Genomic DNA, 71,604 nt, shown 5'->3' on the forward strand with positions numbered 1-71,604 from the left:
AACTGTCAATGGTTATTTGGAATGTTCAAAGCACATTAAGTTAGATGTGCCTGTGAAAGTAAAAACAAAGGCTTGAAAATGTTATTAAAGATATGTAAGATGGTAAGCAGCCTTAGGGCTTAAATCCAAAGCTGTTGGTAGCCTGTCAACCTCCCTTATTCAAATGATTGCAAATGGTGTCAAGGAGATGGTTAGAAGGTGGTGATTAAGTGTCTTTTAGGTGATTAGCAAAGTCTGATCAGATCTTTTCAGTCTTGCAGGGTAGCTGAAATGATCAAAAGTGATATGTGATTTGATATAGTACCACAGGGTTGTGTCTAGTGATTTGTCAGCTGAGGAAAAATCCTGACCAGTAGATAGCTTTTCTTGTACTAAGGCGGCAGGTAGTAAGCAGGATGCATCAGCCCATATCTGCTCTAAGTGCCTTTAGCTGATGTGGGTCGGTGGATAACACAGCTTTTAAAACACAGCCTTTAATCACATGGCAATTCCATCTCATATAAAAATCACAGAACAGGCAGATTAAGGATGGATTTCACTGGCATTTAGAGCTGGTTGTCTTTGTAATGCCCTTTTTTTGTGTAGCTGGTTACACCCGTGGAGATTAATTTGGTGAGTGAACTTCCCACAGCTAGTGTGTCCCGTGACAATAAGGTAGTACTCCTCTCTTGGATCAGACTGATTCTTAGATACAGCTTCAGCTCATGATAGACAAACTGAGATGATGATATGACGTTGATGTCAAGCAACTCTGTGCTCCATCGTGCACCTACTGAATCCACATGCTTCAAACAGCCGGGAAAACCAAAGTGTGTGTGTGATAGAGAGGAAGGATTCCCATATTTCCCTTATGCAGCCCTGCTGTCCCTTCCCTGTTCTCAGCCCCTTCTTGCACAGTAAACCGAGAGGTTGTAGGCCTTTCTGGTCATACAATCATAGAATCCTAGAGTGGTTTGAGTTGGGAGGGACCTTAAAGACCATGTAGTTACATGGGCAGTGACACCTTTCACTAGACCAGGTTGCTCAAAGCCCCATCCAGCCTGGTCATACCCAGCTCCAGTTCTGGGAAGCTCCTAATCCGCTCCCATTGCTCCAGAAAATCCCCGTGGGCAGTAATGATCTCCTGATGTTGATGAATCCCAGGTCAGCTGGGGGACCTCTATTCTCACTGGTTTGCAACCCCTTTCCTTAAAGAAGCCAGCAATCCCATCACGTGTTTGAACTGTGATGGTTGTATGCCACCTCAGCACCTATCGTCTATTTCAGGCCCCAACAGCATATTAACAACATGAACAGCAAAACAGAAGTTAAAACAGAGGTAAATTATGCCTCACTTTCCCTGTATAACTTTCATCAGTGAGTCTAGGCTGTAATACTCTAAATTTAATCCTTTGTGTCTGTTTTTTAAGTAAAAAGAGAATTTCTGGTAGGTTTTGGGATTTTTTTTTTTAAGCCTCTCCTGAACTTGAGAGCTTACACTCCAGTTTGTGCAGCTGAAGTAAGATTGTAAGAAAAACGAATAACAACATCTAGACATTTATTGAATGTACTAATGCAAAAAACAAGAATGTGTACTAGACTGAATTTCACAGTCACAGAAAGTATTGGTATGTTGGTGTGTCAATTAATAATGCAAAAGCTAAATTATTTTGCAGAGCAGTAAGCAATAACTCTGAATGTTACCTCAAGCCTCTTAGAACAAAAGTAAAGCTGACTTTTCTTTGGAAGCTAATTAGTTTTACAGCACTGATGCTTGTTTTTTGATGTTGCTTTTCTTCCCCCCTCTTATAGACAGAAACTCTGCTTCTTCAGGTGGAAAAGAGAAATCTGTGCGACTGTGTAACTGCAAATCTGCTGAACTGAATCCTGGAGGCCAGCTAAGGAGTATCACCTGTTCAGCGGTTTTTAAAAGGCAGCTGTATAAAATACAGCTTTATGGAGTTCGTGTTGCAAGCATGTATGCCTCAATGAACTGAGGAAACTGGGGGGTTGTGTCTTACGTATTTGTCTGTTCTGTTTTTTTTTTTTTTTTTTTTTTAAATAGTACCCTCTTTTAATATCCACTGGGTTGCCAGTAAGGGCTTAGTTCAGTAAATCTGTTACTTGATATTAGAGTCAGGGGGAAATTGACCTGCTTTGATTTTTAAATCAGAGTTGACCAAGTGTAACCCACAAGATAAATATGACCAGCAGTGGTCTAGAGACACTTGCAGCTGTTTTTTGTCTCTAAAATTAATATATCTCTGTGGCAACTTACCCAGTTATATTGAGACAAGGAGTTGTGGTCTCTGTAGGCTTTACCTGTATATTAAAGATGATGGAAGTATTTTCTGTTTGTTATCTGCACTGTGACCACGTTCAGGCATGTTGTAGTTCTGTCAGCTGTAATGAGGTACGTGTCATGAGGAGGTATATATGTGCTGTACTTGGACCAAAACAGTTTGTATCTTACTGCTGACTTTTATGCATAAGAGTATTGTCTTCTTTAATTAAAATCCTTAGTTTCTTCCCCTCCTTCCCCAGACACTCCACTCTTAACCCACTGTATCCTAAATAGCTTTATCTTAGCAGGTCAAATGGGTATAGTAAAAGAAGGAGAATAAGGGCATGACTAGGCAGCCTTGCCAGTTCTGGTTGTACCAAATGCTACCACCAGCAACTGCTCAGCATCACATTGAAGGAAAGTTACCAGCTCCGTGCAGCACCAAGAAGTTTCTTCATGAGAAGGTATTTATTTTACTTAAGATGAAACACAGTGGTTAGGTCATGCATATTTGGTCCATTCTGCGGTGGACTGAACTCTGAATGTTTTGGTCTTTCCCTGTAGTTGCCTTTGAAGGCTGCTCTTTTTGTTTCAGGCATGAAGACAGACTTGTGCACCTGAAAGCTGAGGTTATTTTTATCCTCAACTCTACCACTTTATTCTAAGATATGTGTCCACCCACAAGTCTGAATTAGGCTGAGCAGTTTGAGTAGATGCTCTGAGTTTTTTTGCCGTGATTTAGAGCTGTATCAAACCATTCCAGCAGTGGGGCTGTGGGGTGCTAACCTGGCTTAGGAAGTGGATGGGAGGTGGACATCTGAAGGCCAAAACGTCTTCAGCTAAATTTGGAAGAGGTGCCTGCCTGCGGCCTTACTTCTGTAACTAAACCGGTGGGACTTTGCTGGAAGGGGATGAGAGATGAAATATAATTGCTGCTCTGCCAGTGCAGCTGTAGGTATGGTAACAAACAGCTGGGGGAGCAGAGGAACATTATAGACAGCGTCAGTGGCTCACCAGACCTGTCCAGCACTTGGAAAAGCAATTCCTGCACACTGAGAGCTGCAGCATGCCTTTCTGCATGGGACCAGGACATAGGCCAGCACAGGAGCTCCAAGTGAACTAGAGAGGGGATTCTGCTGTTATTTTTTCAAATTCCCACAAGGAGCACCTGTGCTGTGTGTTTTTTTCCTAAGCCTGTTCACACAGCACAGAAGCACTGGCACTGCTCATATCCAGCTGCTGGGCAAAATACGAGAAACTGCAATCCTCACCTGTAGCTCCACTCCCAGAGAGTGGGAAGGGAGAGCAGTCTTTCACTCATGCATGGCAGACCGTTTGCTTCTTGGAGCAAGGCTTCCTTTGGAGGGCTTCAGCTGATCCTGGCTGTAGCAGAATGGCATCTCAAAGCTGGTCGGCTTTTGCTGCAGTTGGGTCTTCCCAATCTTGTTCTAGCTTGGCTTTGTTCAGAGGCTTTGCTCTGGACCTGCCTTGGCTCTCCTCTCCAGTGCAACCTCCATTCACGCTTCTCTCTAGGCCCAGGGATTTCTTGCTGAATCCCTGTCCCTCCCATCCTGATGACTCTGCATATAGTCACTGCAAGTGTGGGCAGTGGGGCTAGTACTCCTCAGGTCGGTGGTCCCTTTAGATTCTGCTGGCAGCACTGCGGGAACAATGAGCGGCATTCCAGTTTACCAAGGAGTGAGTGAACACCAACCAACATTCCCACTGCAGAATTGGGAAGAAGTCCCAGAACAGTTCAATGGTGAAAACTCTGCTCCCAAAGCTGAGTTAGTCTGTGGACTGTCCACCAGGTTGCGGTAAGCTCACCAGCTTTTTATATGTGTGGACAGGAACCCAGCCATGGTCAGCTGCTGGTTTTGCCAGGCATTGAGTAATAAGATGTTCTGACACACCTGGAAACACCTGTAAATCTTGGTGAATTTTTCCCTTGGTGTCTGCACAGACATTGGCTTGAGCAAAAGAAAATCTGACCACATGGAAATACTTTCCTTCAGTCATTTTGCTACACCCCTACCTTCTGATTCACATTGCCAGAACTGGGGTAGTGAATCACAGGACATGCTAGCTGTTGCCCCAAGAGAAAGCAGCCAGGAGGGGAATAACTTTCTCATTCTCTTCCTCAGCATCTGAAAAATTAAAGATTCCCTTGAGTCTGCAGAAGATCCATTAGAATGAGGAATTTCCTAGTGGAAATCGCTGTATGCTCCTTTAAAGCCCACCTTACCTATTTTCGTTTAGTTGAATGACTGTTCTGTGTTACCTCTTGTTCAAAACCATGAAAATAGCAGGAGAGCAGAAGACAGCTAATATGTCACCAGTTCTAAAAAGCGATTGTCAGGGAGGTCAGGGAATTGCGCCCAGCAAACAGAATATCTGTTCTGGGCAAGTGAACAGAAACTTTTGAAGGATTTGAATATGTAAACTCAGGGTTTAATATGACACAGTGAGAGGAGTCAAGGCCGTTTTTATAGAGCAAAAGAATACAGCAGAACCAAATAAACTGCTGACAAAAGCAGCTAGGGTAATCCAAAGTAATGTACGGACTAGGAGTCTTCAGTCTAGACAGAGATGACTGAAGAAGGAGATGATAGAATTTTATAAAACCATGAGTGACCAGAAAATGACTGTTTGCTGTCCCTTCCCAAACAAGAAGTGGGATGCCTTGAACAGAACCAGCTGGAGGCAGGGTCAGAGCAAATAGGAGAGTGAAGCTCTTGACCTATTGCATGTTTCAGTTGTGGAATTCCTCATTGCAGGATGTTGCTGATGTTAAAAATTTACATGTGTTTAAAAAGCATCTGTTCAGACTCATGCCTGAAAATCCTATTGCAAACTGTTAAATATAAAAACAGCAACTTTGATTCAGGAGGTCCCTAAACCACCAGTTCTTGCAGGTTAACAGTGTTGTAGGAAGACGTCGTAGTTGACCTGGGTATATATTTTTCCCTACACATTTCTTATTGTTCAGTGCTAAGGATGAGATATTGGCCTCAGAAGGATCTGTGGTGCAATCTGGTGCGGTTGTTCTTATGTGTAGAAATGAGCTGCTTCTCAAATTCATAAAGCAAACCTCCCGGTGCTCCAGAAAGCCACTCCTTGTTACCCCTTAGAAACAAATATTTTTAGAAAGTCTTGAAGTTCTGGGTTTCCCCATTGCCCACGGACAGGGCACCATTAATTAGGCTCATGGCTTTGGTTCTGCAGCCCAGTACATTGCAGAGACCACTCCAAAGGGAGAAGGCTCCTTTTTGAAGGGAGCCCTTTGTGCTGGCCATTGGATGAGCAGATCAATTCTCCTGTGCCATAAAGAAATCTTGCAGCAATCCACTTGTGAGTAGCAACCACTTGTGCATGTGAAAAATGTCTGAAACTGATTGTATGTTACTGTGGTCATGCTGCTGAGCTGGGAAATCTCTTCCAGACTTATGGTACCGTGTCTTTGGTGGTTCTGGCGCTATTTTGTCTCTTGTCCCTCTTCATCTATGCATACAGTATTTTCTCTGCCCTCTGACATTTTTAACATGTAAAACAGAAAGTGTTAGTACAAACAGGCTTTCTCTTCCCATCATACTTAAAAGTGCCGCTGTGCCTCCTACAAGAAGTGCATTTTTTCTCCTCAAAATCCAATACAAAAGTCCCTGCTAAATCCAAACTGTTGTTTCATATGTATTTAATACGTCCATCAGAACATGCATGCGTCCTTCTCACTGTCCTGTTTTATTCCGTGAACTACATTATGTGGTTGTCTCTGGCTTTCTAACTGCACTGAAAGCTGTCTGGGGCAAAGAAGTTGTCAATAGCACTGAAAGGTGGCCATCACACCTTCAGGTGTTATGAATTTATTAAATAAAAACCACAGTGTAAAATATGCTGGCCTGGTGTTCTAGTTTCAAGCATAGTATTTGTTTTTATGCATAGGTTTGCAGTTTAATCTCCATGTAGATATTCCTTAGCCTTCTCACTCCAGCTTGCTGTTCTGACTGTAACTTCGTAGAGATGGGGAGTGGCAGAGATGGTATTTTCAAGGCCTTTAAGATCCTGAATTTTAAAAAGTGGCTTAAAACATAAGAAAAAGAGTTTGAGGCATGGATGCTACAAGAAAGGAAATTAGTCTGCCTACATTAGTCTGCCTACACTTTTCTTTCCTGATAGTCAAGGCTGTCGTTATTTGATTTTTGCTCTGAACCATGCACTTGCTGACAACCTACTAACATATCAGCTTGTCTTCATTAGCCTTGAGCTCCTTTTGCTGTTTAAATCAAAGTAAGTGATTCTGCACTTCTCTGGTCATTTATGTGACAAAGCTGTAGGTTGTTCTCTTTGTCAATAGAGTCTGAAAATGGAACAGGACTGGCAACTCTCTCATTATTCTTTATATAGCTTCACTCTTCTTTGAGAGTCCAAATCAACTGGAAAGACTGCTGACTGGTGGTGTGAATTTAGTGTTTCACCGGGTAAGCAGGATGCAGGTTTCAAGGGAGACCAGCGTTCAAGTTCTTGTTTTGGGGTGGGATCTGAATATTCTCTGTGTGTGCATTTATAGCTGTGTTTAGCACTTCATGTTCATGCTCAGGAAAACAGAATGGCAGCCTCAACCCTGAGTTATTTAAAATTGTTAGGTGTTTTCTAAGCATTGATCGTTTGGTTTTTTGTTGGTTTTGGTTTGTTTTTTTTTTTTAAGATTAGAATTTTATTTTTGCCCTATTCCTTTATTTTATTCCTAAACTCCATAAAATATTTGGCTATTCAAAAGCCGGTAGGTACCACTGACAGAGAAATGAAGGAATAACATCACTGGGATTTTTTTGCTCTGTGAAGTGTCAGTTGTTGCATTTAGGGTCTTGTGTTAATTGTTAGAGAAAGTAGAGACAAAACACAGTTTCTATTTAGCTTTAAGTGCAAAGAACGTTTATAGCATCACATTTTGATGTGTGTAAGGATATTTATCTAAGGGGCTTTTCTACAAAATAGAAACTGTAGGAGCTTTTCCGTATAAAAGAATTGTGTCTAGTCCAAATTAATGGAAAGACATGGGAACATAAAATACATGTTAATGTCCAATCTGGACTAATTTTTGATCAAATCAATGCTCATTTAGGCAAACAATATTGACAAAATCTGTCATTTTGTGTGGCTTCTGCAATGAGCTTGGTGAAACTGTGCATTTTCCTTTGCATAAATCCCAACAGACTTTAAAGTTCCCAGTGATACCAGGTTTAATGAGGTTATATGTATTCATCTCTCAACCACAACCTAAAAAGATTACCATGGTTTCAGGCTGAAATTTTTCAGTTTAATATAGGGGCTGGGGAGAGACACAAACTTGGGACCAGAATCAAAGTTACCAGCATTTGTGAATGCTTATAGTCAAGGCTTTCGTTGGAGGCCATCTTTAGTGCTCTAAGTTGATTTTCGAAGCTCTGGGCGTCATGGGTTATTTCTCTTCCCCACTTAAAGGGCAGAACTTCATCCATGCAGTAAATTTGATACACATGCTTTCTTGCCTGAGCAGCTCTTACGTTTGCCCTGGACTCTATCTACACTGTAATAAAGCATCCAGCTTGTGACAAGTATCTGGTTTCAGCCAACAGCACTGTATATAGCTAATGCACAATTTAATCTTGCATTGAAGTGGGAACTGAACAACGTTCAAATGCCTTTCGACAGCTGGTATATTGCACATTTAAAGTATGGTTTATTTTATATACAATGTAAAATCAAATTGTATTTTACCCATGCAAGGTTGAACCACGTCCTAGAAGTCAATAGCGTTTCTAAAATAAAATGAGTTCTCCTCACCACCCCTTTCTCTATACACGTACAAACTGTACCGAGGAGAACTGTCTGTGACTTTTGTTACTCTGCTTTTGGTTGCCACAGAATAATGTGCCCAAACCCCAGCACTTAAAAAAAACCACAACAGGTTCTTCCTGAACATCAACTGCCCTCTGAACACATGAATTCAGAAGGGATTTTTACACACAACTCTCTGGCAAGTAAAAAATTATACGCTTATATCTTCCTAGACAGGGATAAGACTGACAGTAGCAGGGTTCGGTTTCACTGTACGCAGCATTCAGACTGAGTGTACACAAACAGTACACACCACTTGCCCATGCTGTAAGTCTACCCCATGTCTAGCACAATGATCAGTTGCTGGATTTCCAGCACTCAAATGCAAACCTCGATATAAACTAGGAAAACTGGTATTTTGCCAGTGGTCCTTACTTTTTCTTGGAACCAAAAGCCTGAACTGACCTTCATTTCACCAGAGCTTGACAGCAGCCCCTCCTGTGTAGCAGAAAGCATTCTAGGCTTTAGAAGGTGTTTAAAGATGCTTGTCACACTTGGCTTCAGCTGATTTTTGGAGAACTGTTCAAGCCTGGATGCTTTCCCACATCTTACACTGTGTCGGAAGAGGCCTCTTGGTGTTGACTAGTTTCTGCATTAAAGGATCTTGGTGCTAAGTTTCTGTCACACTCCCTATCTGCAGCCATATCCCTGTTTTGCAGTGTTGCATGGACTTAGTTGGGAGAGCTGCAGTGTCTCGAATCCTCATAGTCTGGCCAGGGTTCAGCTTGTGGTTGGATTCTTGAAGGGTTTCCAGGAAGCTCTAAGATGAGGAACTTGTCGAGCAATGATGCCAAGAACAAATTTGTCATTTTGTGAGGGAGACATTTTTTTCCCCAGCAAACCTCCAACGTAGTGTTTAAAGATGATACGGAACCACCAAGCAAAGGTGAATAGTTATCTCATGGCATAAGGGACAAGTATAGGATGTTTTAATTTTCAGTTGTTCTCAGGGCCTGAGATGGCTGTCAGAAAAAAAGACAATACAATTCATTCTGTTTATGGGCTGAAACATCCACAGTGCACCAGCCACTCACCTCTCAATTCATCTGTAAGACTGTGAAATAATTTAAAGGAGAACTAAGAAGCTGTGGGCCCAGGCAGCTGCCCAGCAGCCAAATGTCTCTGAATTCCTTTATCAGTGACCCATCCCAATGGGAATGTTCTCTAGCCATCATACTTGCTTAGACCGGAAAAACATTGCCTTTGCACGGATAACTGAGGAAGGAGAAATAGTTAGTGTGAAGTTCAGATGCTGCACAAGGGCAATGCATTTCTCCCAGGGGTGTCTGTGTTTATGCTGAAATTACAACACAGAGCCTGGGAAGCAAAATGATTCTTGTAATCATAGAATCGTGAAAAACAGAAAGGGAAAGGTATCCATAAGAAATCACCCAGTCCGTCCCTCGTCTTTACGCAAGGTCAACTATCCCAATGACATTCCCAAATGATGTCTAATTTATACCTACAGGCTTAAATATTGCCCTGTCTTTCACAGGCAATCCATCCCGGTGCCATCCCTATTATTAAGAAGTTTTCCAGGGGCTTTGGTGGTGCCTCCTTGATGCAATTTAAATCTCTGGTTATTTCTGCTGCTGTTGGTGTCTCTGCTAGTTCCTAGTACTGCAGTGACCAAACCAAATGCAGTACTACAGCTCAGACCTTCTGCTAAAGGCAGTCTAAACTCTTGCACTTTTTGTTAATATATCCCAGTATAATTGCATTTTTTTGGCAATGACAGAATATTGTAGTCTGATTTCAGCTCATGACTCCCTGGCTCCATTGTAGAAGTGCCACTTAATCTGCTGTTCCCCATTCTAAATATGAGCCGTTGGTTATTCCTCATGAAGTGTAGCACCTTGTTCCCATCCTTCTAAAATTTTATTCTGTTTTTAGACCCTTTTCTTCAACTTGTCTGTATGATTTAGAATCCTAGTCCTCTCCTCCAGCACCGCTTATAACCTCCCAGGCTGATGTTACATCTTAAATTACCACTTTGCTTATTCATTATCCACCTGACTAATGAAACCCTGAATAACCCTTGACCTAAGTGAGTGTCTGCCGACCCAATGTGATATATCTTTTCATGGTGACAGTGACTCTCAGCAGAGACCCAGCCAGTTTTGCTGGCCTCAGAGCAGTTACCTTAGTTTGCTTCTGACAATGCTTTGTGACACAGCATCAGAAATCTTCCTGAAGTTGATTAAATTTGGCTTTTCCCTACCTGCAATGCCTGTTACCATGCCACAGAAGGCAACTAAACAGGTTTGACTTGATTCTTGCCAAATACCTATGATTTGCAACTCCGGTTCTTGTTTTCCAAATGCTTACAAACTGTCAGTGGGATTATTACTTCTAAAACGTTCCCAGGGATTGACGGGAAACTGGTTTGTGTGTCATTTTCCAGTTTCTCTTCCCCCTTTTAAAGATAGTCACTGCATTTACCCTTTTCCATGGCTGGTATAACTCACATCTTCCCTGAGCTCTCAGCAACAATTGCTGATGGTGACTCCTTTAGTTGATTCTTTAAATATCCTGAGGTAGGTCTAGTGATAGCTCTGAGTAAAAAGAGCAGATTGAAACCCAGAAAAGTGACCTGGCAGAAACCTACGAGCGTATGTAACAAAAGCAAATTTCTGCTAAATCGTAGAATCGTAGAATCATAGAATCATATAGATTGGAAGGGACCTTTGAGATCATCAAGTCCAACCATCAACCTAACACTGCCAAACCCACTACTAAATGATGCCCCTAAGTACCACATCTACCTATCTTTTAAATACCTCCAGGGATGGCGATTCCACCACTTCCCTGGGCAGCCTGTTGTTCACTGGTGTTAGTTGTGTTAGGGTCCTGGTTACTAGTTCACCTTATTTTGCTTGGCAGATAAAATAGATGCTAAGCCCTGTATCACTTTCTAGGCATGAACTCAATTAACTGTCCTGGTTTCAGCTGGGATAGAGTTAATTTTTTTTTTTCTAGTGGTTGCTGTGTTTCAGATTTGTTATGAAAGGAATGTCAATAATGCATATTGTTTTAGTTGTTGTCAGGTGATGTTAATATTAGTCACAGGCTTTTTTCAGCTTCCCATAGAAGCTGATAAGGAGCATAGATAGAATGATGGAATGGCCAATGGAATGTTCTGTACCATAGACGTCATGCTGAGTATATAAATGGGGGTAGCCAAGGGGAGTGGGGTACTTGTGATCACTGCTCAGGACAGGTGCCAGTTCAGCAATTTACTGGGTGGTGAGAGTGACTTTTGTCTTGTACGTTCTTCTACCATTATTAGTATTATTATTGTTATTTTTATTGTTATTGTTATTTTACCTTTTCTTTTATCATTCTATTAAACTGTCTTTATCTCAACCCATGAGTTATTTTCCCTTTTCCCTCCTTTTCTGCCTCTTCTTCCTGCCCTTCTGGGGGAAGGGGAAGTGCAGAATAAATCTTATGAGGAGCGATTGAAGGAGCTGGGACTGTTTAGTTTGAGGAAGAGGAGGCTGAGGGGAGACCTCATCACTCTCTACAACTACTTGAAAGGACACCGTAGAGAGGTTGGTGCTGGTCTCTTCTCACAGGTAATTAGTGATAGAACAAGAGGGAATGGCTTCAAGCTGCAGCAGGGTAAGTTTAGGCTGGACATTAGGAAAAAATTCTTCACAGAAAGAGTGGTCAGACACTGGAATAGGCTGCCCAGGGAGGTGGTGGAGTCACCATCCCTGGATGTGTTTAAGAGTCGTTCAGATGTGGTGTTGGGGGATATGGTGTAAGGGAGAACTTTGTAGAGCGGGGTTGACGGTTGGGCTCGATGATCCCAAGGGTCTTTTCCAACCTAAATGAGTCTATGATTCTATGATTCTACTGCGTGAGCGGCTGCATGGTCCTAGCTGCCAGCTGGGGTTAAACCATGACATTAACTTTCCCCTTCTGCTGAACAGAGAACGAACTCTTCACTTGGTTTTTGTCTTCCTTACTGTCCATGTGTTTAAAGAATGCTTTCTTGCTATTCTTCATGTTTCTCACTATTTACATCTGGTTTTCCTTCTTGGCCTTTCTGGGGTTGTGCCTATATTCTCTTGCCACTCTATTATTCAAGTAATAGTAACCAGACACAGATTCTTCTGTCTTTGTGCTTTCTTCTTCTGTTTGAGTTCAAGAAAGGGCTTACAGCCATGTTAGCAGGCAATGATTTAGCACTTCACATTAGACTGGGATTAACCACCCCTATTTGCCATATGTACCCATGACTGTAATAATGGGATTCTAAAATTAGAACTTTTGCCTGCACCTCCATTTTATGCACACATATTTAACTCAGGCCTTTAATGTTAGTAATTTTAACTAGGTATATACATTTTCTTCCTCCACTGCAAAGATGTAACTTTCAATACCTGTAACACTTAGGCATCAATAAGAGATTTTCTGAGGGAACTACCAGAGTTCCATCCTCACTAATCATCTTCCCAATAAATGTCTGGATGTTTCTGATTATTTTGGAGGAAACTCTTTGTGTTAGCAAATGATAATTAGGTATGGATTCTCTGTAGAAAAAGAAAACAAAGTATAAACATTTCCAACAGCCCTCTGGGAATCACTATGACATTCTTCAGACAGCAAATAGCTCCTATGAATCTCTTGGAATTTTATCATCCTTCAAAGTAAATTTAGTACTGGTATTCCCATGGTCATAGTGGTAGGCAATACTGAATGTAATAGCAAAGCAAGTCATGCAAGTGCTTTCATGCTTCTCTCTTCTTCAGCTTTGCTGGAGGTGATAGAACAACACAGATTTCTGGAACTTTTCCATGCAGACTGGCTCCTGCTCCCTGTGAACTGCATCCTGGACCACATGTTCTGTTAGCAAGAGGAGTTGGAAACTTTTCATGCTTCTTAAAGACCATGGCATTTGATGCAAAAACTGGCCTTACTCTGCAATGTCTTATTTTACGTTGGCATCAAGCAATTAAAAAAAAATACATTATTTTAAGCTTATATAAGTATCCTGTAACACAGAAATAACACCTTCCACCCCATTAGATGGTGGATAGAGAGTGCCCTACTGCAGATTCCCCCCCCACTGTCACAAGCGGGAGCAGGTTCAATGGCGTGGTACTGTCTGGGTGGCAGTGGTCCAATTCAGCAAGGACTGCTTCTGTGATGCTATCACAGTGTTAAGTCTGGATAGTGGGTGGCTGAGCAGGACAAAGACAGTCCATCCTCTCACAGAGAAGATTTATTGGGGGCGTATAGAACTATGCAAAACTTTGCTGTGACCCTAACAAGATATGACCAAACCATGTGTAAGCATCCTTGGAGTCCTGGGATCCTGGGAATGACGTATTTCAGGACATTCAGCTTCTCTTTATAACAAATGTTCCCAAGTTCTCTGCTCTGATCCCCTTTTATACTTTCTGCAGTTATTTAAGATGGGTAACACCTCAGCTTGCTTCTGTGGTTGCCCTTCCTCCCTGAGATGTCAAATTCCTTTCCTTACCTCATTGTGGGTTGTCCTGCTTGTACTTACTGAAAAGACCAAGCAATTATGAAAAAGATTTTACAAAATAGTTACAATTTTAGAAACGACTATATCGATACCTTGAAATAGTATTAGAACAAACAATGCTTTCCATCTTATCAAAGGTTACTGCATGTGTAGGCAATTCCTTTCTGTCCTTTTGTTGAAGCTCATATATGAAAAGTATGATACAGCCGTGGGACCATAATGAGGGTATGCACAAGAAATACATATGCCAGGGTGAACGGAAGTGTAAGGTTTGGATTTTGTGCCAGAATTTCCATTTGGTGTTATTTAAAACTGCAGATCAGGGCTAGACTATGTGACCAGCCCTAGATGACTGTATAGTCAAACTGTACAATGTTGTTCCATTATATCCTGGCTCTTACGGAGCTGCTCCTTTAACAGGCACCTGAGGCCTGTAAAGAGACAAACAATGTTATATTGGGCTGTCTCACACAACCTCACTTCAGACACCTGACTTCAGAGCTTGGATTAGGAGTCTTGGTGTCTCATAAAGTCAGTAGAGCCATTTTGATGCACGTGTGTGCCCTGACTCACTTTAAGAAGACCTCATTGACTGAGACCTTCGTTCGGACCTTCCACACAAGGGAAGTTGAGTTTCAATTACACTTTGGGCTAAAAGTTTGCTCAGTGTGTCATTCCTGTGGGAACTGCTTCCGCTACTCTGAGCTGCCACCCTGCAAAGTCCTCTCTTGCACGCACAAGGCAATTCCACTTTGCCAGAAAGTGGTCAAAAGCCTGAGATGTCTTTTACACTAACCTGATCCAAAAGCATAAGCATTGAAATGAGGGATGTAAGAGGCAATTCTGAGGAAGCCACAGGAACAAGTGAAATAGAAGCAGAGTATATTGCTGGTGACAGACCTTAGGGCTGAAGAAATCCAGGGATAAACTGTGTCTCAGCCCAGGAAGGCTGGTGCCTCCACAGCCTGGCAGGTTAGCTGTTCCGTACAGGCCAGGAAGGCTGGAGCCTTCTCCCTGAAGAGAGGAGGTAGAGCATCCTCCCCTGAGAGAAGGACAAAGCCATGCATTGAACAGGTACATTGCAAGATGAGTCTTTAACCACATTCTGGGGCAAACAGGTATTTGAGAGCTTCTCTCTCTCTTTTCCAAACGGTATCACCTCCACTTTCTGAATGCTTGATTTCAGCCAGGTACTTACGGAGACCCCTTGTCCAGGAGAGCTGATGCTTGAGCTTTGGCAGGACACAGCCTATTAGCAAAATCCCAGATCAAGAGTTGAGCTTGAAGCAAGCATTCTTAAAATTTCACAGTGCTTAGGTTTTGGCTGGGCTGTTACCAAGCTTACCTAGTGTGATGCTGTGCAGGATGCATACTCCTGGTTGGTTCATTTGCCAATGTCCTGTTGTCCACAAGGCTTCATTTTCAGTGTAGTTGAACGAAGCCCATCACAGAGTCTTCCCCAGAGCCCAGAGTGCCATCAGCAGGCCCTGGATCTTTATTTTCCCAAGCAAACTTCCAAATTCTCATCTCATTTGAAACCTCCCAGAACAAAATCTCACTTTAAGTGAGTTACAGTTAAAGCAAGGGATGGCAGCTGCATATTTCAGCACAGTCCCTTTGGGAATAAAAGCAACAAACACAAAAATTGCCTAAGACCCTCTCATGTGGGTGGCAGCAGCCAGTGTTCACTAAGGAGAGGACGTGGCCTTCGGGGAGCGACAGCAGAGGAGGAGTACAGTACAGCAGCAACCATCCACCACATTGTGGTCCCTTTAAATCTTCTTCTCCACTTGGCAGCTCCAATTTTTCAGTGTTGCTATAGCAAATCTCCATGGCAATGACCCTAATCAGCGAAGGGGGGATGCAGGGGGGACGCATGCTCAGAGTGGCTGCTGGAGCCTCGCCTGCTCGCTACAGCTGCTCCAAGGGTCTGGCACGCAGGCGAAGAGAAAGATCAGGTACTTGGCAAACTGGTCCTGGGGGTGCATCGCAAGCCCGTGGCGTGTCACTGCAGTGATGTGTGCATGGGGGTTTGCGCGTACATGTGGGTCTGTGCTTATCACGTCTTGTCCGCTCCTTTGTGGTGAGTGCGCCGGGAGCAAACTGCTGATTTTCACTATTTCTCCTCATTTCAGGCAGGGAAGAAAGCTTGAATTATTGATGAGAGTAATGGCGTTGCTGTCTGTCTGGAGCGTGATGCGCGTGGCGATCCCGTTCATCTCGGTGGTTGGCCTGCTAAGCGTGAGGCTTGCGGGAGCCAGCCAGGACTCTGGGAGTGTCATTCCAGCAGAAAGTAGGTACCTGCCGTGCTGCACTCACGCCCTCCCGCTGCACCACGTCCTGCTTTGTTTCCTCCACTTAACCCACAGCAGCCACACAGACCTTAAGCTCCAGAGGGAATGCTGCATTGCCTGATTAGCAAGGGAGTAACGATGAATTTGTAATGTGTCAGCAAAGCACATGAAAACAGCACTTGTAACAACAGCAAGCAAGCAAAGGATTAGTAGTGATTTGGGAAAAAATACTAACCGAATCCTATAATTTTAATTGAAGCTTGTTTTAAAGCTCTTTAGTTGTAGGTCTTTTAGATCTGTTTCTCGAGAGTTTTGTTTCCAGATTTGCCGCAATACATATTAAGTCCTTGCTAGTCTGGATATTGTTAGAAGGAAGTTTGTGTTTCTCTCTGCTAGGGCATTACATTTTGCTTATTTTAGTATTTGGTTGGAACAATAGCTCAAGTTCAACTTTCTTGTAACTGCTATAGATTGACACAGGGGAAGTTGACCCAAACAGTGTATTTGTAAAGTATATACAGATTTCTGAAATTCTGCTGCTATCCTGCAAACCTAAAAAATAAATAAATATGACAGACTGACTTGAGCACACCATGGAGCTGGAAGCTCTTGCATTTGGATCACAGCTCTGTATTAGCTTCCTCAGTCATTTTGGGCAAGTCTCTAGTTAAACTTTCTCTGCTCCAAAATGATGCAATAGTTCAAAGATATTAGGGGACGGAGTCAATGTTCTCAGGGCGTTTTGGTGACAGCAAACGGGAAGTAGCCACTCATTAAAAACTTAAAATATCCTCTGGGAGACCAAAAAAAAAAAAAAAGAAAAAGGAAGGTAATTGTATACAAACCGATCTCTAGTTCTTAGTCATGCTTACTTTGTATCACAGCTGTCATCTTACATGACTACCAAAATATTTAACACGACCTTATTTAGCCACTGCATTTCATTCTCCTATAATTCTATTACTAGTTTTCAAATACAGCTATGTGTATTTGTCTCTACAGGACTTAAATATGGAATTCCCTTCTTTTTCCATTTTCTTCTTTTTTTATTAGTGCTAGGGGTTGGTCTGTTCTAAAACAGACCTCACCTATATTTTTTGTGTCTGTTTTCCAGGCATGCATTAATTAACTTTATTAAGTTTAGTGGCAGGTAGTCCATTTTGTGTCCTTGAAGAGAAAATAATGCTGGAAAAATAAATTGTATGTGCCTTTTGTGTGTCCATGTTAGCAGAGGCAAGTCAACACATTTTTGGGAAAAGTATATGCTGATTTCTTGTTCTGCCTGTGTAGTGGAAACTCCCATTTCATCTGTAGAACAAAACTCTTGGCAAGGGTCTCAGACCCCAATCTCAAGGATTTATCTCATGGTTTTGATATCCTGTGGCTAGGCTACGGAGTCCCCTGAAGAGCCCTTGAGAAAGATTTCTTGTCTTGTCTTACTCCTGCATGTGAAAGTGAGGAATGAAGGGCAGTTCAGAGTGTTTCTGCGGCCAGTGTTTCTGCAGAGACATGCTACTCTGTCCTGAGTAATGGAGGCTGGTAGCATTGCTATGAATGCGTAACAATGTTTATGTCTGAGGCCAGGCCAGACTCTCAGCGCATCATGAATCTTAATTTTTTTTGTGCTACTGCAGAGCTTCAAAGCAACAAGGAACTCAGGATGCTCCTAATCAGCCACTTGTTGAGGGTGCTGTATAGCTGCTGGGTGGTCCAGGTACTTTCCTTCGCCCATCAGGGCTCTTCCTGATAGTTAACCTGTGGAACTCCTCCCTTAGGACACTGTGGATGCTAAAAGTTTGCATAAGATTGCAGAACTGATTAGGAAAAACTCTTAGAAAGGGCTGTTGGATACAGCAGCACTTATTCTGGCTCAGGAGCTGCCTCAGCATATTCCTGAGGCCTGGGAGGGTCTCTGGGGACACATCCCTCCATATTTGCCCTGTTCTTGTGCTCTTTCATGGGTATCCATTGTTGGCCATGAAGGTCACATCTATAACCAGTGTCCACAGATGTTTCTTGGCATGAGGACATGACTGTATTAGTAACCTGCTAGGACGGTCCCTGGCACACTTTTGTCCATGAGAGGAGGTCACTTGCCTACCTCAAAGACAGAGTTTACTGTTCCAGAAATGAGCTGTCCCTGTGCCAGCTGCTCTCAAAGCTTGGGAATGCTCCTAGACACATTTAATGTACTGCAAGACACATATCTCATGGGAGACAGAACACTGGGCCAGGCAGACCTTTGATGTGATCTAGTACAGACATTTCTGGATCTTTTCCTGCTTGGTGTCAGTTCCACTGGCTATTTCTCATCAAGGACTTGATCCTTCTGGGTACTGACCCATTTTGGGGGCCAGTGCTACTGCAGGACATGCGCACACCTTCCCTATTGCTGGCACTTAAGTCCATACTGTCAGCCCAGGTAAAATGGTGTCTGTGTGATCCTGGATGACCCAGGGAGAAAAAGAGGACAGGGATACATGACGTACACGGGCCATACCAAGTGTCCTTCTGCAGGGCAAACCAGTGTGGTGTTCGATGCTTTCCTTTGTTCCCAGGTGTGTGACACGGAACTGGGAACACGCCTTTAGCAGGAACAGTCCCTCATGGACCACACAGCACTACAACCTCTCTCCCACTTGGCGGGAGAAATGTGTCCCTTCTGCAGCAGCACGAGCAGGAGAGGGGCAGCAACGCCCTCCTGCAAGTGTGGGAGGTGCAGGACTCACAGGAGAGAAGCCTGCGTGTGAGTCAGGGTTCTTCTTAGTGTTGCAGAGAGATCCTGCCCTCTGTGTGGCCCCAATATCTGGCTCGGAGTACCATCACCTGCTCTCCACTTGGCATACTTCCTGCCAGCCAGAGAGCCAGGCCCAGCTTTTTATGAATAATGCTAATTAGCAGTGATTAATCATGTCCTTATACTTATGCAGCACTTTGCATATGCAAAAGACTGTTCAAGTATGAAGTGGTGTTACTAATGTTTGCGGATTATTTTCTTTAAAGTTCAGTGCAATCCGCTAAAAATATTAAGTAATTTCCCCAACCTCCCATTGCATTTATAGCCCAGATCACCCACTGTGAAAGCTGGAATGTGGAATTTGAAGAACAGAAGCTGGTCAGTCTGTTTTCATTAGCCAAGGTGCATGAAATACAAAGAGTAAACGCCATGTGCATGCAAGGAAAAGTAAATTAGACTTCCACAATGCTTTCAGTTCCAGTTTTTCACCAAGAAGAAGCCAAGAAGCATAATTTAAGCTCTCCTCCCCCACTTCTCCCCAAACACACAAAGACACATACAGTCTTCGTGCTGACAGGACCCATTTAAAGAATTATAGCTGACTTGATAATTCTCATTATGTTAATCCACAAACCTGCTAAGTCTCCCTATGAATGATAGTCTGTTCCCAGCTGTCAGCAAGGAATTAATAGCACTCTGCTGTACTTTGCTATGATGGGACTTAAGGTTTGGTTTCATGATTGCTTTAAGCTGATGTAAGCCTATGCTGCCTCTGGCTTCCTCCTCCCCATAACCTGGCCTCCTGTCCTTGCCCTATTTCTTGTTCTGGCCACAGAACTTGGGCATTCAGGATCTGATCTGGAGAAAATAAATCAGCGATCCAGCAAACCAGGCAACTGCATGGCCATTCCTGCTGTGAGCAAAGGAAGGTGTGGGAACATGTAGCCAAGGACAGAAAGCAGGGTGGGATTGCTCCTATATTTAGATTTGTTTGTTTAAAACCTTTGTGAAAACAGACCTTTAGATATCATTACTTTGAGGAAATGTCCACAGGCATCCTACTAAAAATACTGTGAGCATGAAGAGAGAATAAGTCCAGCCAGACAGGCCAGCTTACCAGCTCAGCTCTTCGGTCTGGAAAGGAGACGCTGAGGCAGGGGTTGATGGAGAGCAGCAAAGTCATAAATGGGACAAAGGTGGCGAATATATAATAGCTGTCCCTTCCAGTGCAAAAACTAGAGGCAGGAAATGAAAGCAGCAGATGTTAACTTCAGAACAGATAGGAATGGTATTTTGTTCACGCAGTGAATAGCTGAGCTATGGAACTCATTGCCACAGGATGCTGTAGAGGCCAAAAGTTTACATGGATTCAGGAAGCAAGGGGGCAAATTAATGTGAGAAAAATTCCTGGAGGCCTTATCAGATACAGAAACATCAGCCAGATTCAAGATACTCTCCAACCTTTTGGTAGGCTAGAAGAACATTGCTAGAGGCTAATTCTTTTACCTTCCTTAAGTATCTGCTATTGGCTACTGCGAGAGTCTGGCTAGTATAATAGATTAAAAGCCCGGCTAGAGTCAAGACTTGGGCAGCTCTGCTGGTAAAAATCTGACTGTAGCTACAGGTTTTCCAGGTAGTGGTGTATTGTCCCTATTCTATTTGGGGAACTGCCCTCAGGTTCTTCTGTGCTCGTGCAAGATGCTTGACAGAGAGACCTTCACTGCCTTAATTCAATTCCCCAAAGTGCCAAACAGCTGTGTGCTCTGCAGGGCTGCATGGGTGGAAGAGTTTATAGCCAGCCACCTCCCCAGCTGCTCATCACCTCCTCCCAGGTACAGCTGTCCTCTCATCTGCCAGTGATGCTGCTTCAGTGAGTCCTCTCCGCACCACTGGGAGTCAAAATGATGCATCCCATCCTGGCATGTAGCTGGTTGGAGAATCATGTGAGCTCTCCCACTGCCAGTGCCGCAGGGCTGCTAGCTCCCAGCAGGCAGGGGTGCTAACCTCACCCAGAGACAGCTGTGCCTGGAGAAGGACCTTCCACCAAGGAGGACAGCCCAGGAAACTATATGAGAGAGTGAATATCCCATTATGTGGTGAAACTGGCTGCATCTGCACTGCGGGTTTGAAGAGCAGTGGTGTGTTAGGAGCTTCATATGCATTGATCCAGGACACACAGAGCTGCACAGGCAGGTGTCCTCAATGCCACCACCATTTTCCTGCAGAAGCTTCTTTAATGTCAGGGCAGCTGCTTTTACAGGGGTGGCAGAAATAACCACTTGGCATGGTTGTGACATTCCACTAGTACCTCCCTGTGCACATGGGAGCACTTGGCTGCCATAAATACCAGTGAATGATCCCACACAGCCATGGCCTTCATGAGGGCCTGGAAAGACTTCCTGGGTGGCTGGCAGTGATTGACTATAGAATTCATGTCTCTCCTCAAAGATGCTTACTCCACACTGCCAGAGCAGGAGACATTAATTTGTGACCCGTAGTTTGTTTTTTCTCCAACAAGTTCTGATTTTGAGAACACTTTAGTGAGAAGCACTTCAGGATATGCAGCATTTCACCGAGGTGGAGCCAGGGCAGAGTGCTTTCTGAGAAGACCACAGCAAGGGGAGGGAGCAGACCATGGCACCGAGCGAATGATGGATTTGCTGACAGCAGACTGAGGATGCAGATTCTTTCTAAGGGCTCTGCTCCATGATCTGAAGTGAAAACAAATTACTGAAATACTGAAAACAGGAGGGGGTTGAGTGTCTTTAAAACGTGCTCAAAACCATCCTGTTGCTAGTCCTCTCGGGCCTGGAGAGAGAGTCTTTGTGAGTGATGCTGTTCTTATAGAGGTGGGGACTTTGCATCTCCCCATATCCCTGGAATTAAATCCCTGGCTTGATCCCTGGGTCTCCCTGGGATGTCAGCTGCGTGGAAGAGAGATGGAAGAGGATGGGTGGGAGTGAAACACCTTCTGAACAGCTCAAAGCCCCTAAGAGGCATGCTGGGGACCAAGAAGCACTCTGGCTGCTCCCTTCCATCAGACCCAACTGGGAAGTGCGTGCTGGCAGCAGGGTGGCAGGCGCGGGGTGGTGCGGTGCCGCACAGCAGGTCCCGGGCTCCGGGCGGCTCCCCAGCTATCTCAGCAGCAGCTTTGCACCCTGTTTGCTTTGTCAGAGCAGCACAAGTGGCTGCCTGTAGTCAAGGATTTCAGCACTCCCCCCAACATGAGGGCTCTGTGATCAACGTAAAAAGTCCTCTCTCCCCATTACCCCCTGCCTCTCCTCCAGTATCTGCAATTTCTTCTGAAAACCCACACTTGATTAACTCTGTGACTGAACGAAAGGGCCTGATGATCTCAGTGCAGGGTGAATCCTGGCAGAGCAGAAATGCCCAGGTCCAGAAGTGAGCCATTTGAGTTATTGTGAAGTCATCTCCTCCTCCTCCTCCTCTTCTCTGCCTTTTCCCTGCCCTGCCCCTCTGTGCACACACACTGGCACCAGCTGCAGAGCCAGTGGGATGCTTTGCGTTCCTGGCAGAGAAAAAATACAGCAGCAGGTGAAAGGAAGCAAATACAGATCTGGCACTGTCCCTTGCCAAGCTGCTCTGTAAGAGCTCCTGTAAAAACAGACCTGCCTGTCTGATTTCTGAACCACTGCAAACTGCTATTTTCAGTGTATCGCTTGAGAATTAACCCATGTCTGAGGAGGGTTGAGGATTTCCATTTTAAGGGGAGAGGCTGGGGGTTGAAGGCACACAGCGCCGACGGAATCAAGCCTGAACTATGTTCAGAAAAGCACACGCAGCAAAATGCTCTTGTGTTTTTGTGGTCCTTACACATTTGCACAAGGATAAATAGAGCCCTGTCCACAGGCAGCCCTAACTCTGTACACACGCAGGAGTGGGTGCCTGGTAAAATGGGTTTTCTCCTGGCATTGCAAGGTCTCTTAATATTCCCCCTCTGTACTGCCGCACTCCAAATTTCATGCTCTGACGGTGGTGTTTGCTTCTGTACCTTTTTCCAGGTCGTCCCTGTGTTGACTGCCATGCGTTTGAGTTCATGCAGAGGGCGTTGCAGGATTTAAAGAAGACGGCGTATAATCTAGACACACGGGTATGTGTTTGTATAGAAGTGCTTCTACTTAGCCTTTATCTACAAGTGGCCAGGTCTGCCTGTCTGTGTACAGCAGACATGACATCTCTGCTGACTCACTTCCATTTCAGCAAATAGGATTGTACCAAGTACAGATTATTTTTCACAGGCTGGAGAGGTTCATTAAAGATCATCTAGTCAGACTTCTTGCATAACAGGCTGAAGAATTACCCCAGACAGTCCCTGCATCAAATAGAGATGTAAAGAAGATGTATGAAGGAGAGAAGAACAAGAAAGATTATTTACTCTTTATCTCACAGCGTTGCTTCTGAGCTGTGGACTGACTGTTCACTGGAAGCAGAAACTGAACGGGAGAGCAAGAAGGTGGCAGGCAGGACTGGCAGAGAGGAAAGGGAAGCACGTATACTCCTTGCTCATGGATCGATACTCTGTGAAAAAGGGGGAAGCACATTTGCTTGAGTAGTTACCACAGCACACAGGGCAGTTTGCAACTTCACATGCTGATCTTGTGCTGCAGAGGTCCCAACGAACAAAAACCGAGGGTGTGTTAAATGCCCTGATTTTAGCAATGCATACATGTACATTCATAAGTATGTACAAACACTGACTGGGGTAGGACTTAGCACAGTGGCTCCCATGCAGTCTGAAGTTTGCAAGGGGCAGGAGGTCCCTCACCTCTAATAAAGCCCCCCTCATGTATGTCTTGTACTACCTCTCCTTCCCTAACAACTCCATTAACACTGGCAACACGACAGTAGAGCAGCTTGTGGGGAGCGAAGCCACATCGCAGCCACAACTCCCAGTTCTTTTAGGTGCCCACTCAGTGCTTCTGGGCAGTGCATTCTCTGTTGGTAGGTGAGAAGGGCTCCTTGTTCACGCTCCGCTCAAATTGTCATTCACAGCAGAGGCAACCAGAGAGATATAAATCAATTATATGTCTCAAACTATAACACAGAAAGGCAATTATGTTGCTTTGCCTTTGGTTTCTTGTGACCTCGGGCAATCACAGAGGACCCTATACAATAAGATTGGAGCGACTTTAGCTTTCTTGAGCTATCAATAGCAAACTGATTAGGGCAGAACTCTGAGTGCAGTACAGGTTACATTGCAAAAGTTTCCCGTGCACTAGCGTAATACTAAATAACTGTTAAGTGGTAGACTGTGAATAGGGGGGCTTTACCTCCAGTAGCTGTGCTGGGCTGTTCGTGGTGCACAGTGAGGTTTCACCTGTTTGGATTAGGTTCAGCTGAAACGTTTTGTACTGACACATAGAATCATAGGTCTTGACATGACACGTCAAGACCACGTGCAATCGCAGCTGTGTTGGCTCTTATACTGTCACCAGGCTTTACATGGGAAATTAAAGGAGGTACTAAATTTCTGTCTAAGTTGCACTGGGGAGATTTTTTTGAATGCAATAGAGGCAGCACAATTCCTTAATGCCACTTACAGAGACAGTCAGACATATCTGTGTTGGCTATTCTATTTGGAGGGTGGAGTGAGAATACAACCCATCAGAGAGCAATGCTGTCTTATAAGAGGTGAGGCAGAGTATAAAGGAAGAAGTTGGTCCCAGAGTGCCACAAGATAAGCTTCTGTTTCTGTGGGGACCTGGACAGGCCTGAGATGCCAAGGCGCTGATTCAGACAGCTCTCAGTATTACAGAACCAGGGGCATAGCAAGTGTCACAAAAAGAAACATACCCAGTTATTTGGAACATCACCTACCCTTTGACAACTGTCAGAGTTTAATACTACGAGTGGAGAAAGGGTATATTACTGCCCATCTTTTCCAGCGTTTGAATTGAGACTCCAAAGGCCTGTTTGGAAGAGATGCTTTAGTTAAATGCAAGTTATGAATGATGCAGAGATACTAAAGTGAAATGCAGTGGCCAGAGCCCTACAAATGGCATAAGGCCTTCTGTTCTCTGAAAGGTACAGCCTCCATAACCTTACTCAACTGCTGGTGCTTGGCTCATGCTGACCAGCTATGATTTCTCAAATTTTGCACATAAATAACTTCATTCAGCAACTCCTGAGTCTTGAAAGTTGTTGTTACAAGGGCAAGCCCCATGCAGGACTATTCCTATCAGGGACTTCCTAAGCCAATGCCAACAGGGCCGCATGTAATTTTTGGAATTGATGCTTCTCTTTCATAGTCTTTCAGTTTACAACTGAGTGCTCCCAGAGCTGCTCTTCCTGCCTGTAAATAGTCATGAGTGATGCCTAGGCAGGGTTTGTGGTAACAGTGACAGCTTGTTGGCATTACAGTGAAATCCAATAAGCCTGTTTGATGTTAAGATAATTCTATGATTTCTACTGGGCTCCCAACAATGAGAGCGTTCACTCATCCAGGATTGCATTGTACAAGTGAGGAGCAGTGTTTAATAATGCCTGCCATAGCACTAAGACGATAAGTGAAAGCAGACAAGGAAAGTGACCAAGTCCTCTTTAATGCAAAGGTGGATATCAAAAGTTTGAGTTGAAAAGGATAGAGGGCTGTGGAGGGGAGGGAAAAACAGTTCTGAAACAGCCTCTCACTGCAAAAAGCTTGCAGTCTGAGAACAAGAAATGAGTAGTAGAGACCGGGAACTGCTGGGGGCCAGAGGCACTGCTGGACAAGGAAGACAGACCTTGGTGGAGCAGGTTCCCAGGTAGAAGTGCCCAACTACTCCTTTGGAAACTGTGTGTCTTTGTTAATTAGCCCTTTGCTGTTTCTAATTTGTCAGGAAGCATCATGTCAGAGGAACACCAGCAGGCTGAAGATCTTGTTGTTTCACAGAGCTTTTAGATAATTTGTTAACAAGTGGTTTTCAACCTTTAACGTTTTTTTTCCAGTGCAGATGGGAAACCCATTCATGGTGAATGGTAACTCTTTTTTCTCCTCAAGAAACTCTTCAAAGTCAGTCTACAAGCTAGTTAAGTGACCACAAGGTGAAAACCACCAGATATGCTCAGGAAGAAGGTTTTCTTCAGTAACAATTGCACTTGCTAATGTGAGTTGCTTGCATCAATAATATTATTTCAAGTCTTGCAAGAGACTCAGCTTTGGAAATGATGGTGCCATTTGAGAAATTCAGCCTGTTTTTTCTTAAAGAGTGAGACTAGGGCCCACAAAAGATTTAAGTTATTTGATTATAGTTAAATAAATGATGCTTAAATATCTTTGAGGATCTGAAGTTAAATTTTTTTCCTGGATACAGAGAAAAAAAAGCTTGGAAATGTTTTTCCACTAAGACGGTCCAAAAACAAGGGCAAGTAACTTAAAATGATGTATATAGAGAATGTTCTTTAAGCTTTTGATGGAGTTGTGGAGGCATGGCTCCAAATGGAGTTGATAAGAGGGCAACTGTCAGTAAATCAACTCGGGTTAAAATAAGAGCCACAAACTCAAGTCTAGATCTGCCCTGAAAGATTATGAGTTTCAGACAACAAGGTTAAACTGACAGCTGGATTGAACTCAGAGTTGTTCTAGAGAAACAGCAGTATGACTGAGAGCACAACTGGCTCCTCAGCACACGCTATCTGGCGCAATTAAATTATACCGTACTGAAGACATTGTCAACAGGAAACCATCAATCACTGCAAAGGAATTAAGAGCAGTGCAGTTGAAAGTGGAATTTTGCTCAGCATTTATAAAGGACACTTTAATAATTTTGACAGCCTACTCCCTGGAAGTTAACTGTGAAAAATGAAAACATTTAAACTATAAAAATACTCTCCATGCATCTCGGTTCTGAATATACTTATTTCATCACTTTTTCTGGATGAAAACCAGCACTAATAACTATGATTTTTGACTCAGCAAAGAACCTTGACTACAGCTGTGTGGAGGGATCAGATCTAATCAATTATATACTCTTTTAAAGTGATATATTCAGTTCTTTGATTTCATGTTTTTTTTGCAGACAGAAACCCTCCTCCTGAGAGCAGAAAAGAGAGGCCTGTGTGACTGCTTTCATGCAATACACTGAAATGAGCACTGGGATTTGGCCAATGGACATTTATTCATTTTTAAAATGCTCTTCAATAAGTTACAGGAAGATTCAGAGTGGAAGTTGTGCCGCACTGCAAGGAAAACAATTTTTATCCAAACAGGTACTGCTCAGTTAGATCAGTTTTGCTTTGATGTGTTTTATCATTACTGTATGCGATATTGCAACTGCTGAAAACGTCAACAGAAGAAACAGTGCCAAAGTCTCATTCATGGGTTTTATGCAAGGATAGCATCTCACTTTTCTGGTATTTCAAGCCAAAATTGTCCTTGGACTCTCAAGCCAACCCCTCAGCGCATGTGATTTGCCACAGATCTGTGAAAGTCAGTGAAGTCAAATTGTTTAATATATTTATGGTAGGACGTGTCCTTAACATGAAAAGGAAGCGGCTTTGCAATAGTACATAGCTAAACATTTACAAATAAGCAGTCATGGCTTTATATAGAAATGAATAGTTGTCACTGACTGCTTGGCAGTCCAAGGAAGGTATTTGTTCCCAATTGTATCAATAGTCCTGTACACAGCAAACACAGTAATCTGTATCACAGTTTTAATTTCTTCAGAGCCACACAGTAGCTGTGATCTTTTTGGAGAGATTTATTAAGTATCTAATGTGATCAGTAACATTTGTAATCACATGAATACCGCCTGGCAATTGAACTGATTGCGTCTGCCAAAATCTTCTAGAGAAGTGTCTTTCATTAAGCAAATCACATACTGGATTGAACCACTCAAACTGGCCTCTACAGAGAGCGTTGGCAGGGAGCCTGCAGAACGCCTGCATGCCCAGGAGTCTCCTGCAAACTGTATTTTGAGAAATATTTATGTTCTTCTAAAATGGGCCATAGCTCTTGCATGGACTTTACACTCCATAGTGGTGGGTTACAGTGCTGATACTATTAATATTCCTGCTGCAGTCAGTGTGAGACAATTTAGGCAGTGTAGTAGTAGTAGTAGTTAAAATTGCACCTTGCTATTCTTTGAAAAAGAATAGCAAATCCTTTCTCTTTTTTTTTTTCTTTTTTTTTTTTTCCTTTGTTTGGGGATGGGGGGTGGAGGGTAGGGGTGGGGAGTAGTGGGAAGAGCAGAAAAGGGCCCCAGTGGAAAGTTCTTGTAGATAGTAATAGATTTTTTTATAGTGCTTAAAATGTCATCCCCAAAGTATAATTAGTAGAGGTTTGTACATCAGCGAGAGCATCTATCTAGATGCTATCTAGAAACTTTTATACAAACAAGAGTATGGGAGCAGTATCAACAGCTGTGGTTTTCAAAGTCCTTTGAAATCCTTTTCCAGTTCTTATTAATATGCCTGTCTTCCTATAGGTGGCTGATATTTTGGTGTCAGGCTGCTCAGTAAGTTATGACGGTAGCTACCTGTGCGTTTCCAAGCTGCTTCTCTCCCATTTTATCTACCACAGTAGGAACAGGGAAATAGGGAACGGTGACCCACTGCCAACTTAGTATTTTGCGTGCAGTCATACTCAGTAACACAAAGGGGTGTATTACCCTACACTCTGCCAAAGTTGTTTGAAAGGCGTGTGGTTCTCAGCGAGGAAAAGCTTCCTTGCACCTGCATTTCAAGTAGGAAATTTGCTTTGTCCTTTGTAGTATTCCAGAAAAACACTTTATAGGTCATCAGGACCTAGTTTGTATAAAAGAGAGGCAGCATGACACAGCAACACATTGCTTCTAGTAGCATTACACTCCACTGTAGCACTGGTAACTGACTGATGGGAAGCAATAGAGGTTCTTATCATAGACTATATTTTATTTTACAGATAAAACGATAGGTTTAGCACAACTCCTTTGCAAAATGCCAGCCTCGGGTTACTTTACTCCCGCTTGGACTTGTACCAAAGTAATACACAGATTTTGAGGTGGCTTTTTGCAGGAGGTGGAGTTCCAGCACCGAACCTGTGAATTTTCCAGCACAGCTCACCTTTTCAGGGGGCAGCACATCTATGGTTTTGTATTGCTATTGTGCATGCTTATTCTACATATACCTTAAAGAATCTTGCAAAGTCCTGTTAGCAAGCACTGTTTTTTGACTGGTTTTATTTAGAAAAATGGTTGCTCACAGTTGAGTTTTGATATATGCAGCTTGTTACATTAAAAAGGTGGAATGAATGACAAGTGGATGTTCTCTGGCTCCCCAAGGGATCAGAGTGACACTGCAACTTTACAGTTTTGATAGCAGTGATTATTCTGTATGTACTCTTCTTTGTCTATAATACAATACAATAAAAAGGCAAGATGCATTATAGTATTTGGTGTGCTTTGTTACTGATTTGAAAAATGACAGTGCTTATGCATTAATAAATGTCTGGTCTTTAATTAGGTGGAAAATCCACAGAGAAAAAAGTACTGTTTTGAATATGAAAATACAGAAATCTTGTATTTGGGCTAAATTTATGAATGTATTCTTATTTGCTGAAGTATAAAGTCAAACTCACTCTTGTTTGAAATTAAAATACTGTAATGATTTTTGTGAGCTTTTTTAAGGACCCCATACTCTGTATGTGGTGGTTGTGATAAAGCTCCTTATAATTGCTATGATGACATGAAGAAAAAAATTGAGATAGCTTTAATTTATTATTGCTAATGAAGTTAATTTAAATTTAGGACCCCCTTGAGTCTCCACTTATTAGAAGAAAGTGTATATGTTACAAAAGGATTTAATTGCAGGAGGCCTTAAAACAGAAAGTCTGTTTTCCCACACAACGCTTGCAGCACTGTTTTGCTGCGGAGCCAAGGCAGTTCTCGTGACCTTTTGAAACCAAGCTGTGTCTTCTTTTCTTTTGGTGCAGTGCTGCTGCAGGTAGCCCTGGGCGCGTGGCATTTGTACACAAGGTGGAATGCAAGTGGTAGGCTGTAAAGATGCACAGCAAAGTCCTCCCTGTAAGAGAAATGGTATAATCATGTTAACGTGGTGCTGTCTCTGGGTAGGTGAGGTGACGGATAAATCCTCGTAATGTTCTCCACATCTCCAGAGCTTCTCATACCTGAGTTGATCCCTTATTTGGGTGTAATTCTGTATGTATTCTAAGTTAGTAATTTTGAGCTGAGTCTCAGGACAGCTCTCTGAAGACATGTCTCTGGATTCCATTCTGAAAAGTGGGAACACAGTTTATCTTTCTTGTGATGAAGATTCCTGTTAGGTAACATCACAGCTAAGTAGTATTGCTAGCTGAATCTGGCCAGTGCATGGGCTGGTGTTCCTTGCCCATATTTTTGCGTGGAATACTCTGAAAGCCCCATGGAATACCCTCCCCAGATGGAAATCTCATATTTAGAAACCAGTTATATCTTTGCACCCAGAACTAGTCTGTAGGTAACTCCTGGGTGATCTAAGCATCCAATATACATTCCCCATTTTCTAAGCAATGGCTCTAAAGTGTGTAGGTAGTTCCCTTAAGAGCAACCCCCTCCTTCACCTGCCCCAGGTTGGTACCCAGAGACAAGACCTCCTTCTGTAGCAGTGGGACTTGTGGAGGGGGCTGGTGCAGGCTGTTTGGTTGCTACCAGAAGACAGATCTCACCCTGCTGAGACAAAGCACTTGCTGTGCTGAAGCAGGCTAACAGGAATCCCAGTTTAGTTCAAAGGTGATTTAAAAGAAAAAAGGCTCTGAGGCTGTTGTGCCTTTCTCAAGGCAGAGGAGCAGAAAGCATGTTTTTCCTTTGGAACTGGCACAAGGCAGAAAGTTTGTCTTTCCCTCTCTTGGCAGACAGGAAAGAAAACCTCCTTGGATAAAACAATGTTCTGCTTAGTCCTTCCTTGGCCAGGACTCAGTGAGTGAGAGAGAAGGGGAGCAGGTGTGGAGAGGAAGAGATACCTGCCTTCTGCAACCTGGCTGAGTTCCTGGCAAATCGGTGCTCCTGACTGAGAAACCAGAGCTGCAGCCTCCTAAGGATTTATATGCTGTGCATGGTAAGCGGAGGCTGCAATCATTCCGAATGAGGGCCGTGCTGCAGACACAGCCAGCACAGCAGTATCAGGGACAGGATTTGAAATGGGGAGCACAGAGATGCTGTGCGCTCTGATGCAAAAGAAGGGATTATTTTCCCCACTCCCATCAAGCAGGGCATGTGAATTTCCCAAGCTTTCCAGAACTTGCTTTTGAGAGCTGTGCAATGAAATGCAGATGGAAGAGGTGGTTGTGAATAACCCAGGCTCCTCAGCTGGAGATGTACAGAACACGGAAGGTCTCAGGGAGGCTTTGTGCTGTGCTTGTTCCCAAAGAGAAAACGGAAGAGCTGGAAGCATCTATTGCAAACTGGTACTTGCTGATTTGAAAATTAAGGGAAAACTAATTTGCAGCTGCTTTTACTAGCCAAGGAGAAAGGCAGCACTCACTTAAGGAGTGTTCTTGGCAAAAAAAGTTAAATAGAGGTGGAAAACTAATATCAATTGCAAATATATATATGTACGTATAATATGGATATATGTATAAAATATTTAGCTTCATTTTTGCTCCAGTAAACATTTTGAATATATAATTTCTGACAGTGATGAATGAAGTCCGTCTGCTAGACTTCTGAAAAGACAAGGTGATTTTCCAATTTGTGATTCTGGCTCTGCCTTGAACAGGCCTTGGGGGTCTTTTCAGAACACACACTCAGCGTCTCTGCAACTCCACATGGGCCAAGGAAGGAAAGAATTTTTCCCCTCATATGCTCATGATAATTTGTTGACTGCTGCAGAAGGATCCCACACTAGAAGGGCCTTTGGTCTAACCCAATGTGGACAAGCGTATGTCCTTATGTTATTTTCTCTATGTATATGGCTAGAAAAGAAGTTGAAGTTGTTAACTTCCTTCCCTGAACTCCAGCGGGGAAGAATGAGAAACACAAGGAGGCTGTTAGAAAACCACTTCATCGTCCTCATCATTCCTGGGGAGACTGAAGCACATGGTAAAGTTTACCAGAGCCCACTTGCCTCAAACCTGTCTCATTTGCTCCATCAGCTAGGTGACAAAGGGGGAGACAACTGGATCCCTGAAACATGTAGTTCCAGTTGGCTCAAAGATGATGGAGAGGAAAGGCAAAAACAAAAGGACCTGTGGCAGCACAGAGCAGCCATCCATGATGGAGATTTACACCATGAGGAACCCCAAGTATCTGCTTGCTCTGTCTGTGTGTAAACAGAGCCCTGTCCCTAGCAGATAAAAAAAGAACTAACATTGAAGATGCTCATTAATGTCGTGATCGTCCCCCTGTAACTGGCACTGGTGAGGCCCCACCTCAAGTACTGTGTTCAGTTTTGGGCCCCTCACTACAAGAAAGATATTGAGGTGCGTGAGCATGTCCAGAGAAGGGCAATGAAGCTGGTGAGGTGTCTGGAGAACAAACCTTATGAGGAGCAGCTGAGTGAACTGGGGTTGTTTAGCCTGGAGAAAAGGAGGCTGAGGGGAGACCTTACTGCTCTCTATGACTACCTGAAAGGAGGTTGTAGCGAGCTGGGTGTCAGTCTCTTCTCCCCAGTAACAGGTGATAAGACAAGAGGAAATTATGCAAGGGGAGATTTAGGTTAGATATTAGGAAAAATTTTTACACTGGAAGTGTTATCAAACATTGGAACAGGCTGCCCAGGGAAGTGGTTGAGTTACCACCCCTGGAGGTATTTAAAAGACGGGTAGACATAATGCTTAGCAGTATGGTTTAGTGATGGTTTTTGTCAGTGATAGGTTGATGGTTGGACTAGCTGATCTGAAAGGTCCCTTCCAACCTAGGCAATTCTATGATTCTATGCCCATTATTAAAGCTTCAGTTCACTACATCCATCACTACTTTTTCCATGCAATAACTCTTTGCAGAAAGGTCTCCAAGTAAATTATGGACCTTTTGTTCAGCCTGGCTTGTTTGAATACTTTCTTTGAACTCCATATGTTTCTGTTCATGCTGAAATCATTATCAGAGCTGTTTTCTCAACACTGTGACCCAAATTTTACCCTTGTATGTCCACATGGGATTCTTCATGAACTTACTGGAAACCCCAAGAGGTGACTCAGGCCTGTTTTGCACTAACACAGTGCTTTATTTACTCTGTGCATGTCTAAAATAACTGCCTACAGTTTCCTTACTGTATTGTAAAAAGTTTTCCTGGGGAGAGCAAAGCCTCTGTGCCCTATCCCTAGATATACGGAACAAGGGACTGAGGGCTAAAGAAATTTGATCCTATAAATTTTGTTTCTCAAGCTGATCATGAGTTGACTCCATACTTTAAGACCTGACCATGTGAAATAACAAACAGAAGCCTAACCTTTTTGTAGTGGTACTGAAGGTATTTCATCATTTTAAAAGCATGAAGGTACTGAAGATAGATGGTGTCTGCAGCACCAGTTACTGAATATATCTGGTTTTATTAACTGTTGATACACCAACCTGTTTTTACTGGTCTGCACACTATAGATGGGGACAGAATGACACTTCTCAAGAGGACAGATTCTCTTTACATCAGATTTCATTCCATATAAATAAATTAAAAAGTTGAGGTAAAACTATGGATCTATACCTTTTTTTTTTTCTGCAAAGACACAATAATGATATTATAACAAGTCGATCTTCTCTGATGTTTAATTTGTTTTCTTTTTAACTGCTCAAGACACTGTGCCTGCACCTCACTACTCAGGTGTGCGTGGGAGTTGAATGTATAGCAGACTGTAGAGCATGTAAAGCTCATCGGTAGCAGTTTAGTATAAGCTTGAAGAAGAATTTGGAAACCAGGAATTCTTGAGCTGTGATACAGCTTTGCCACTCAGGTGCTTTGAGGCACAGGCCATGTTTCGTTTCCCATCTCTGGCTTCCAAATTCATCAATGGAGGAATACTATTTTCATAAGAAGAACGCAGACCATTGTGTCTCACTTGTGGATGTATTAAAAACAAATACGTCATTTATATATGAAAATACCAAAATCCTTGACTTACAACTGTTTTCAAGTGAAATCTCTAGGCATCATAGATCTGTATGACTTCTAGTGTCAAAAGTACAAATAACGTCTAATTATTGCCTGTTTAGCTAATATTTGGATAATTTATACAGGAAATAAAGAAGCAAGTGTTGTACATTTAAACCCTTTTATAAAGTTACAGATTTTTCTACTTGGAAATGAATGAAAAAACTTCACTTCAAATTCTAGTCCACATTTCTAATATATATTCCTGAACTATGCTGCTTGTATTTCCTTTCCCCAAACAACCGCATGAGTAAGTTTCACAGTCTGGAATTAGCAAGTGTGAGGTTTTCTGGCAAACAGTTGGCCATTTGGACACCCGTATACTCCTCCCAGTCGCTGCCAGCCTGGAGAAAACATCCAGCCCCTTCTGCCCGAGTGACTGACGGGCTCTGTGGAGAGCACAGAGCCAGGGGGGACGAGCAGCCAGCACCTCGCTCGAGGAACCCAGTGCCATGGATCCTTGTCGTCCTCGCCAGGGAGAAGTTTTGCAGACTCGCCGGCATGGCTTGGCTGAGCGCGGAGCATGGAGAGCAGAATGCTGTATGTTGCAAGAAGTGTCGCAACCACAGCACAGCGCGCAGAAGCACATCAAGGTTTACATGAATCGGTTAAGAAAAACTCGAAACCTAAAATCGCGGTTTTGTGTTTGATACCAACCATATTTTGCACGTCTTTGATACACATAAACCTGCCTGAGATGTGGTGCGCTCCAGAAGTTTGCTAAAGCACCAGATGAAAATGGATAGGCAGTGAAGAGACCCAGCCTGGCCAAGGTGCTGTATTTGGAGGTGTGCCGCCATTTTGTGTGCCCTAGACCAGGTGCCATTTTGTACGCCCTTAGAATGGCACCTGTGAGAGGAATGGACAAAATGGCCACCCGTGGGCAGAGCCTCAGGGTAGAGGATAGACCTGCTGTCACCATACTGAGGACCTGGCCTTCTACTCCAGAAAATGAGGTTGCTGGCACTGTTGAGAGCCTCTATATCTTCATCTGGACATGAAAACACTCACTTTGGAGCGCTGACCCATGAGGGACAGCTGGGAGCAGGTGGGCAAAATGGCCGATGTTTGTTACCAGCCATTTTCCTGGACATGTCACTTCCACAGGTGTTCATCAGGCTGTGCCTGGGGACTAGAACTGCCCTTGGGCCTGTCCTTCTTAAAGCAAATGCAAAGCCTGAGCAGAAGGGCAGAAAGCTGTACGTACCGTAAGATACAGAAATAAACGAACAGCTCTGCCTATCTCTGTTGGCTCTGTGAACCAACAGCAGCATGTTAAAGCGTGGAAAGCATGTGCAGGCTTCATATTCTGTGGAACAGAGACCCACAATTGCTTCTGGCCTGAGGCACTTGGGTTTGGCCCCTTAGGAAGGGCATTCCCCTGGCCTGAGCTGGCTTCCATCAGCCATTGATAAAACCCTAGCCTTGTAGTATTTGACAGTCATTGCTCAAAGCTGCCCCTTCATCTTGAGAGAGCCATATTGCAGAATTTGGGATGATTCCAGCATAATGCTGGTGTATTGTTTGTTTGCGAGGAAGGAGCAGACCTAAAATGCAGTTTGCTACTATATAATCTCAATACTATGACTGTGATTAAATCACATGGGAACCACCATGTTACAACCCTGCTGTCAGTCTATTTGTACTGCCAAATCCATGAGTCCAGAATCACAAGCACTGCAGGAGAAATCATAGCATTTTTATAAAAAGCACAAGATGAAATTAATACATCCATTTTGGTTCTCTTAATTTTGTGCCATTTTCAAACATTAAGTCACACTAGCTGGAAATTACAGCAGGAAACAGTGCAGAAATTGTATTAAATCTGAAAAGCTGATAACTCCAGAGAACTGAGATTTTTAATGTGCTGCCTTTTGTTGTTACAGTAGAGAGAGCATGAAGAGTCCCATGCTACTGCAAAGACCCCTGCATACTGTAGTCAAAGAACTCCATCAGCTTTCTCAGAGTTCGGCTACTGATGAGTTTCATCTGGTGAATCAGGCACAGGTTGCTTCCACATCATGTCATTCAGTACATTTTGATGGAGACTTGGATGCAGTTTGTTGAATTGCCTATTGTTGTGCTTCCTAAAGCAAAAGCAGATACTGGGTTTGCACACACAGATGGCTTCTCAAATGTTTCCTGAGGAAGTGATTGTGAAGCTCAAGGGACCTAGGTGTGATCTTGGAATCAATTAAATTTTGAGATGCTTTAAGAAGTTGTGCTTGAAAAGCAAGATGGGATCGCTGTGCATGGGATACTGATGAACAAAGGTAGAGAGATTGGATAGATGAACTGGACGGAACAGTGAGCCAAGATACAGTGCTTCAGATCTAATACTCTAGATATACTTTCTGTAACAACTGTTTCAGCTCTGCACATCCCAGGAATCGATATGTGCCTTCGGAGTGCGAACAATAAATCTTGCTATGTGCTACAATAGCAGCTTGGTTAAAATAACATACATCCATGCTTAACAGCTTTGCAAAATTGTACCTCGAGGGCTCAGTACTCTTCAGGATTCATCGCTTGGTGAGTTTTGCTCTCTGTTCGATGGTGCCATTATTCAAGCCATGACAGTTTTTTCCATTATGTATCCGTGTGTTTGGAACTGCTGAAAAAAAGATCCGCTCCAGATGGAAATGTAGCGTGCAAACTATCCAAATGCTATTTTTGCAAATAGCATTTCAAGAACAATTGTTTGGGACTTTACAATATAGGCACTAACAAGAACAGGGAAGGAGATTTGAATGTGGCTTCCACCAGCTTTTCCCCACTTAAAGACAGTGTCGTGGGACGCTTCATTTTACACCATCACTGGGCTGCAGAGTTAGGCCAGCTAAAGTCACAGAACAGCTTGAGTATGTCCTCTTTCATGAGGTGTCCTGCAGGACAAGAGCCAGAACAACGCAAAGGGTAGCTCAGCCCTCCTGAGCGGTGGGCTCGAACCCCGGCAGGACTCTTTTAGGGAATGCTGCTTGTGAGTCAGAGGGATTTGTATCGCTAGGCCCCTGTAGGTATCCTCCATGCCCTGATGAAAAAGGTAATGCTTTGGCTAGGAACGTATGAAGGAAACAGAAAGGCTCCAGCCTATTCCACGGGGACAATTCTTAAACAGTATATATATTTAGAAAAGCAGGGTTGGGGCTCTAACTTGGAGAAATTTGGGAGGCAAAGCATTTAAAGATGAATTTTAGTAGGTGAAGAGATAAGCAGATGCTACGATACTCAGCAGCCCAGGTTTATCCGTCAGGCCTGCCTGAGGAAGTGAGAAGGGGCAGGGCTTCAGGCTGACTCCCATCAAACTCGGCAGGCGGTGCGGGAAAATGAGGCTGGGAAAGTTGTGGTGAGGACTTAGCAAGCCAACAGCCATCTCAGCATACACATTCCTTAGGATGTCCTTAAAAGGCTCTACTTCTAGGGCACTAAAAAGATTGTGGATGGGGGAAAAGGGTCCAAGCAGATCACAGTGGGATTTAAGCTGTGTTAAGTTGATGAATTTTCTGGAAAACAAGTGCTCTCTGTATTATTGCAAGTTAAAATGGTGTTTCTACCTTTGCTAGACTTTAAACAATTCATTTTCTTTATTGCCTGGAAAAGCATGACTAGGCTACGGCCATTTTAGGCCCTGTTTTGGGATGCTGGGAGTGGTCTTCTGGGATGGATTAAACAGCACCGTGAATCAATACCTTCACCTTGATTTTAAAATAATTGTAAGGGAGTGATCTCCTTAGTGGAACTAGGTGTCTGAAACATTAGGAGCTTCTAGCCAAGGCATAGATATGTGTGACTGTCCCAAAATAAAGCACGTGTAAGATCACTCAAGAATTTGAACTATGTGAGAAGGGCTTGAGGCTGTGAATATATAAATTACGTTGTCTGTCATAGACTGGTTTATTTTTGGTTTGTAATGATGTGTTTTGTCAATGTCTTGAGTACATTTGGACCTCCAGATCTTTCTGGTACCTGCTGGCTCTTTGCCTACCAAATACGTGCAGATATCGAGGCTGAAATTTCACGTTTGCTAACAATTATTTTGTTTCCATGCATCTGTTACCTTTATGCAGTTCCACATTTCCCTGTGAGTTTTTACGACAATAAAAAAAGAATTCGCCTCTCTTGTAGGGAGTTTTAAAGCCCAGTTCTTACTAACGTCTAAAAGAAAATAAGCAACCAAATCTTTCACCTGTCTTTCCTTTTCCCATCGATCTGACTGATTTACAGAGGCTCATCGCTGTGTGAAACCTGTGAATTGTTGTCTTTCATTGATTTCAGCTTCTTGATCAGTTCTCCACACCAGATTTCCAGATTTCAACATAAATGTAAGCACTGAGGCTGGAAGTCTCTGTCACAGTTTTTTCAAGGCTAGCTAGTTTTTCCCTTTGGGTATTTCTAGAATATGTTCTTATATATAATGTATCTCTCTCTCTGTAGGCTTGCATTTCATAGTCCTCCAAAGCTTTGGTGCTTCCTTGTCAATAAAGCTTGGCACACTTTCAATCACAGCGCTTCGGAGCTTTATTCTTTTGTGATTGAAAGAGCCACTGCTAGAAAATGCCTGAGGAAAGCACAGCTATATGTGATAATGAATGTTTATGTCATTAGAAAGGGAAGCTTATTTAAATAGTTTTTTTCCACAATTCTAATAATTGGGTTTTATTAGGTTTTGATGTTTCTTCCTAAGAAGAGTCTAACAGTGGTGGTAAGGACTGAGGTGGAGAGCACAAATGGAAGTGGAATGGGTCTGCTCAGCTTACTGGCAGGTGCATCAAGAACTTGAAAAAGAAAACTTGGTCAACGTTTTCAGCTTTAGCGACAATTTATGTTTTCATCTAGGAACACGATTTTTCAAGTTGACAATGTTCTATTGAGTTTCTACATAAATAATAGTTAATGATCTAAGTAACGGACTCATTAATGTTCCAATGTGGTTGAGGGGGAATAGAAATTTCAGCGGAGGAATGTGCTGCAAGCTATTACATCCAAGTGGCCCAGGTGCCAATCTATTCCTGGGATAGATGGGGAGAACCCATTGTTCAGGGAACAAAATACTGGGAGGTAGTGAAAGTGCTAGAAATAGTATACGAAGTACATGTGCTGTTGCTGGGGAACAGGACAGCAGCAGTGAGGCTAGTGAAGTCCAGTCTTCAAGACATTAAACAGCTATGATTTACCAACTGCATCGTTTGTATAAGTAACTGTGGTATCTTAGAGACCTCAGCTAAGGTAGAATAGCCACTGTACTGGGGAGAGTGCCACCCTGGGGCACACAAAAATCCAGGGACACGGGGTTGGAAAAGAAAGGATACAGAGACACCAGAGCACTGTCCCCACGCTGCCAGTGCTCCCAGCACCAGGAGGTCACAGAGGTCCACTCCAAGAGGCATGGAGCTGCCACTGGTGTACAGCAGCCAGCCAGTGCTACTCTCGATTCTCCACCCTGACACCCCCGTGGACAACACTGTCCCTACAGAAGCAGCAGAAAGGAAGAGCTCAGGAATCCGGAGCATCTCTTCCCCAAGCTGTTGCTTTGTAACAACCTGAGAAAGAGAAGGGACCAGCTTCTACAGTTCTAGGAGAGGGACTCGTCCCTGTTGATGGTGGGGGGGGACTGCATCTTATGTGCTATGGGGAAATATGATGCTTATTTAGTCAGAAATGTTGGGTTGTTCGAGTGCTTCCCTACTGTTTATTACTATTGCAGAAAATGCCTATCGGTTAAGAATTGCTCCATCTGTTGCTGTCTGAGAACTGAACTACTTCTGTGACTGGCATCCGAAAATATGGGGCCTTACAGACCCATAAGGCACAACTGCAGGGCTCAGTTCAGATCTTGGCATCTCACTTCCTCTGAGGCAAGAGTGGCCAACAATCAGGCTCAGCCTCTCAAGGCAGAACATAGGATTCAAAGAGCAAGAAGTGGTTCGCTTTCATCAATAGTCATCTCTGTGGACTTTTGAGAAGCCAAGTGCATTGGCTTGCCTCTGTGCTCAGCCTCAGCAAGCCAAGACCAAACTGGTGGATAGGAGGGAGGTGACAGTAAGTACTCCTCCGGGTGCTTTTGGGTCTGGCAAGCATCTTTCTTTATATAAATATCAGTCAGCTGGCAGAGATTTGCTGGCATTATTTTTAAACCTATTATCTCCTTTGCTTTTAGTATCTGTTTATTTTTTTCTGCAGAAGGCATGGGTGCTTTCTCATGCACTTAGTCTCTGCTTCAGGGCCATTAGCACGCTTGATACAATTATAAATGCGCTGAGCCACAATTCAGACTTTATGATGAGCTGTTTATTTCTTTCACTCTGGGGACCTTTCAGACATGGAAGTGCAATATTCAGCCCCACATTTGAACTCCTGAAGTAATCACTTTTTTCCTAGCTGGCATGACACTTTCAGCAGGCTCTCTGTCTCGGTGAGCAAAGCAAACAAATTAATGGGCCAATAGCTCTTAAATTTACAAATCTTACACTTTTGTGTTTGTTTTAAGGAAGAGAACTGCACAAACATATATCTCAGCCAATTATTCACACCCCACTGTACTGGTATAGTGTGCTATCTCTAAGTCAGCAATCAGACGTAATTAGATTTTGGCTTATAGGAAAATGTCTGATTTGATCTTTGAATTTCTACTTCTGACATGCCAGTATTTGAAGGCTTTGGGTTTTTTTTTTCCCTGAAGTGGAAAAATGGATGGTCAAGCTCAGGCTTTTCTTGAATGCAGTCCCATTTACTTACAAAAACTGTAATGTCCTTCCTCACTGAGCACTGCAGCACTGTTATAATTCAAGACCTCTTCTCTATGGCTGTCTTTGAGCACCAGCTCCACAGCTGCCTGTTCCCTGGAAAAGGAGATCTGTTCATCTGGGAAGTCAGTGAGTAGCAGGAGCCCCTCGGTAGCTTGCTGAACCTGTAGAAAAAAATGCACTTCAAATCTGCTGTTTACATAACTTTAATTCTAGGAGGGTCATAGAAGGCATTGTTGATGATTCAGTACCAAAATTCACCACTACAAAAGATCTCTGTGCATTATTTATAGGGCAGGCTGGCTCTACAGCATTGAAATCACCCTGCTCTCCTGTTTTGGCTGCTCTTCTGTGAGTCTGCAGAGAAGCAGGAGACAAGATGATGCAGCAGAGGGAAGGTGTGAGAGCCTAGGCAGAAGGCCATTTAGATGGGTTATGTGAATCAGAAGAAATAAACCCTGGACGTTTCTTGTGCCCTTCACTGAGAGGCGTTTCTCGTGCCCTTCACTGAGAGGCGTTTCTCAAGGTTTAGCTGAGGTTAGTTAGAAACCTTCTGATCCCTGCAAATGGGAATACAGCAGAGCTGGAAACCTGCTTTCCTCTTCTGAGCCAGGAGGAGCTGTGCCCAGCCGCACAGGCCTAGGTGCATCTCATAAATTCTTTACACAAGAAGGCAAACGCTTCTCACTTCCTAACCTAACCTAACTATGTAAAGCGCCCTTTCCATGCCATGAGTTAAATACATGCTGAAACCCCTGCTCATCAGTATTTTCACTGAGCTCAGTACATTTGCACGCTGGAGGTTACGTGCATGTGTTAGAACTTGCTCTATAGTTCACTTGCTGAGAGATGCATAGCCTTTGGCTCTCTTGCTAGAAGCGTGTACCTGCCATGTACAGTAGTTTAATTTGCCTCCCTGTTTGATTTCAGTGTTGAACTCTTGGTGTTGTTGACTTGTAGCAATTACGGAGTTCTCTGCCAATTAGACAGTGGAGATGAGCATCAGCGGGCTCCCAAACTGGCACTCAGACGCTCTGGCTGCTCAGTGCACCGCTGAGCTGCCACGGGCTATCACAGAGCTGTTGGCACTAGCATTTTTCTTCTGCTTGCTGAGGGCTTTTGGGTCAGCCTGTAGCCTCACAATATCTATTAAAGGAAAAATTAGAGTTGAAGTGAAGTTCTTGCATAAGAGTAACAGAGAGAAAGAGGCCAAAAAAACATTCTCTCTGTAGCAATTGTTAGGAAACAAAATTTTTTCTCTCTGCATTAAAATGATCATCATAGTTTGCTGGGGAATACCACCTGGTGTTCTTCACTAAGGTAAGGCTCACAGATACAGCTTCAAGGCTCATCGGAAGCCAACTCATTTTCCAGATCAGTTTCGGAAAGCCCTGTAGTCCCTTTTTGCTCCACTTTCTGATCAGTTCAATGAAACCCACATTGCCCTTTTCTAACACCTGCTCTGTTTCACTTGGAAGCAATGTGGGTTAAAGGCTGCCCTATCATATGTGGCAGTCTGCAGGAGGACGACACCTGATTTCAGCTGGTGGTCAAGACTTAGGTTTTTCAATAATAATACAAAAATCTCTCTGGTGCAAAACCCAGTACAGACCAATTGTCCCCTGCCTAAAGGCTTGCAGGAGCCATAAGCCAGGAACAGAGTCCAAGGGCTTAATAGCAGCTCTCACAGTTAAACATCGGTATTTCACGCAGAGCCCTGCACCATCCTGCCTTGCTCTAGAAAGTGGATGTTAGTGGTGCATATTTATGCGGCCTTCTTGTGATTTGTAGTTCTGTACAGTTGTCTCCTCTGTTTACTCTCTTTAACCTGACTTCTTGGCCATGCTTTTTTTTTTTTCTTTTCTTCTTGTTTTTTCTTCCTTTTGGCCAGCTATTGGCAGGTCTTCTGGTAGTCAAGCAGATGTTGCACCATTCTTCGTATTGTTCTGCCATTTCCTGCTGGAGGTATCTCTCCTAGATAGTAACTGGGTTTTGTGTTACAATAAAATACTCATTTACCCATGCTTGCTTAACTGCAATTAAATCTGTAGAGATTCATGCACTGATATGTACTGTCCTTTATGTACTGATAACTTCTGTCTTGAGACTTACCTGCAGGATCCCTATGAACCATAGGCACAAGTTGGGGCTTGGATTTACCGTAAAACAGCTCATCTCATGTAGCTGGCCTTGTATTGCACTGCAGTTATGCTCATGACATCTTTTATCAACACATGCCCAAATAAACAGATGTGTCAGTCACCACATATCAAAACTGCTAACTTCCCAACAATGCAGATAAACCAGAAATTCTCCCCAGTATCAGGATGTGGGGAGGGGAATAGAAGCTACAGAGCAAAAGAAGGTACGACAAGCATTGGAAACCTTATGATACATAACCAAAGTTGACAAATGTGACTGAACAAGCCAGCAGCTAAACTCTTTCTGGAGGGGCTGGGCATAGACTACACAGCCCTGCGGTACCTAACCTCACCATTCCACATCCTTCACTCAGAGCAGGGGCTCAGACTTCCTGATGGCATCATCAGGGCTGCTGAACTGTGCTCTCAGTTGGCAAACGCCATCAACAAAAGGTTGAGCTGAAACTCGTCCCAAAGACCTCTCTTCTGAATGCTTTCCTCAGCCAGTCAGCATCACTCCAGTCTTACCAGGTGCCATCTCAGCCACTTTACCCATATGGATCAGGCTCTGCGGTCCTGAGTAACCCGATGAGCCAAGCCAGCGAGGCTAGAGAAAAATGGAGTGATGGAACTGTGTGTTGGGGCACTATGAGAAAGGTCTCCTCGGAAATGCATTTGCCTCAGGTGTGTGCCTAGCATGGTGGGAACCTTCCAACACTGTTAGAACCACTAATGTGAGGGCTTAAGGAAAAATAACATGTAATTGGCATCATCCTCCTGGAGATCAGTCGTATAAAAAAGAGAAGAAATAAAAATAATATCTGTCACTTTGTGGCCTCCTCTAATTTGATCTCTTTGAAACTGGGAAGAAGTCCCTCCTAAATTTCCCTTCATCTTATAGTCCATTTGCTGATTGATCCTGAACAAGAAGTAAATGTAAAAACCTTCTTGATTTCAGTGCTCCCTACTCCCTATGGATTTTTATCACTGACATGAATTTCAGTGGCATTACACCTTCTGAGGACATACGCTTTTCCAGGCTCCATGATACAGGATGTATCTGCTAGATCCTCCCCTGAAGAAGATCCGCTCTGATCGAGGCTGGTCCTTCAACTCACTTATCTCCATACCAACTCATACTACCTTGGATCAGTTAAGGCCAAAGTCATGCAAGTTGGTGCAGATTATGCCCATCTAATGACACTTCTATGACTTTTTTTTTCTAGTTGAGTTGGTACTTCTCTAATCTGTGCCAAAGCCTGCCAAAGGATCGGTACACTCTACAGGCAAGCTTTTCTCATGTGTACACGCTTCAAACCAGCACAGGTTTCTTTGCTAGAAAAGTTTGTACCCCATTCCATGCTTAAATGATGACTGAGCTCTCCTGTACCCAAACAGGGTAAATTATCAAGGATAAAGCACATTTGTTAGATGTATGTACTCCATGAAAATAAATGTTCCTGTTTACCAGAGCTCTTAGCTTTCTCCCCTACATAGACAGTTTAATTTCACTCCTTAAGAGACAACAGTGAAACACAATACCATGTTTTTAAGCTTTAATTCATTTTAATTTTCCACAAATGGTTTTCACTGTAACAATCTCAACAGGAACCAATAACACACATAATCACAAGACCCTTGATAATGATGAAAGTATATCTGCTGCCAGCAACTCTTACGCTCATCTTGGGACTGTGAAAAACATTACACACACTTTTGTTTGGGTGAGATAAAGGTCAGTTTTACCCTGAAAAAGGGCTGTCAGGATGGCATTTTCTTATTTAGTGGCTTTGCTCCCTGCTCAAGTCAGATCTGCTGATGTTAGGAGAGACAAGTGAAATTGTACTACCTCGGGGCTTTAACTGCTCACTACCTAACAGTGTCAGATATGCTCAGTGTTTCATTATCATCCAAATTGATTCATTACCACTCTCTGCGTGGCTCCTCAGACAGGCATCTCAGCCCCCCAGGAGAAGTGCAGGGGATCAGAGGAGCCGTGAAACTGCTTGAAGCAACTTTGTGTCCAGTCGGGCAGCTTTCCTGTGCAACCAGCCGTCTGTAGGACCAGTACAGCTCGCAAGGGTGCACTGGGCCATCACCTCTTTGCACTGTCACCAGAATGAGTGACTGCCCCCGTGCAAGTGGGAGGTGAAGAGGTGGCTGCCAGGACAAGAAAGGGCAGCACTGCTCCTCTGAGAAGCAGTAAATGTGATCCCCTCCACCCCTCGTGTGCCATTTGGACAAAGGAACTTTTCAGAGGCAGGTTAAGTTGATCAATTGGTGGTTCTCGCTATTTATCTAAGTACCAACATGGCCCTTGTCATCCCCACCGTTAAGCAGCTCTCTAAGCATAAAACTTGCAGCACCCCAGAGTGACTGGGGAGAGCAGCTGTGCCATCACAGAGGTGCTGCCGGGCTCAGGGAATTGAGGGACGAAATGTGAGGTGCACTGTGACTTCTGTCTCCAGGCAAGAGATATGTGGGATGAGTCAGATGCACAAGTCTGGGGAAGAGCTGAGTGCTGAGCCTGGGATTCACTATGACTCCTAAGCCAGCCAGTGCGCCAGTGCCAGGGATGTATCTGAACTCTCTTAGCACTCACCTGGATTTGGAGTCTTTTCCATGGCTGCCATTAAGCGCCTTGGTGTAACTGGAATTCAGTCTGAAATCTTTCCCTGAGCTGTGCTGGCTTTCAGAGCCGCCTGCTGGTTTTCCTCCTAAAACACGGACAGTGGTGGAAGCGCCAATACTTATGTGAGGAGATTCATCAAAGGTGATTGGCAGCAGAACTGAAAAGTTATCATAGTCCCAGCTTTCTGTCTTCATCATAAAGTCCATCCCTTGTAGGCCTTTAAAATCCAGCTGGAATGTAAATATAGCTTTACCATATTTACTTGTCTGTAGTGCTCACGGGGCAAAGGCATGTTAGGAACAAGATATAAAATGGAATGTCAAAACAATAGAAACCTTAATGAAACACATCTTTTCAAGTAAGTTTTTCAGATCTTCATGAATACATTCAAACAACGTTAATTTTATTATCAGCCACAAACAAATTTATTTATTTATTAGCCACAAAATCATCTCTAGCATTCATGGCCTCATTTTTTTACACTTTTGATTTATACTGAATTCACTGGGAGTTTAGAAAACTCAGAGCTTTAGAAAATTCAGAATATCAGATGCTAAACATCTTCACGTGTTTATTTTCTTTTGTTCTAGCTTTCATTATATGGGAAGCTGAGCCTATTAATTCAAATTACTTTCAAGACTGGAACATTGAGTGTACTGTAACAACAAAGTTAACGTAAAAAACTGTGTCATTTAAAAAAACCATTAATTTGAAAATTAAAACTTCAGTGAACATAGAGTTCTTAAACACTGTATAATTTCAATGAAGAAGGCAGACAAAATAACACTGTAGTTTTGATGGGAGAAATTCCCCAATACCAAGAAAGAAAAAAGAAACAAACAGCATTGTATATAATCTTTTTCCCTTCCTCAACGTATTCATAGCATCATAGAATAGTTTGGGTTGGAAGGGACCTTTAAAGGTCACCTATTCCACCCCCCCCTGCAATGGGCAGAGACATCTTCCACTACATCAGGTTGCTCAGAGCCCCCTCCAACCTGACCTTGAATGTTTTCAGGGATGGGGCATCTACCACCCCTCTGGGCAACCTGCTCCAGTGTTTCACCACCTTCATCGTACAATATTTCTTCCTTATATTTAGTCTAAATCTACCCTCCATTATTTTAAAACCATTACCCCTTGTTCTATCAATTTATTACTGAAAATCAATTTGCCTTAGTGACATAAGGGATCATAGATCATAGTTAGATAAAATTGGCAGATGCAGTTACTTAATAATAATGTAATATAAAAGCAGACATTAAAAAAAATCATCAGCATAGAAATGCTGTATATGTATTTGTTTCAATAAATTTCACCCTACTATTTCACATGAGATGACTTAGAAGCAGTGCCCACTTCCGTAAGTCTGCCAAGCCTTTATGTTCAGGAGAGCCTTAAAATGAGCTTCACTGATAAAGATATGAGAGCTCTGAAAAACATCACAGCTCACAGTATTTCAAAGTCTGAGTTCAGGGTCACTAGCATTCCTTTTTGAATTCTGGAATGGAAAACAGATATTTGCCTGAAATATACCATCTTGAATGATACTGCAGTCAGAAAGGCCCAGCTTTGGCTCAGGAAGACCCCAAAAAATATCTGCGTTTTCCAGAGTGCTTGAAATCCTGCGGTTCCTGACATGACAACTCTTGTAGCAACATTTTGTCTGAGCTCCTGGAAATGTGTCTGTTCATTCTGATGTCTAAAGGAGTGCTGAGAGTGTGTTTAAGAGAAGGTGACCCCAGGCTGTAGGTCTGGAGCATGTCTTGGGATTCTGGATGGAGGGTGGATTTATGATGAGTTTGGGAGCAGGACCTGAACGGGCTGTGAAATGCTTTCCAATGTGAATGAGGCAGCAGAGCCTAGAGCAAGCTCCTGGGTATTAGGAGTCTATGTGACCAGCTAGGATAGGGTACAAGTGCAGAAGGAGGTAGGAGTCCCTGTAAGAGGCAAAGCATGCTCCTCTGCAAAGGTAAGGAGTCCTTAGACGTCACGTTTGGAGATGCATGCACAAGTAAGGGCAGGAAGAGATGAAAAACTAAGTCCATTTACCCCAGGTTTTCCTCAACCCCATACGCACTGTCCAAGCTAGGGAAAGAGATCCAGAGCACGGACGTTGCAACCTCCTGCCCCAAAATTCTGGAACTTATCCTACACTGCTCATGCTATCTAGCAGCAACTGCAAATTATTATTGACAGCTGTGGTACATGAATAAAACAGCTTGGTAGTGACCTTGGAAATCTGTCTCTACAACTTACAAATTCTATTTGATATCGAGGACTTGCTATATGTGTATCTTGTTTTTATTATAAGCTCTCTTTTGACTGTAGGGCTGTTCTTGCTTTTCTGTCTCTTTACATCCATTTTGGAACAAAATAATGTCGAGGGGGCATGACATAGTGCCAGAATTTGAGGGTCACCAAACCTTGGCAATCTTCTGTTTGTATGTTGGTCAGAAAAGAGGCCAGACTAACCAAAGTAGTCACTGCGGGCAGGTGGGTCCTGAGTTCATGTTGGCTCATGGGCCTGTTAGTGGGTTTGCTGACAAAGGAGCAGTGGAGGTGCAGGAAGAGAGGAGGCCTGGAATCACCCAACCCCAGCCCAAGGAGTAATTCAGTCCGTCAGGGAAGCAGGAAGGATGTGTAGGTGATCACTGTTCTGGTCTTTTGGCTCCTTGTTCTTCCTACAATGAGTGATCTTTGAGCAGTCTGAGTGTTACGTGTGTTTACAAGCCAGCCATCTGCCTCGAAAGCATGAAATCTTCACCAGAATGCCAACAGGGGAGCCTGCAAGCATTTGTGGGAGCTGGGCAAGCTGGCTGTATCTCAGGGGCTAAGGTAACAGAGGCAGAGGATATGCTTGCGGTGGAGAGTGCAAGTAGGAGCACAAGGACGGGCTAAATGCTTCAGCTTTGCTCAGGTCTGAGGCCAAATACACAGGTCCAGCACAGAAGTCCAGTGCATGTGTGGCAGCAAGAGCTTTATCAGGGCGCTGACAGGCAGCCACAAAATAAATGAGGCACCAGAATCACCAGTCCAGATGCAGCCGGCCCACGCGTTTGAGATCGCTCAGCTTTGTGCTTTAGTTTCAGCTAACAGCACCAGGCCATTGTGTAGCTGGAGGCACAGACGGCTCAAGGCAGGGTCACCAGGACCTTGCTGAGCTATCGTGCCCATGCCATGTTTGGTAGCACTTTCTGCTGATGGATGAAGATTGCCACGAATGCCGAGCTAGTATGCCCATGCATGGGGCTCAGGGTAGCACGGAGCCTCTCTCTTCTTCCTATAATCCAAAGCAACAGCAAAAAGCAGCTGCTTTGTTTCAGAGGTAGCTCCAAGTATCCCGCTTCAGACAACTCCAGAAATGTAGATCGGCTTCCTAATGTGAACATCCCTTACTCAGTGACGCCAAGAATCAAACCAGCACGTCTGCAATAAAACAGATCTAACAAAGACCGCTCCTGGCGATTCTCTGCTGTCACACCAACAGCAAATTTCTCTTTCATTATGTTCAAATCAGTCTCATTAGTTCAGTCAGACTTCATTTTTTTCAATGCTTGGAGCCTTCTTGAAGTAAGACACATTAACTTCATCTTGATTTATAGCCCATGGGTTGGTTTTGCTGGTTTGTAAACTGAACTCCTACACATTTTTCCTTCCTTATGGCTGTATTTTCTGTCCTCTTCCCTCCCAGAGCTGCCTGTGTGATCCGCCCATGTGCTGTGTAGGCTAGTTAAAGATTAACACAGCCAAATTGTGGCAGTGTAAATCTTGAACATGCACAGAAACATAGAAAACAATTTTGCAAAACAAGTTACACAAGCACTTAATGAAAAAGGTTCGCTCATAATATTTCTTTTTTGTTTGATTTTATTATCAGTCACTGCACAAAATTTAGGGCTCTTTGTGGTTCTACCTTCTTGTAATGAACGTTAAACCTAAAAGTCATGTTGAGGGACTAGAATTTGGTCATTTTGCAGGAGACTGAGTCTGTAAGCTTGTGTTAATGCCCAGGCTCCCAAGTGACCTTGGTAATTCACTTAACCTCATTCTCTATGAGAAGTGGTGGGGATGCTGAGGTTTTTCATGTTTTGTGATAGCAGATTGGGAGTTCCCAGGTGCAGTCACCTCATTAAATGAATAGATGGCCAGACTCTGGTGGAGAGGGGTCCATGCACAGGCTCACAGGTGGAGTTCCCTGAGGCCCATGCTCCTTGTGTCCACACTGCTGTCCCTGACAGTTTCTCCTTGTGTCTGTGGGTCCAGCACCATTCTCAGGGCTGGTCAAACTCCAGAAGACTACCTATCTCATAATCCCTTGCCGCAGCTGACTTGGGACTTGGAAGGACACTGTGACCTCATGGTGTAGCAGCAATGATGCTTCAGTATAAGGTTAGAGGCAGAATGTGTATATGAGTGTTTATAAATACAGATTCAGGCTGAATAAATAAAAACAAAGTAGAGTTTAATAATTCAGAACCTCATAGAGTGGTCAGACAGCTGACTGGTCCTGCTTTCTCCAGTCATGCCCTATACAGGGAGGGGAAGAGGTGAATATCTATAAGAATTTGCTTTACCTATTTGCCCTCCTAGAGCCAGGCCCCAACGCCCATCATTTAATAGCCCCAGTTCCCAGCACAGTTTTTGCATCCCGTAGGAGGAGTCAGCATTTGTTCCTCTGGGCATTAGAGAATCAATCACAAGTGCTTAGAGCAAAATTGTCCTGGGAAAAACCTATGCTAAGATCAGGTACTTGACAAGGCTGCCCCATTTTCTGGTGGGATACAAGCCTGTAATGATTGTTAACCATGGCGCTCGGCAGCCCTTTTGCACAGCCTGGGAAAAATCCATGCCTTCTCTGTGTTAAACCTGTACAGCAGGAGAGACTTGCATCTGCCCCAGGAGGAATCCCTGTTTTATGTCAGTACAGATGTTAGAAAACTTGTGTGGAAATGTAAAAATCTAATTTTTGTAGGTACTCCGTGTTTTATCATCCAGCCATAATAACACGCCTCAGTTTTTTCCTCTGTGATTTTCTTTTCCAATTATAACTACTTTTTATAGGCATTCCTAGACTAAAATTATATTATTGGGGTAATGTCTTTATGCTACTAACCTTAGAGCAAACATGGCCTGGCAGGGTGTCATGTTGAATCACAGAAATCTTTTTCAAGACAGCCTCACAAGTATTCAGTCTGTATTTGTTTTACTTCTGTCTGCCTGCTCAAATATCTGTGTCAAGAATTCCCACTGACACCAGCATCCAAATCCACATTTCTTTTCTCCACACTGATGATTTGTCTAAAGAGCACCTGCACTTCTGTGGGGCTGGGCTTTCTGCTCATAGCCACTATGCTAAAACCCTGTCTTCCTTCCCCACAGAGAGACTGCAGCACTTGGGGGTGAGTTGAGTCTTATGGTTTTATGTCCTACAATGGCAGAGGAGCACCCCTGGGAAGGGAGGAGGGGAGCTGGCTGTACAGTGATGGGCATGGCTTGGACTCTTTGGGACTGGGTCTGCACTGTGGTACTAGTTAGCTTCAACTACTCCAATAAATGTAGGAAAATTGTGTAACTGCAGATGCAACATAAAAATCACTGCAGTTTCTATGTTTCACCCAGAGATGTCCCGTGCTGGACAGGACACCGAAACACAGCATCTCCAATAGTCCTTCTGCTTCCTTGGCAGAGGTTGTGGTGGGCACAAATCAAAAGAGAAGGTGGGAAAAAGGCATGAACCGACATCTTCCCCCTCACAGATCTGGGGGCTACTTACCCTGGATGCATTTACCCTTCTGGACACCTTGCCCTCCGTGGGATCTTCACCGTTGTCTCTCTGGGACCACACCTGGATAGCAGCTGCAAAGCCAGGCAGTTTTGCCAGTGATGTATGTTCAATTTCAGAATCTTTTGCAAATTCCCAGCCTATTAGTACCAGAAGGGAGGATGCCAGAAGATGTCATCTTCCTTGCAGTTGGGATCAGCAGTGCACTACCATACACTGCGGAAAAGGAGGGAGGGGAGAGGCAGGGATTTCAATTCCCAAGGGTATGGACTGCCATGAGGCAAGGGTAAAACAGCAATGTACAGAGATACTAACTCTCTTCAGCACCCAGTTGGGGACCAGGTGAATTGATTTTTCATCATTTTGGGCACTGTCAGCTACAAACAAAAGGTCACAAATGTCAAAATGCTAGTGGAGACCTGCAGCTTTCCAAAAAACAAACCCACAGCCATTTCTCTCATAGCAGCAGCACAAATACAAGTAGTTTTACTGCATGCCAATTTCTTCTTAAATCTCTTCCCTCAGGGAGCCAAGTGCTTAGAAAATATTTAGGGGGACTGGAAGCTTGCCGGCTGCTCAGCTAATGTAGGTCTCGAAATCTCTGATGATGCTCCAAAGAATGTCGGGCTGCGTTGATGGGCCAAGTTCCTTCAGATCAGGAAGAAGATGAAGTTTTGGCAAGAAAAATAGAAAACCAACCAGGTGCCTCTAGAGAAGGAGGGTTTTATATTTATACTGCATGTCACACAAATCCGGATAGGGCCATCTCCAGGACTGTGTAAATATTAAATTCAGCTAAAAGCTGAGACAGGCATTAAGTGCCTGCAGAGTGGGCGACTCTCCAGGAGGAGACAATGGCTGGCTTTTAGCACATCCCACTTTTTTATTTCCTTAAACAACTCGACTTGTGTAACCCTGCAGTGTGCTGCCAATTGCTAGAACTCAGGTCCGTGTTTACACCCATGCCTCCACTGAGACTTCCCATTCCCATGGATGGGATGTAGCTGAGGTGTTTTTCCTGTCCCCCCGCTCTACTGCATCTGCGGGTAAATGGAGATAGTTAATGATGTTGAACCTTTTCAGATGATGCTGAGGGCTCTTCCATCACAAAGCAACTCTGTTGGTTTTCAGTGCAAAATTTAAGCGGGGTTGGTTTGATTTTTACTTTGCATCTTGCTAAGCCATAGGAAGGAGTGGACTTCAGCAAGGGTGTGATGCCCTGGTGTGGGAGAAAAAAATATTTCCAGTATTTCATACTTGATAAGACTTGCTGTCCCCATCATATGGCAGAGGTTGGTACCCTTTGACCCCGCATGGCTTTTACATAGGAAGTTTGCTCCTGACTTGAAAATATGAGAGATTGTTTCCATGGTTATTCCCGACAGTTCCGTCCAAAATATTCTCTGGCTGTTTTGCAGAAGCAAGAGAGAGTTGGTGGTGAGAGATGGTCCAACTGCCACCGTCCTGAGAAAAAGAGCCACTCTGATTACAGGAACAAATAGATACATGGGTTTGGTTTCATTTCCATCTTTGTGTCAGTGCTGAGAGCGCTGTGCTGGACAACCTTGGTAGTAGGTGACAAGCAGCTTTTAGAGACTGAAATGTGGTCTTTTCAGTAAGGAAAACATGGGATTTTGGTGCCATCTGAAAAAACTAAGAGCTGCCTGTCTGTTAGCGCTCGCCCTCTGCACAAGGTGGGTTTTGCCAGAGTGAGAACACTTTTACTTATCTGACTGGTGACAGACAAATCTACCCCCTGGTGATAAACCTACTGTGTGGACTGTCCTTTGCAGGGATCTGTATGGCCCCTGTGCCTGTGTTATCTGTCAACGTTTTCCTGCTTCCGGCAGGCAAGTGTGTTGTTTTTCTCTTTTTGCAGTTAGAAAACTAAAGCACAAAGACCATAGAGTCTAAATCCACAGTCACTGTGATGTCTGATTTTTTTTTTCCTGTGGCTGGAGCTCTGAGTGCCTTACCTGTAGTTCCAAAAGAGATAAGCTGTACATGGAGCAACAGCAAGTGCGGCGCTTTCTCCTGTGAGCATCCCTCTTCCCTATCCCCGCCAGGGAGGATTTCCATTCCCTGCCCGCCCCAGAGAAAGTATCACAGAGTCTCCGCAGCTCCCAGAGCAAGTACAACACCAATATACACAAAATTAAATCCAAGCATTTTCCAAGTTTTGCTCTTTCCATTGCCTCCTATAGCTCTGAAGTTCAGGGACACCTTGTAATTTATGCATCAATATCCATTTTAAACTATCTACTCTTTTGACACACTTTGCACTTTACCCACTTAGCGCTGTCAGCCTGCAATCACTGCACATGGCTTCCCTCTCCTCGTTGCCACCTTTGATAAGAGAAACCGTTCTCAGTGTTTCGGCACTGCTGCTTACCTCTAAAAGGACAATGTCACCTTAGACGTAAAGGGATTGCACAACCACAAATTGTTTCCACAGTTAAGGTATTTCCTTAAGTGAAAAGGGAAATACCTGTTTTCAAATAAATGCCATGCTGCTGTATTGTGTTGAGGAACTGAAAGTAAGAGGAGATAGAATCAAAAAAGAACCTGACACATTGATATTTATTCTTTAAATAAAGACAAAATCAAAATCCAGTCTATGATGTAAACATCTGCCATCACTGCTGTGTTTGGAAATTTAATTGGGACTGTAGAAAATGTGGGCTGGGAAGTGCTTCTAGTGGTGCACAGTGGCCCTACGTCTGGGATTTAGGGATAAGCATGTTTTTGCCAGGAGCCTTTCGATGGCTTGGTGCCCCTCTACTTTTCCTAATACAATCTCATAAATTATTGCTCAGGATAGTTAAATAAGAATAAACAACCGGTGCTGCGCCCTGAATACTGCTTTGAAGCACTGCCACCTGGTGGCACTTCGCGGACAGTGTCGCCGTGCCACCTGCGAGCGCGCGGGACCCAGACCGTCATGGCAGGAGGGCCGGTGCCACAGATGGGCCGGGCAAGTCTGGTCCTCAGCTCTGCCGTGGGGACCGAGCATCGCCCACTGAGCTCAGGGGGTGTTTATTCACCCTCCATTCATTATTTCTAAGGGCATTTTCTGTCGCTCTTAAGTGGGATTTTGCCTTCAATATGGCCCTCAATTTCATCCCTTCGCAAGGGCATCCCTTGCACGAAGACCTGCTGGGCTTCAATTACCAACCTCACAGTGAATTTTTAATCTCATGGGCACTTTACAGGGAGTCAGCTTAATTAATCCTAACAGTCAGTCTCGTCTCTAGACTGTGGTTGTCGTATTAGTGAGAGTCCCGGGGACTGGATCACTTAGTCAGCACTTCCTGACGTCGTCCAAAAGTCTTTGCTTCATACATTTCTGATGAGGCTTGAAGCCTGCTGGCTCCTCTCTGTTCTATTCTATTTTTAATTAGCTGTTTGGGGTCTTTGCTGTTACAGCCATGGAAGATGATCTCCGTGGCACGGTCTCATTTGTCTATATGTATGGGCGTTGATGCCTGTGCAGAGAGATGTAACGTGTTGTCCAGGCAACAGTATGCTTGAGAGCAAGGAGAGGGAAGCGTACGGACAGCTCTTGGGAAGAGGTTTGCTTGATGCTCCAGGACAAGATGCCAGGATACCTAACTAGAATGGCAGCATGCCTGCAGAAAGAAGACAGGGAGCCAGTGATGGAAAACTTGCTACTTTTTGATGAATTAGCTCCAGATCATGCCAGAAGGACAGTTGTTTTCACTGTACACAAAATCTGTGCAAAGCAGTCAGGAGAACTGCAAGCTACCAGAATAAGCCCTCTCAAAATGAACTGCTTCATGGCATGGTATTTATAATTTCTTTCATCTTACTAAAGGGACAATTCAGTGTCCACAACTTGATAACAGACTTATCCTTCTTGATCATGACACAGTTGCAATGCACCAGAGCCAAATCCTGCAAGGGACTGGGCATCTTTTGAAACCTGCTGAGTGCCTTTGGCTATACCCTCGTCATTTAGACAGGCAGGCTCAGCACTTTCCACCAGCATTTTAGCAAAGACTGGGACAAAGTCGTGGAGTCCTTTGGCACTGTGCAGCCCAGAAGGGCACAGAAGAGGACTACGGGGACTGTTCAACCCAGCCAAAATCTGTGCAAAGTCTGGCACTTCTGCTTACTGTGTTTACAAGGGATATTGTCATTATTTATTGATTGGTTATTTATGTTGCAGTAGCATTTTGGCTGGGAACCTTTTGTTGTTAAAAAAATCACAAAGATTGTCAACTCTCCTCTCTGTTTTCCTTTCCTAACTAGATTTTCTGCAAAGCCAGAAATGTGTCTGTTGCTTTCGGTGTGCTAGATTTGTTATACATCTTCCTCAGAAAGTTCCTGACCTAAAACACATGGAAAAAGATGGAAGTGTTTTTGCTGGCTTCAGTGGACCTTGGATGAGCCAAAAGTCTTAAACGCAGAATACTTTAGTGGAAATGAGATATTATGTTTTCAGTCGAACTTATGTCAGCCTACAGCCCCGTGCCTCAAAAGATTTATTCAGGGACTTCCTTGTTTACTAGTATTACTAGTTTACTAGTTCCTCCAATATTTTTCCCCTTCAATTAAATGTATTCCCAAACCAACCCCTGCATCCTAATATTGGGATAGTTTTCTGCTTGAATCAAAATATTTTGCTCTCAGATCCAGCTTGTGGATTTTCACAAATCTTAGTTAAAATGCAAATCATTTCCTCTTAATAATGCCATCAGTCTGACAGATATTTCACATGAGGAGCTTTTAAGAATCTTTTTTCTCCAGCAATTGTACGGTCTGAGCAAGTATCTGGATACTTCTTTAGGTGACAGGGGTTTGTGCGACAGCTATAGCTGAGGATACAGCAGGTATTGGGATACCTGTGCCTGATTTCTGTTTACAGTCCTAAGGGTTGAAATGGAAATGTTTATGGAACTTACTTTTTTTTTTTTCCTAAATTCTGTCCCCATATATTTTGCTGCAGAACTACTCAGTGCTCTGAGATTAAAGATAGTCAGAGCTGCTCTACACGGGTTCTTCCCTTTGACAGTGACCTTAATTGAAAGAGCAGGTATCTCACCAGTAACTGTCTTTGTTTGCCTGTCCCCTCCATTGCTTAGTCAAGTTCAGGCTCATTACTGTGAGAAAAGCAGCTTTGATAGTGATAAGATGCAGCAGTAATCCTGCTCACTGCTGCCACTGCTTATGCAGGGAGTCTGAACAGGCCAGGCAACTAGGAGCAAAGCTGTTATAGTGCCATAAAAAAAGAAAAAGAAAAAAAAAAGGCAGTGGCACAAAATCCCACTCATTTAGAGCAAAAGGCCCATCTTGAAATACCTTATACAAGTGGAATAACATAAAAAAGAAAGGGATGAATCTAAGAGGTACCTTCAATGAGCATCAGACCAGTTGAGGGTAAGAAGATTAATAAGCAAAGTGAGAAAAGTGAAATTGAGAGCAGTATAAGCCTTTAGCAAGTGCTGCATCTCCTTGGAAGAATCCTAGAATGGTTTGGGTTGGAAAGGACCTTCAAGATCATCTGGTTCCAACCCCCCTGCCATGGGCAGGGACACCTCCCACTAGACCAGGTTACTCAAAGCCCCATCCAGCCTGGCCTTGGGCACTTTTGGTTACAGCGAAGAGGCAGAAAGTCACTCTGCCAGCACTTTGGTACTAATAAACCCAGCAGATTATTGTAATCACTGAACATGTTTTAAATTACAGGGCAAATCAAGTGGAAGTTTTTATTTAATACCTTACTGGCTCCAACTAAGGTCTGATTTACCTTGCTCAGAGAGTCATTTTTAGAAAAAGGATCTTCCCAGGCACTCAGCATTCAGTTAACTCTGCAAAGAAGAGGAAAAAATATTTCCAAAGCCAGGAGGCAGGAGAGGCTGTTTAAGTAATTGATATGAATAACTGGAAAAAGAGAACAGGATGGGAGATGGAAGCTTGTGGTCCAGAGAGAGACATACATGCCTTCCCATACATACAGGACTGATGCCCATTTCTTTTGAAGGTGAGGCACTGGCCATGCTAATGAGAGGGCAGTGGGCGCAGATCTGTCCCAGCAGGATTGTTTTTATATTCCTCACACTACGGGTCAGACCCTCAGCTGGGGGAAGATTCGTCTGTGAAGTAAAATAACTTGATTTAGGCATCCAAGCGTACATTAGTGGAGCTCTACTCCATATGGTGAGTGGAGTTCAAAGCACCATTCAGCTATCGTCAGCGTTGATTACATCTCCACGGACCGAAATGTAAACTTCGATGCACACCTGTAGGTGCCTAAATGTAGGTGTCTCATTCTGTGAGCTGAATGTCAACCGCACAGCTGAAGCAAAGCCATCAGAGCTACACCAGTTGGCAGTAGCTATAAATCTGATCCTATTATTTTCCTGGCTTCAGGCATATATAATTTACATCAACCAGAGTTAATGGACACAATTTGCTAACAAATTCACTACCGGCAGCAGGACAGAAGTGAAGGTGTTTTATGGATCTTGGTACAAATAGATTGCTAACTATTTGTGAAATATTAAATTCCAGGGCTTATGTCTGGAATATTTGATGTACTTAACGATGCGTCTTTGACCTCCTTTGTGCTTTTGTGGTTTGGCCAAAGCATTCGTACATCTGGAATTTGGCTTTTTCATGAAATGTTAAATAATGGCAAAGTTGTCATCACATATATGAGAAAATACAGAGCTTTGTATGTTGCCTTTGAAAATTCACCTTCACTGAGTCTGTTCTTTTGAGTAAAATGACACGTTTTAAGTATCTGTTCGGATGTAACAGAACTTTTGCCAGCTTCAAGGAATGTAATGCTTTGCTTGCTGCAAGTTGGGGCAAGGATTTTCCTCGCACTCTGTAGTGCAATGAACATGCACACACCACCTTAAACGAGCTCGGTTTGCCTGCAAAGACTTCCTGCAGGGCTGTGCAATAGCATGGCAAGTAATAGCTTAAACCTGCTTGTAGCAGCATCTTTTAAAAAAAAAAATTGCAGCCAGTGTCACATTTAGTCAGCACAGGAGATGCTGTCAGTGCTCTAGCTGAGACTGCCAAATTTTAGCCTTGAGAGATGGTAACTCAGCCTTCCTCTTGTGTCCTGCTCTCCCCGCTTCTTGGAGCAAACAGGCAGGCTGTGGATTCACACACAACCTACGTGTGCCATGGCACACTGATACAGAGGAAGAGGAGCTCTGAAGGGGAAGCATACGCTAAAAATGTGGTGAAACCTGCCTTTTGAAGAAAATACCTCAGAGTCTGAAGAAATAAAGAAAAATTACAATTATCTCACACAACTTTTTCTCTCTTTCCACAACAGAACGTACAGACTGTTTTAAGTAATCTCCTGAGGTAACAAATTGATCTGGTTTTCTAACAGGGCTTTTATAGTCCTTTCCTTGTGTTTTCTGGAGCACACTTATATGACCAGAAAATTTATTTTACACAAGTCACTTTAGAGTTCATCTTCATTACTTCTTTCCTTGGCAGTATCATGGATTTTTCTCCTTACCTGATTCATTATGTAGTATGGTTTTGATGTACTTATACAAAGGATTTGCTAGTGGCCATTCTCTCTTTCCACCTCTTTTTATCAGAGATTTTCACAGTGACTCAGGATTTATATCAGCTATAACAGTTCATTTCAGTTCTTGGAGGAATTTTGGGGGAATTGTGCTTGGCACTTTGTAGGTTAGTTGCTTAGCTACCTAGCTTGGTCTAGGAACATCTCATCTTTTTTTCCCTCTATATTTAGCGTGTCCACTGTAGTCTGAACTTTCTTCTCTGTCTCCTTTCATCCAATACGTTAACAGGCTTTTATAGGGTTTTTCTAGCTGGCTCTATGGGAGACTGTGACAGCACATTTTCTTAGTTAGTGCTTTATTGTTCCAGTTGCTGCTTTTCAGCGATCGTCCCTTTTGAATGCACTTCTGTGATTTCATAGTGCCATTGTGTGGTTATATTTCCTTAAGGAGCTGTCAAGATTTCTAGTTATACTGGCCAATTTAGACTTGGTAGGTCATTTCAAATCTGGCCTGAGTATAAACAACTCCATTGACTTCACACATAAACACAGAGTGAGTTTTAACAGTTTCTGAAATAGCTGATCTTCTGTGTTTGTCACTAAATGCTACTTTGTTTTAGGAAACAAATATTGTCATTCAAAGGGCACAAGCTTGTAAATACATTCAACAGGTCACAGCATCCTGGGTCCACCATGTAATCTTTCACCGAATTAGGAGGTAATCAACAGAGAAGGTCCCTTTGAAAATGACAAAACAGATCCAAAATACCTGGGCTGCCTTAAGCCTTCACATTCCCCGCTCCAGCTCCCAGGTTGCCTTCACGCAGGTGAAGATTTGGAAGTAGGCATTGCGGCTTTGGAGATGTCCTCAGTGTGGAAGCGAGACCTTCCCCTGAGATGAGGCTGGGCTGGCCTATTCCTGTAAGGCTCCATGTTCAACTCCATGTAGACCTGGCCGCATCCCTGCTGGGAATGTGAGCGCGACAGGGAATGAGCCAGCTCATCTTCCCTCCTCACAACTGAACAAAGGGGCCTGCCAAAATGCTGTTTTACTGGAGTGGGGGTGGCAAAGTGTGTGTAATAGAAAAGGAGAAAGAGCTACTACAGCTACTCCTCCTTGTGAGTGGCTCCAACGCAGTAGGCCCTCACGAGGGAGGGTGAGTGGTGAATTGACTTTGTTGAGTCAAGAAGACTGAGACTTTCCAGGATTTACCACCCATCCCAGGGTAGGCTGTGGAACAGAGATGCCCTAACCCATCCTGCTGGCCTTTCCCAGAGCCACTCGCTTAGGGGCCACTCCTTCCCTAGCCAAGTCTGCCGGACGTTTTCTTCTTGCTGCTCCCTCTGGCTTTCTGTTTCCACTGCTGGCTTCTCCTACTTGTCATCATTTATTGATTTCAACTCCACCCTCCACAACAGAGGGCCCACATCTTCTCTGCTGTGCTCGCCTGCGCTGGCAGCTCCAGCAGTGCTCCTTCCAGTCCTCCCCATTCAAGATCTCCCTCTTGGTCTCAGCTATTTATTCCAAGCATATTCAGACCTGCTCCTCTGGTCTGCTCTGGTTTCACGCAGCCCAGCTCTCTGAAAGGTCACCACAGGAAAACTCATTTTTCTCCTCACAAAAAAACAGAAATATTGTTGAAGTCCAGTTAGTTAAAAAGACTGTTTCTTGCCTCATGCTTTCAGAATGATGAGGTTCCAGAGCAAAACAGTGGCAGCCAATGTGGACGCTGCAGCTTCTCAAAAAGCAAAAGGAAAGGGGAGGGAATTGGTCCAGACTGATGGGCATAATGACTGTCAGTGGCAAAAAATGCCACAACCCCACCAACTGCAGTTGGCCAACTTGACTCCCAGCAGCGGAGGGTCTAGCCCTCAGCTAGCTTTATTCCAACCAGATCTGTGTCTATCATAGTGTTGGGTCTGAATCTGGGTGCGGGAGTGATGGCTACGCTGGGAAAACTGGAGTGGGTGGAAGAATGCTGTGATGTGCCTCAAGGCTATGCCCAATGTTAGATTTTGCTCGGAGGCAGTTTCTGGTATTAGCTCATGAATTTAAAAAATGCCATGCACAGTCAACTGCCAGCCACTGGGAGCTGTGGGGACAAGACAAACCAATTTTAATGAACCAAAGATTCCTCTCATGTGATTCCTAGCTGATCCATAACATGAAATGCTTCTGTTTCTCAGGTTGCCATGTACAGCACAGTTCTGAAGCTGCTGAGATTCTTCTCTGGGACTCAGACTTTCATTAAACAAAGGAAAAAAAAAAAGATAAAATGTCTGGCCTTTATAGCGGTGAATAAAACCTTCCAAGCATGAAAAGAATGTCAAGTCTTGCCTATGCACAGAAGTCTATTGCTTTAACTACTTTAAAAGGCAGAATGGAGGAAATTAGCCTGGTATAAAGCTATTTTATACCAGTGTAGCTAATCCCATATGGCAGGGAAACATATGGGCACAGTTCTCAGACACTTCTATCCTAATAGAGGACTAAACACACAAGTGGAGGCATTTGGGCCCAGGTTGGCAATCAGGGACAACCTAGTTTAGCACAAGTGACGCAGTTCTTGCGGCTGTTGCATGGATGTTGCAGTCACTCACCCCTTGGCTCACACGGAGCCTCCTCTTGCACAGCAATTACACCAACCCAAAACCTGGCCGTAACCTTGCTCTGAGCAAGGCTGCTGTGCCCACATCAGAACAGATCAACTCCATAAATGTCTGGCAATATCGCAGCATTGGTAGGGCTTTGCTTTTCCTTTTTAATCCTTTTAAGCCTTCATGCAGACATACCTAGGGTGGCAGACAAGTCATCTTGCTGGCAGAGTTTACTGTGCTTGGGAACTCTTCTAACCTTTCAGCAAAAAAAGGATCATTATGTCTGTAGAAACTGAGTTTCCACTAAAAAGGATGGTTGGTAGAGCAGCGAAGTACATCCTTGCAAGAGACCCCAAGTCTGAATCTGTAGCTGTCCTAAAATGTTTGTAATGAGACAAGTGGGTGCTGCAGTGATTTTTCTAGGGGGCACTGACCCTAATGAAGATATCAATCTGTCGCGATTTGGCCTGGGATTGTTCCAGTGTTTTCTCCTGTTCCTCCTGTGACTCTCAAAGACACTCTGTCTTCTTTTCAGACATCCCAGGAAAAAAAAAAAAAGCGCTTCAAATGGTTTCTGCAGCTCACCTGAGCTCCCCAGGGCCTGCAGAAGAAAGTCCTTCTGGTCTCTTCCTCCCTTGTCCTCCAGCTCAGCTCTGCATCTCTCTGTGGCAGATGGCAGAGCCTGATTTGTCCCAGGTAACCGCTCTGTGCCAGCAACTGGAGCTCTGCCCAGAGACACTGGGCCCCCAGGACTCTGCCCTTGGACCTGTGCTTTCTTTGCGTACTCATCTGCTCAAATGGTCTCAAGCCACAAGCACAGATAGCTTGTGTTAGTGCTCTAACAGCCAACCAGTGCACATGGGTTATGGTATAGATTATGTATACTGTTTCTATATATAGTTCAACAAAGAGGTGTCATTACAAAACATCCAGGTTTGCTTACAAATTTCTTGCCTGAGCTTTGAGGTTCTGAATTTGCCTTTTGTCTGCCACCAATGTGACACCAAGATTATTAAGAGAGCTGGCAGGCAGAAATACATTCGCAAGGACACTCGAAAAGTTTCTTACCAGTTGGTCGTGAGTGACTTTCCAAAATGGGGATGTTCATTTTACAATGGGCCTTTTCAAGTGAAATAGCTCTGGGATGCCTCATTCCTCTTGTAGCACCCTGCAAGGAGTTTCAAAGAGAGAAAACCTCTAGGCTGCCTGATGCGGAACTCCCAACAGCTTTTCATTGCCTGAGAGGGAACTTCCAAAATGCGTGCTCAGCTGTTTAGTGGTGTTTCCCTTCCATCTTCATGCCTGTGGGTTGTGTGTCTGTTTATTTGCACATATATAGCTCATGTTTGCATGTCCCAGCCTCTAGAGACCCATTTTTTCTACACTATTGTAGGGATAAACATGCAGCAAGAGTCTCGACTCTCCAGCAAAGTCCTAATGTGCTGCTGATTGTACAGAGACAGCCAGAGAAAATCCTCAACCCCCCAGATTAATTAATAAAAAGTCAGTTGGAAAAGCCAAATGGCAAAGTAATATGAGCAAGACCATAGGCTGGGTCAGTGGCAGATCCAGGAGGGAACTCACATCACCCATCACATCACCCAGATCTTGGTCCTGTTCCTCCTTTGTTGTGTCTTATAGACTTTGTGCAGCCACACATCAAGTCCCAGGGTGGCAGCGCTGGGAAATGTGGTGTTGAGACCTGCTGCTTCCTAGAGCCACACGGCCTTCAAGAAGTGGAAGGGACTTGTTTGCCCAGTGCTGGGAGATGACTCTGGCTTTGTCTCTGATAAAAGCAGCTCTAAAGACAGTTGTGAAAAATCGATTTTTGAGGATAGGAGGCATTTATTCCCCTCAGCAGCACCCAGTGGGCTGCTCAGCCACCAAGAAGCAGGCAGAAGCAGTCAGTGGGGGAGCAAAAGACAAGAAAGCAGGGAACAAACGCTTTCCTCAGAGACTTTTTTTTGACCATTTCCTACCTGAATGCAAACATACCAGTTCTTCCCAGTTCCTGACAGATTCACCATTAGCTTCTGCTTTTTTCCCTGCTATACTGACAAGGAGAGTCTGCAGGCTTTGCCACGATGCACGTTGTTGGGTCGTTGCTCAGGAGATCCACTCCCCCAGTTAATACCAAGTTACTCAGGCACATTTCCCAGGTGCCAGGCTTGGCGCTGCTGGGGCAGATGGGCCTTTCCCAATTTCTCACCCCATCCTGGACGAGCCAGGACTGGCCTCTTCTCCCCAAATCCCTCCACCTTCTGCAAAACCCTCATATAACCAGCGCTGAAACCCATCAGTGGTCCCAGCCTTGGGACTGTGGCAAACCATAAGGAAGAACGTGCCAGCAGTGAGGGATTCCCCTCGCTGCAGCAAACCTCATCAGGCTGAGCAGCCAGCTTCCCACTTCCTTCTAGTATTACCACCTCAAGCCCCAGGCATTCGGCAGCGCGGCTGGGGACACGGACAGTCCTTCCTTTCTCAGGGCTTTGCTGCTCTTAAACCTGCAGCACATGTGTCCGCTCAGCAGTGGGTGAGAAACACAGAGGCAAATGCCAACAAAAACAGGCCTGAAGGGACCAGTTTCTATAGGAAATGCCAAAAGACTGAAATGTATGTAGTTCGTGAACTTTGGCGGGGAGGGGTAGCAATACACCGCCAGGCGCAGGAACTGGAGATGTTTGGCAGTCAGAGCAGACTGTGGAAGTATGCAGGGCAGCATCAGAAGAAGAATTAGGGGTAGGCGTAGGCTGTACAATATCGAAGCGAGCTCTGAGCACAGCAGTAGGATCAGCAGCCAGAGGATCAGCCTCTCCAGGGAAAACAGAGGTGCTGAGAGGGCTTAAGATGTCCAAAGCCAGCCCGGCAGAGCCCTAGAGAGAGGCTGGTAGCTTGGCAGCCATGCTGCTCTGCTTTGGGCTCCAGGAGGAGCGAGGATTTAGTTCAGACCTGGTATTTGCTCTGGGGTTCTGCCCCTAGAAGCACTTTTTTCTTTCCCTGCTTCATGTGGCTGATTTGTTGTTTTTCCTCTGCTTTCTTTCTCAGCCCTACAGTGCTGGCTCTGCTTCCTTCTCACTTCGAGGACTGTACCATAGGCAGGACAGCAGGGGCTGGATTTGGGAAAGCCACTTTCCAGTTTGTTGTAGGTATAGAGGCCTTTCTGTGTGGGATCCCTGGAATGTCTCTCTGCGGGTGCTTTTGAATTAATCCAGGTGTTACCCTCTACCATGGAAAATGCCATTGAACACAACGAAGGAAACCCCCCACAGACCCACACATTTGCCTTTGAATAAATGAGGACTCCAAAAAGATGGAAATGTAAGTAAGTGATGTGTTGCATTAGAGACCATGTGGGTAAGCTGCACAGCACCGGTATTACTTTGCAATACCTTTTGCAGTGCAGAAGCACTAGGACACAGACACATCAGACACATATCATTTATCTGTTCGCAAACGCTTTTAGACACTTAATCATAGCCTGTGGCATGTTCACAAGAGGATGTGCATCGGAGCGCAAGCTTGGTCCATATGCTCTGGAGCAATCCCCAGTTCTTCCTCAGTTACAGCCAAAAGTGGCATGAATTTTGGGAAAATCATCTGTCTTGTTATGATTAAGAGGATGGATGTATTCCCTCCCATATATTATAACCAGTGCTTTCTTCATTATTAATCATTTAAATGAGACAGTTACTCCCCAATGCACCATCTTCCTTTAATAATATCAGATCTTCAAAGCTTCTGATCTCTGCACTCAGACAGCTTTTTGTTTCAGACTGTCCTTATCTGCAGCATGAAATTTGTTTTCTGTTTCTCTTGCTTGGTAAATCACAATTTTTCACATGCTGCCACAGATGCTCTGTGTGGCCAGACTTCATTCTATTAATGTTCACCTTCAGCCAAAGGCTGCCTGCATGAGAATTTTGGCTTTTTATTTTTGATGGGGACCCAGCAAGGAGACACATGTCTGCCAGCAGCTCATGCCACTTCCCTTGGGGCTTTAGTTTTTCCTCTGTGCACCTTTTTGTAAAGCACCATTGAATGAGAGCCTAGCGGGGCTGCAATGTGCTCAAGGGTGTCTGGGAGCACAGACAGGATTTCTCCCACCCAAGTGATCCCACCTGAATCCTGCCCTGCTGCCCCATGACAGGAGGGAGGAAACAGCAAGAGGTAGGAGGAAAAGAGTAAATTATTTCTATGCAAGACATAGATCACTGAACATGAAACTTTTAAGTCCAGCAACCCAGTGAACAAACATGAACTATGTCAGAGACAGCTGCAAAGGGGAGGAGGAAAAGCCAGTCTCTGGGAACAGGGTAATGCAGGTCTGACATCCTAACCTGGTTTTCCAACAGAAGGCTAAAGGAACACTGCAGCAGGTTGCTGGGGGAGGCATCTCCCCGGCACTGCATTTTTTAAGCAAAAGCCATCTATTGGGAACAGTTGAAAGTACTGCCTGTATACAGGTATGACTGCAGGACCTTTGAAGACTTACTTTTATTATCCTGTCACCCTCCAGATCTCTCCCACAGAGGGCACTGGCAAAAAAATCACTCTCTTTAAGGGCAGGGAGCCAGTTTTGGGGAGAGATACTCATTTAAAAAGTTTTTGCCTTCCTCTGGCTTACCAGCTCTGGCTCTTCTAGCCAAAGTTTTACATTGTGCCTTTTAATGCAAACACCACCTCCCTCTACCAGCAGAGGAAGAGGCTGACTTGGAGCCAAGGGAAACGAATTGTTCTCTGCTCATTGCCCAAGCGGAGTAAAACATTGAAAGTAAACAAATAGCATATGTGCCTAAAACTGCTTGGATTTACCATTTTTACATCCCAGGTTACCCTGGTTCAGTGAGGGATTCTTAGGGGCATTTTTAACATTGGCACCGTGAAAGGGGAAGGTTCACAGTACCTAACACTCTTCAGGGGAAGGGAAATCTTAAAAGCTGGCCGTGATCAACAGTGCTACATTTTCTTCAACAGACTGTGGCCTTTGAGAAGTTCAAACTCAAACCCTGCTGAGCCCAGGTGTAAATAAAAACCTCTTACCACACTTAGCCACATGCTGCAGCTGTACTGTGGATGGGTAGTGGGGAAAAGTTTTATAGCCTGCAGTTGGGGGAAAGTTCTTCCTGGCTTTAAATTGTTTTGCACATTTGGTAGCATGTCAAACCATTTATGTCTTTACGATGCTGCACACCAGTCAAGCAAGAAAATGCTTTAAAATCATAAACTTTCTTCTAAAGAAAATAATAACCTTCTTGTGCTCATCAGAGTATGGCGCTCTCAGCTGGTGATTCCCTTATCAGGTTTCTTAGGTTCCCAACAAATTAAAGAGAAACCTGCAAGCCATGATCTTGGTGCAATCCAGGAGGAGGCGATCCTATTTATTGAGGCAAGAACCTAGACCTCCTTGCTGTGCAGACCTGTCTGTCAAGGTGAACGCAGGAAGGAGAGCTCTGTCCTGACAGCACGTGTGGGCACTGCTTAGGCTTGATGCACCGTGATGGGCACCTGTGGGAATCAGAATTTAATGCCATGCAATGTAATGCAGTGCAGAGCTGAAAAAACTGCTGTTGAGCAGGTGGTTCCCAAAGTGCCCTTCTAGGATCAGTCACTACCATGGCTTTATGCAGGTAGGAGCAGCAGCGGAACGGGTTTGGCAAGGAAATGCAAGAGGGAGCACAGGACAGTGTTCAATAATGAACATCTGTCTCTCAAAGCACAGGCTGCTAGAGGCTGATTTATAGGCGTCAAGACAGTAGACTATTGTGCTGTATCACAGGGACCATTTGACTGGGTCTGTTCGTTCTTACATATATATATGAACTGCCCATCTCTTATAAATGATCTCCTCCTTTCTTAAGTTGTTGCCTTTTCTCTCCTGCTCTTCCTGAAGGGTATTTTTGAGCTGAAATATATAAATATCTGACATCAGTGCATTAATTTTTTTCCTTGACTGTGGTCAATGGCAGTATGTAAGAGTGTTGTCTAAGGGGGATTTTTCTACTTGTAGCAAAACCAGATCCTCTTACTATGACTTATTCTGCCCTTTCATATTCTGACATGTGGGTGCAGGGCTGCATGCACTGGAGGTAATGTGATGAGTCAATCAATGGTAATTATGATTGAGTGAGGACTAAGAAATCAGGTGTTCAGCTGCGAACTGCAAAGCTGCTCTTCCCAGGTTCTTAATGAATGGTGTCACCAAACATTAGTAAGGCCTTGAAAATCCCATGAGAAAATTGATTCAGCATTGTTATTGTGTATACTAGGAAAACAAAGGCACAGTCAAGTCCCAACCTGAATTATGAACTGTGATTCTGGGAGACCCCAGTTTTTGACTTCCCATTGTTGATGCCAAGGGCCCCATTCTGGTGTGTTTGATGCTGTATTTCCCACCAGTGTAAAGTGGAGGAGAACTGCTATTTGAGAATAGAAGGAAGCCTTTGCTATCTCCATTCTGTTTCCGTTTCCTTTGGTCCAAATAATGCTGCAGAGTACAAGACCAGGAGAGAGAAACTGCTGTCTAATAAAGTATATTAGAAATGTAGTTGTAAACTTAGCATTCAACATCCAGGAAATGTCAGCACTAACATTGTTTGTGCAATGTTAATTCAGGCCCCTCCATGCATATGCATTTGAAGACAAACTATAATTGCACACATTGTTTCCTCTAGTCCCCAGCTTCATTTAGTACCCAGAAAGGATGATGTTCAATTAGTGAGCAGCTAATCAATAATCTCTTCTATCCTTATTGTTCAGTGGAAGGGTCCTGTGTCTTATTTAATGCCTATCCTTAAACCCTGCTCTGAATACAGAATTACTCACTTCGTCCTGGTCCTGTCTCTGGAACTCTTTGGTATTTGGGTACTTCAGAAATAATAGTGTTTTTTGTTGCAGCCTGCAAGCTTATTAGTGAGACCAACCCCCTTGTACCAGTGAGGGAACTGAGACACAGACCAAGGTTGGAAATTGTCTTTAAATTTCATTGTACAGTGTATGATACCAATGACTGGTTATTTCACTTTTAACCCCTTGATATGATCAAAGCCTACAGCAGAATGACCTCAGTTTAGGATTACCACTGTTCAGGTCTTTCCCTACAAACTAGCCATATTGAACCCCTTGCTATTGCATATGTATGAGCTGGGGACATACTGTGCTGAAGCTCTGAGCCTTGGCACTCATCAGTGTCAGGTGGATCGGGCTAGTTAAACAGGGAGTAAAACCAGCAGATCTGTTTTGACAGGTCCAGACAGACAGAGCAGGAATACGTCTAAGCCCTGCTGGCAGAGCCGCCCGGGCAGGCTGTCAGCAGCCTGGACTTGGCCACGTGGATCGCGGTAGGCAGGAGGCTGGGCACTTTCAGAGCAGTACAGGCAAAGCTAATAGAGGCTCGGCCTCGGGTTTTCAAGATTAAAGGCAGCGTTGGTGCCTCGGGAGCCAAGAGGAAGTGTCAGTCTTCAGAACGTGTCACCCAAAAATTGCAGGCCAGTTTTAAAAATATGCTGCAAGCAATTTGGCTACAGTCATATGGGAAATCTGTGGCAGGCTGGAAATACAATGCGGACATCCATCTCCCAGCCCTGTGTTTTAATAACGAGGCTGTACTTCCCAGATACTCATCTACTTCGTTATTTTTTCCTCTATCAGAAACATTCTTTACGCACATCTATTTTTTTTTTTCTGCAACAGCTTTGCAAGAGTGGATCCCTGTTATAGGCCGTTTCTTCACACAGAATACTAAGGGTATTTTAATGAATATTGTTTGTAGAGTCCCGTGAAAATTTTTTGACAATTGACTTTCAAGCACTCCAAATACATTTGCTGGCCTGCAGGAGTATAATGTAGTGAGAATTTAATTCATCAGGGAGATGAGATGTAAAGTGACCTGTAGCTTGTCTACAGGATATTAGCATTTTAGGAACCACATCAGAAGGGACAAAACGTTACAGTGTGTTGCATTCAGAAATCCTGGTGAGTTAGGGTAAACAGAAATGCTGTTCTATGAAGTAACGCTTGGGTAATAGCTAGTCAGATGTTTTTGCTTTGTGTAATTTATACTGAACTCTTCCAGGCACAAGATGGGTCTCTCTAAAATTTTCAAACAAATCAGATCTTTTGACTCTCCTCATTAGTGTTACTCCATGCAAGCTTAAACAGCTAATTTCAACAGGTATTAATCTTTATAGAAACTCTGAATACCTGGTGACTCAGGAGCTGAACTCAATGAAGGCATCAGTCCAAACCATTGGCCAGCAGACAGTAAGGCCAGAGCATCGTGGTTGTTCTTAACCAAGTTGGTCAAAGCTTGACATATATCAGAGGACCACACTTACCTTCACACCACAATAACCTGAGAAAAATACAGTAACCTGTAAAGGTTATTGTGAGAACTCCTATTTAGACACTCGTTACTGTATTTCTTTACCTGCATGCCATGGAAATAGTTTAAGAGCAAAGTCATCCTCTCTGCAGGGTGCAGAGCTCTACTGGCTATTTTAAGACATAGAGGCAGCAGGAGAGGAAGGACTACTGATGATTTGAGAAATGATAATCACCGTGCAAGGGCAAGAAGCACAAGTGCCAGTGACTCAGAAAATTGTGTGCCAGCCAAAGGAATGCAAGGTGAAGGGGTGTTGGAGCAATAACTGCTGTACCACCCAGACTTGGGAGGCTGCTGTTCATTTCAGATGCAAGCATGGAGTTGGGGCTGAGTTTCAAAGCCACATCAGCCAATTGTGAGATATTTCTGAGCGGTGGATTGTGAACAACCTCTTCCAAAGCCTGCATCTACCTCTTCAAAATCACATTGCAGAGATTTTTGTGGTGGCAGAGTTATGACTTAAGGACAGGTTCTGGTTTTGTGACAGGGAATGAGCCAGGTGATCTCTGGAGAGCTGTTTGTATAAGCTGCAGCAGTGACTTAATGATTAGATGGGGGAAAGCAGACTAAAAGACGAAGTAGTAAAACCTGTGGACATATTTTGGACCAGATTCTTCCTAGATTAGCTTTTGGTAACATGCACCTAAACTAACAGGAGACAAATCAGGTGAAATAACTACCTGCTTGAAGGCTGCAATGGCTACAGAGGGAACAAAGACAGAGTAAATATCTAACTTGGACATCTAAGGTTTGGTGGGATGTATCTGACCCATACCATGAGATGGAGAATGTGAGGTCAAGAGGACTCACTGTCATTCCCTGCTGAGGTGAAGGTGGGTGTCTGTGTCACACAGAAGACAGAAGCTTTTGCTAAAAACAGTTGACAAAATATCTATAGGAATTCAGATGAACTGCTGCAGAGATAGGAAGTGCAGTAATACTTATGGTAATTCATGAAAAAGTTATTGCTGAAATATAAAGGAAGAGAGAAAGATGATGAAAAACAAACCCACAGACTGAAAGATGTTTTCCAGAAATTACAGCTATATTAACTCTTGATAGACTATGAAACACATGGTGTCCTTATAGCAGCAGAGCATGGACCACTTCAATACTACCCAAAAAAGTAAATTGCCTAATTTACCTAATTGCTTGCACTGCCTGTGCAATTACTTCTCATCCAAATGGATGCCTTGCCCTAGGTTCTTCACATCTCCCAAGGCCTGTCATTGTTAGCAGTGTTTGTGCTTCTGGACCTCATGATAAATTTGTAGGCTGATGAGACCCCATTGCTGCTTCATCAATCTTTCAGCAAGGCAGGAACCAACTGGCCTTGGCATACAGAGCAAAATGCAATGGTAAAAAATGAAAGGCTTTCAAAAAAAAGTACTTTTTTTTTTTTTTGACATGTTGTCCAGAGGGACACGGGAGAGAGAGATTTGGAAGAAATGTTAGAAAAGTGTTAAGAAGCTGTCAGTGTAATGCTGTCATGTGTTAATTAATGCAGGGAAGAAGATGATTATACTGAAATTATACAAATAGCCCTATCTCAGGTTAGCAGCAATTGACTGGAGTTTAAATCACTCACCAGGATTAATTAAACATTGCATCCAAATGCCTTGGAAATTATCATGGTGCAGATCATCCCAGAACAATAGTGTGCCTCTTCATTAGTTGCTATGAATTGGTTTACTCCACTGACTTCAATATACCTTATCAAACCAGCGCCGTCAAACAATAGGAAACAGTAATCAAAGGACTTATTTCAACTACTGAACAATTCCAGCAGCAGCACAGAAGAGGTGAGGATATTGTTATAAGTTTTCCCAGCACAAGGTCTCAGTGCTAACTCATGTTACCAGACCAAAAGCCATTACAAAAAGAAAAGATAGCAGCCTTGGGGGTTGCCTCTCTGGTCCTGAGGAGATAATCAGAAACAGGCCAAATTTAATGCTTTGTGCTAGGGCAAATTTAGCCACCATCTCTCCACCCACAGTAGGCCTGTGGATATTTTTCCATGGATGCTATCCACTTTTGTGGTTGTACCAGCTGGAGAAAATCAACATGACCCACAC

At 43.8% G+C, this 71,604-nt stretch overlaps 2 protein-coding genes across 3 annotated transcripts in view; both read left to right on the top strand.

The window, feature by feature from the left end:
- LOC134516482 (NELL2-interacting cell ontogeny regulator 1-like) overlaps nt 1-6,152 on the top strand; it is a 13,298-nt gene extending 7,146 nt beyond the window's left edge. Inside the window, exon 4 of the mRNA XM_063336700.1 lies at nt 1,792-6,152. Coding sequence (XP_063192770.1) covers nt 1,792-1,863 — 72 coding nt within the window. The 3' untranslated portion in view covers nt 1,864-6,152. The remainder of the gene's footprint in view (nt 1-1,791) is intronic.
- A 9,304-nt stretch (nt 6,153-15,456) lies between these two features.
- Nucleotides 15,457-29,042, top strand: LOC134516481 (NELL2-interacting cell ontogeny regulator 1). 2 transcript variants are annotated; one of them, XM_063336699.1, is made up of 4 exons: nt 15,457-15,598; nt 15,776-15,933; nt 22,694-22,782; nt 26,690-29,042. In XM_063336699.1, exons 2-4 carry the CDS (start codon nt 15,801-15,803, stop codon nt 26,753-26,755), a joined length of 288 nt encoding a protein of 95 aa, XP_063192769.1. In that variant the 5' UTR covers nt 15,457-15,598; nt 15,776-15,800; the 3' UTR covers nt 26,756-29,042. The 2 variants fall into 2 exon arrangements, with proteins under 2 accessions (XP_063192769.1, XP_063192768.1); XM_063336698.1 differs by lacking the exon at nt 15,457-15,598 and adding an exon at nt 15,630-15,684.
- The last annotated feature ends 42,562 nt before the right edge of the window (nt 29,043-71,604 follow it).

The sequence above is a fragment of the Chroicocephalus ridibundus genome, chromosome 5, assembly GCF_963924245.1.
Source record: "Chroicocephalus ridibundus chromosome 5, bChrRid1.1, whole genome shotgun sequence".
Lineage (NCBI taxonomy): Eukaryota > Metazoa > Chordata > Aves > Charadriiformes > Laridae > Chroicocephalus > Chroicocephalus ridibundus.

What these genes read in the sequence shown, in the direction of transcription:
- LOC134516481 (XM_063336698.1), top strand. Translation starts at nt 15,665, where the DNA reads ATGGGGGTTTGCGCGTACAT. An exon ending in ATGGGGGTTTGCGCGTACAT is followed by an intron (nt 15,685 to 15,775) that starts GTGGGTCTGTGC and finishes TCCTCATTTCAG; the next exon opens with GCAGGGAAGAAAGCTTGAAT. An exon ending in GAGTGTCATTCCAGCAGAAA is followed by an intron (nt 15,934 to 22,693) that starts GTAGGTACCTGC and finishes ACCTTTTTCCAG; the next exon opens with GTCGTCCCTGTGTTGACTGC.